This window comes from Quercus lobata, chromosome 11, assembly GCF_001633185.2.
Source record: "Quercus lobata isolate SW786 chromosome 11, ValleyOak3.0 Primary Assembly, whole genome shotgun sequence".
Classification (NCBI taxonomy): domain Eukaryota; kingdom Viridiplantae; phylum Streptophyta; class Magnoliopsida; order Fagales; family Fagaceae; genus Quercus; species Quercus lobata.
This window is the reverse complement of record NC_044914.1, coordinates 11,327,095-11,380,336: the sequence shown is the minus strand read 5'-3', so window position 1 is coordinate 11,380,336 and position 53,242 is coordinate 11,327,095. Positions and strand designations below refer to the sequence as shown.

The following is a 53,242-nucleotide window of genomic DNA, read 5'->3' as shown; positions in this document are numbered from 1 at the left end:
AATATTAAAAAATTTAGTTAATTGTCACATTTCAAAACAATTTTGAAAACTAGCATCTCGAGTGTCTAAAACTCGAGTTCCAAGATAAAACTCGAGTTTTTAAGTCTCGATTTGTAAGTGAATTAAGTTAAAGCGGAAAAAAAATCAGGCTGAAAATCGAGTTTTAAAAACTCGATTTCCATTAATTGAGAAAAAACGCTGCTATAGGTCTGTAAAACGTCACTATAGGTCTTAAAAACGCCACTATAGGACCCCCTAAACCTGTACTTATAAAAAATTTTTACAGAAAAACGCCGCTATAGGGCTTTAAAACGTCACTGTAAGGTTTAAAAACGCCACTATAAGTGAAATTTTTTTCATGGAAATCGAGTTTTAAAGATTCGAGATCTATGTGGCATTTTCACAATCGCAACTCGAGTTATAATGTGGATCTCGAGTTTCTGAAACTCGAGATACTATTTTCTAAAATTGTTTCAAACCGTGTCTAACTTACTACATAGAAAGGCTGAAGAAGGTTAGTCCGCTCAAAACCTCGCTTTTGCCTCGTAAATCCATGGCCGAACTAACATGCGGTTGTTAAAAATAAAAATAAAGAAGGAATTCATTTAAAAAAATAATGTTACTATCACACTCATGTTACCATCCATATCCAAAATGCATGATTATAGAAATCAACATCCACGCCAAATATAGGCATGTTCTACTCAACTATATTATTTAAATACAATTACTACAGAGAAACAGCAAAAAAAAAAAATAAACAAGGTGTACTGTACATAATCAACAGTATACGACAAGAAAAAATTGATCGAAGTGGCTGTAAAGGAAGACTTGGGTTGGGTTGAACCAGTCTTGAGTAAATACAGAAGAAAGACTGACATGCCTTACGCCCTACATTTATCTTTCCAATTGAATTGCGATGTGATATCAATACGTCAATCTTGTTTTCCGAACGTGGCTTGGCATGTACCTTTCATTTTTATTTCTCTTTTCATGTCACACCGACCCTCTTAACTACCTATACGACTAATAAAACGAAACTGTTTGTGGAATAGTGTTTGGCAAAATGTTTTACCAACAACAACGTAGTACCAGAGGAAGTGAGATTTGCCCAATAAAATTTATAGTAAAGCAAAGTTAAATTAAATTAAATTAGGATTAATTTTGAATTAAGACCCAATAAATTAAAATTTTTCAAAAATATATATACTTTGAGGCTTGGAGATATGCGTGCCATACCATGCTACCTAAACAAATCCATTTTCCTTTATCAAGAATTGAGCAGGGTTGCTGGTTTAATGTTAGTGAGAGCCACAGGCTTTAATGTTGGAAGTAACCAGTCTGAGGAAATACAAATGAATGACCATGACATAACAAACCTCTACTCAGTGGTCAGTGCCCCTGTTTTTCTTTCCAATCGAATGTGATGTGATTTTGTATCGATCCAAACTCCAGCTAACGCTGTAACAGATCATCAATACATTAATGTAGAACGTGGCTCATTTATTAGTGTTGTCGGGTATATGTGGTCCTCTTCACAAAACTTTTTTTTTATTTTACACCCTCAACTATATATATATATATATCTTATCTTACATATAAAAAGCACCAATATTTGCTACAGTATTTTAGTACTGTACATCTAACGTATTTCACTGTATAATACTGTAGGTAAACGTGTAAAAGTTACCATACTTTTGATTTGTTCAAGTGAAAAAATTTAATAAGAGCCTGCATATATATTGTTATACTGACACAATAAATTTCATAATATTTTCACAATTATTAAGGTGTTAATTTCTTATAAGTTAAAAAAAAAAATAAAATATGAAACTATGACTAACTATAATTAAAAATAAATGTTTTATGAAAATATTGTGACACTTGTTGAGTGAATATGTAAAAACTACAGTACTTTTGGTTTGTTCAATATGTAATGTTCATTGCTTTTTTTTATTTTTTATTTTTATTTTTTCTCAGTTATCAATTTGTGCTCTTTTTTCTACAGTATTTTTGCACTGTTTATACAGCGTTTTTCAATGTTCATCTATAGTTTCATTTTGATTAGCCACTGTTTTTTTTTTTTTTTTTTTTTTTTTAAGTTTTGAATAGTAGGTACAGTACCAAGCGACATTGTAGCTACAGTAGATACTTTTTTTTTTAATAGTCTTCTGTTTGTACTTTTTTTCCCTTTTATAAATATATCACTGTACATCCAGTGTTTTTGCACTGTGAATGCACTGTAGCTACAATAGTACTTGGGTTTTGTGAATCTTTTTTTTTTCTTCGTTTATTCAACCCTCTTGTTTATTCAACTGGCACTGTAGCTACCGTGCCTATTTTTTTTTTCTTTAGTAATTGGTTTGTGTTTTTTTTTTTTCCTTTAAATATTGATGTAAGTTGACATTTATATTATTATACTGATATAATAAATTTCACAATTATTGATGTGCCAATTTCTTACAAGTCGAAATAAAATAATAAAATATGAGTATGTAGCCAACCACAACTGATAATAAATGTTTTATAATAAAAGCGACTGTGCCGCTACAATGCTTCAGTACTGTGCATCCAGAGTGTCGGCACCATGCAGTATTGTAGCTGCAATAGTGCTTTGATTTCGTGAGTCCTTTTTTTTTTTCAACCCTTTTGTTTACTCAATCGGCACTGTAGAAAGTTTTTTTTTTTTTTTTTTTTTTTAAAAAAAATATTGATATAAGCTGACATTTATATTGTTATACTGACATAACAAATTTCACAATTATTAACGTGTCAATTTCTTACAAGTCAAAATAAAATAATAAAATATGAGATTGTAGCCAACCATAACTGAAAATAAATGTTTTAAAAAAAATGTTACAACACTTATTGTTATCACAATATTTTCACAATTGTTGAAATCTCAGTTTTTTATATATCAAATAAAAAAAAATTCTAAATCCACAACATTTTAACATTAATTTCACAACAAATCATAGGTAAACTATTATTGATGGATAGCACTAAAGTTTTTTTTTTTTTTTTTTTTTTTTTTTTTTTTTTTTTTTTTTTTTTTTCAGTAATCGGTTTGTGTTTTTTTTTTTTCTCTAAAATATTTATGTAAGTAGCATATATATTGTTATACTGACACAATAAATTTCACAATATTTTCACAATTATTGACGTGCCAATTTCTTACAAGTCGAAATAAAATAATAAAATATGAGACTGTGATTAACCATAACTGAAAATAAATGTTTTGAGAAAGTGTTACGATACTTATTATTATCACAATATTTTCACAATTGTTGAGATCTCAATTTCTTATAAATCAAATAAAAAAAATGCTAAATCCACAACATTTTAACATTAATTTCTACCGTGCCTAAAGTTTTTTTTTTCTCAGTAATCAGTTTGTGTTTTTTTTTCTTTCTTTTAAATATTTATGTAAGCTAGCATATATATTGCGATACCGACACAACAAATTTCACAATATTTTTATAAATATTGAAGTGTCAATTTCTTACAAGTCGAAATAAAATAATAAAATATGAGACTGTAACTAATCACAACTGAAAATAAATATTTTGAGAATAACAATAACAATGTTATCAGTTTAAAACCAATAATAACTTGTGTAAGGACACGATTCTAGCGCGGCCCAGTGACATTTTCAGGTTCACGCGGGAGAGATCCCTCACAATACGATTTGTAGAGAGTGGGCTTGAAAAGCTTGGGCTTGGTCACGGGGGGATGGTCCGGTCTGGATTTCAGAAAGATCCCTGTGGAAAATGGACTGGGCCTAAACGTTTAAAGCCCCGCCATACTGCCACCTCTGAGAATGGGATCCTCGGACTTGATCCGAGAACCCTTGTGGTCCTTTCCGGCTGTCCAACGGAGGACTTTCTCTGTTCTGTGCATGGGTCGTTCCGGCGATCTTCCTCATGAAGTCTCCTTTTTTCCCCCCCCTTTTGCTAGATTCACTTACTTCTCCTTTTATACTCGTGTGCGTTCGATGTCCTTCGTCCACGTGTAGGGTCAGTCTTTACAAATACTGACATTGGTCCCATCAGTCTAATCCCGGAATTGTTGGGGATGACTTGATAAAGCTGTAGAGTACGGTTCTGCCAGGCATTGGGCCTTATCCAGAAGGGTATTTAGGGTAATCGCCCCAAGGTATTTTGGATTTCCTTACGAATTTATCCCTTTATTCTGGGCGGATTATGGGCCTGCCGAGGACTAGACTGTCCTCGGCTGCCTCCCAAAAATTGGTCCGTGCTCGGCGTCATGGAGCTTGGGCCACAGTTCTCCTCGGATTGGGCCCTCGGACTTTCTTGCAAATGGGCCTAGTCCACGAATTACTGGACCCCACAATAGCCCCTCAAAACCCTTCTATCCGAATTCCGGATTGGAAAGGAGGGTTTTGGCAAACCCGGGCCCTTAATATGGCCCATTTAGCTTGATCCCGCATTTATGTGAGCGGTTTCTCAGGAAGTCAGGCGGTTTTTGAGGGATTCCTTTTAATCCGCTCGGAATCTGCTCCTTCCGCTTGGATGTCCCAGACGCGCCCTTAATGAATTCCCCTTAATGAGGCTCATTTATATCCAGCGGCTCATTTGATAAGGTGGAGAAGTGGAACGGACGCCTCTTTTTTCTTCAGATTCTTTGGGAAGGTTGAATGCATTTAATGCCATCCGTTCTGCTCTTCCTATAAGAAGGCAAGCAGGAGGCCATCACTTTCGTACTAACTCCCTTCTATTCTTCTGAGATCGCACCAAATGATGAAGAAATCATGCCCCTCCTCTAGACACCATATTCTGATAAAGCTTGAAATGGCTCGATCAGGGCAAGGGTGGCGCAGACTTAAGATCTGTCTCGCCTCTCTTTCAGCCAAAATCCGAAGCAGGGACTCGTCGTGTCGAACTCTCGGCGCGACTGAGTCGAGAACAACCAAGACCAGCACCACCCGGCTTCCCATGAGCATACCTAATATGGCACCAACGTGTTAGGAGTCAGGGCTGAGGCAGGGGCTAAGTGCTTCTGCTTCTCCCTCTTTTGCTCCTTGGTGCCCTCCTCCGCTTTCCTCTTATAGTCTTCCCAGCACCAGTTCCGTCCTGGTGCCTTCCCTTTTCCCTCTTTTACTCCTTTTCTTTCTTTTCGTCCCTTCTTTCTTCTTCTCCTCCTTCTTTACTCATGTCCTCCATTCTTTTCCGAAGAAGGTTCTTGTCATGATATGAGCAATGTTGAGGCAGAGACTGAAGAGACCTTGAAGATGAGTTTTAGAAGAAGCCTGACTGTTTACTTCTCTGTACTGCGAGTGTTACCGTTGCTTCAGCAGTTCTCCTTTTGTATAGGCTTGTTTGAGCCCTTTTTCATACATTGTAATAATCTCTTATATTAATAAAAGTGTTTATTATTTCATTTTGCATATTCCGTTTATGTTTTTGTATATTGGTAAATGCTGCTCGGCTCAATGAGAAAGTATCTAAACCGATGACAACTAAGACCAAAATACTTGATAATAAAAAGATGTTGCCATAACTCTAATATAAGTGTTTGGCCCAATAAGGCCGACCAGTGAAAAGTAATGATTACCCATGCTGGCCGAGGAGAGAACTGGAGGCTTGATGCCGTGTTTGGGTCCGAGGACCATACAAGGCCTTGATTCTATACAAAACTCGTAATAATAATAATTTTTATACTCGGTTTCCCCATAGGCTTGAGTCCGAGGACCATGCAAGGCCTTGGTTCAGTCCATGACTTGTAATAATAATAATTTTTATACTTGGTTTCCCCATAGGCTTGAGTCCGAGGACCATGCAAGGCCTTGGTTCAGTCCATGACTTGTAATAATAATAATTTTTATACTTGGTTTCCCCATAGGCTTGAGTCCGAGGACCATGCAAGGCCTTGGTTCTGTTTTATTCCCTCTCCTTAGGTATCCCATACGCGGCCGGGCAGGAGGTTGTCCTCGGCATTAGTTATTACCCGGCGTGGGCCGTAGTCCGTGGGCCATCATGTAGCAAGGGCATGGGCCGCGAATTTACTAGGCCCACGGATTATGAGATATTTCCATAATCTTTGGCCACGTGGTACTTCTGGGTGTCCCGATGTTCGAGGTGCACCTCGACGAGGCTCCTTTAGTCTTGTCGTTGCAGAGGTTTGTTGGAAGTCGAGCTGGAGACGTGTTGTCTGTAGCGTTCCTCGGGAAGCTGCGCTAATTAAATGCCACCACCCTATCTCCTCAAATAAATAAGAGAGCAAGTTTCTTTGCCTAGGCACCAGCTCCTTAGTCTCCTCCTTCAGCTTCCTCCCGCAGCAAGTCATGTTTGAGACGAGGGTCGGGGAAGAAAAACTCTCTCCGCCGCAAAGGCGCCACGTTCTCCTCAAGCTCAGAAGAGTGATATACGGGCAACGAAGGCATAGATTCAAAGAAATATTCCCTTATGACAGAGGGGAGAGGGTGTTTCCCACGCTTTTAGTCAAAATCCGAAGCAGGTTCTGGTCATGCCAGATTTTTGGTATGTCCGAAGAAGGAATTTCCACCATCAGCACTGTCTACCTTGCAGCCGGCAAATTTCTGCGGGGGCTTCCCAACTTTCGGCTCCCTACATCTTCTTTGTAGATGGTGTTAGCCTGAGGTCAGGTTCTTTTGCTGCCTGAGTTTCGGGCACGTGAAAGCGTTGAGGATGAAACGAGGTCTTGAGGCAGTAGCCAACCTCTCCTCTGTGCTACCTGCATCCTCCCCACTGTGGCGTGAGGCTCAAGTTGGGCTCCTTTGCTGCCGGAGCTATGGGCATGTGAAAGCATGGGGGAAGGGACAAGGCCTCGAAGCAGTAGCCCACGTCTCGTCTGTGCTACCTCCTCGGCCTTCTCTTGCTTCCTTGTAACTTTCCTTTCTATCATGTAGCAAGTTTTATCACAAGTTGATTTCAGCTTTTTGTTGTATGCTGTACTGTTTCTTTGTTTTAATAAGAAAGGAAATTTAGCCTACTTATTTTGAATACTACTCTTTTTGCAACATTATTTTGTGGAAGGGTGTGCTCCCTGTGTCTGTTTCTTCAATGATACTTAGAGCAGGAAGTTTTGAAACATAATCCAATCAGTTCTAATGTACCAACACTACCAAACCTTACGGCGATAACTCATAGCAGGTTTAACTCAGGAAACTAGCAAAAATAACAATTGAATATTCTGTGATAAGTATGAGAGTACCGTCCAAGGAGTTGACGGAGGGTAAAGAACTCAAATTGTTTCTCAGGTGACGTATTGCCCTACGTCGCATCGATTCCCTTGGTGCTGCAGATCTAAGAGCAGACTTGCGAATCCCCGCAGTTTGGGAACTGACCCAATGGCGAGTGGGGAGCTTTCCTCAGATGAATCCAAATCCTACGTAATGTAGTTTTTCCTTACGAGTAGTTGGTTTTATCATAGGTTTGAGTCCGAGGACCATACAAGACCTTGGTTCCGTCCGAAACTTGTGATGTTTATCTCTTGTACTTGGTTTCCCCATAGGTTTGAGTCCGAGGACCATGCAAGACCTTGGTTCTGTCCAAAGCTTACGAGATTTATTATTTTTTTTTTGTGTTTGGTTTCCCCACAGGCTTGAGTCCGTGGACCATGCAAGGCCTTGGTTCTGTCCAAAACTTTTGATTTTCATCTCTTGTACTTGGTTTCCCCATAGGTTTGAGTCCGAGGACCATGCAAGACCTTGGTTCTGTCCAAAACTTACGAGATTTATTTTTTTTTTGTGTTTGGTTTCCCCACAGGCTTGAGTCCGTGGACCATGCAAGGCCTTGGTTCTGTCCAAAACTTTTGATTTTCATCTCTTGTACTTGGTTTCCCCATAGGTTTGAGTCCGAGGACCATGCAAGACCTTGGTTCTGTCCAAAACTTACGAGATTTATTTTTTTTGTGTTTGGTTTCCCCACAGGCTTGAGTCCGTGGACCATGCAAGGCCTTGGTTCTGTCCAAAACTTTTGTTTTTCTTGTGTACTTGGTTTCCCCATAGGTTTGAGTCCGAGGACCATGCAAGGACCTTGGTTCTGTCCAAAACTTGATTTTCATCTCTTGTACTTGGTTTCCCCATAGGTTTGAGTCCGAGGACCATGCAAGACCTTGGTTCTGTCCAAAAACTTACGAGATTATTTTTTTTTTGTGTTTGGTTCCCCACAGGCTTGAGTCCGTGACCATGCAAGGTTTGGTTCTGTCCAAAACTTTTGATTTTCATCTCTTGTACTTGGTTTCCCCATAGGTTTGAGTCCGAGGACCATGCAAGACCTTGGTTCTGTCCAAAACTTACGAGATTTATTTTTTTGTGTTTGGTTTCCCCACAGGCTTGAGTCCGTGGACCATGCAAGGCCTTGGTTCTGTCCAAAACTTTTGATTTTCATCTCTTGTACTTGGTTTCCCCATAGGTTTGAGTCCGAGGACCATGCAAGACCTTGGTTCTGTCCAAAACTTACGAGATTTATTTTTTTGTGTTTGGTTTCCCCACAGGCTTGAGTCCGTGGACCATGCAAGGCCTTGGTTCTGTCCAAAACTTTTGATTTTCATCTCTTGTACTTGGTTTCCCCATAGGTTTGAGTCCGAGGACCATGCAAGACCTTGGTTCTGTCCAAAACTTACGAGATTTATTTTTTTGTGTTTGGTTTCCCCACAGGCTTGAGTCCGTGGACCATGCAAGGCCTTGGTTCTGTCCAAAACTTTTGATTTTCATCTCTTGTACTTGGTTTCCCCATAGGTTTGAGTCCGAGGACCATGCAAGACCTTGGTTCTGTCCAAAACTTACGAGATTTATTTTTTTGTGTTTGGTTTCCCCACAGGCTTGAGTCCGTGGACCATGCAAGGCCTTGGTTCTGTCCAAAACTTTTGATTTTCATCTCTTGTACTTGGTTTCCCCATAGGTTTGAGTCCGAGGACCATGCAAGACCTTGGTTCTGTCCAAAACTTACGAGATTTATTTTTTGTGTTTGGTTTCCCCACAGGCTTGAGTCCGTGGACCATGCAAGGCCTTGGTTCTGTCCAAAACTTTTGATTTTCATCTCTTGTACTTGGTTTCCCCATAGGTTTGAGTCCGAGGACCATGCAAGACCTTGGTTCTGTCCAAAACTTACGAGATTTATTTTTTTGTGTTTGGTTTCCCCACAGGCTTGAGTCCGTGGACCATGCAAGGCCTTGGTTCTGTCCAAAACTTTTGATTTTCATCTCTTGTACTTGGTTTCCCCATAGGTTTGAGTCCGAGGACCATGCAAGACCTTGGTTCTGTCCAAAACTTACGAGATTTATTTTTTTTGTGTTTGGTTTCCCCACAGGCTTGAGTCCGTGGACCATGCAAGGCCTTGGTTCTGTCCAAAACTTTTGATTTTCATCTCTTGTACTTGGTTTCCCCATAGGTTTGAGTCCGAGGACCATGCAAGACCTTGGTTCTGTCCAAAACTTACGAGATTTATTATTTTTTTTTTTGTGTTTGGTTTGTTTTTCGGATGTAAGCCCCTAGATCAGGGCGGGGAGAGCTGGCTTGAGGCCAAGAGCCCCTAGGGCTGCCTACGCCATGGGCGCTGCAAGGAGTAGCCCCTAGCAGAAGTTTATGTCGGAACAACAGCTGCACGTCAAAGGAGACGGAGGAAGCTCCGTGGATTTTTGCTTAGTAGAGAGTTGACTCCACCGCCACCTGCGCCAAGCGCGCATGCTTCCCACAGACGGCGCCAATTGTAAGGACACGATTCTAGCGCGGCCCAGTGACATTTTCGGGTTCACGCGGGAGAGATCCCTCACAATACGATTTGTAGAGAGTGGGCTTGAAAAGCTTGGGCTTGGTCACGGGGGGATGGTCTGGTCTGGATTTCAGAAAGATCCCTGTGGAAAATGGACTGGGCCTAAACGTTTAAAGCCCCGCCATACTGCCACCTCTGAGAATGGGATCCTCGGACTTGATCCGAGAACCCTTGTGGTCCTTTCCGGCTGTCCAACGGAGGACTTTCTCTGTTCTGTGCATGGGTCGTTCCGGCGATCTTCCTCATGAAGTCTCCTTTTTTCCCCCCCCTTTTGCTAGATTCACTTACTTCTCCTTTTATACTCATGTGCGTTCGATGTCCTTCGTCCACGTATAGGGTCAGTCTTTACAAATACTGACATTGGTCCCATCAGTCTAATCCCGGAATTGTTGGGGATGACTTGATAAAGCTGTAGAGTACGGTTCTGCCAGGCATTGGGCCTTATCCAGAAGGGTATTTAGGGTAATCGCCCCAAGGTATTTTAGATTTCCTTACGAATTTATCCCTTTATTCTGGGCGGATTATGGGCCTGCCGAGGACTAGACTGTCCTCGACTGCCTCCCAAAAATTGGTCCGTGCTCGGCGTCATGGAGCTTGGGCCACAGTTCTCCTCGGATTGGGCCCTCGGACTTTCTTGCAAATGGGCCTGGTCCACGAATTGCTGGGCCCCACAACTTGTCATTTACAATTTGATCTAAAAATGTTATGAATGTAGCATTTCTCTCAAATAAAATAAAAAAATATCTATTCGGATCCTAAAAATAAAGATATTGTGAAAATATTGTGATATTTTGTTGTATTCTTAGACTTCTTTTTTAATATAATCATTTTGGGTGAGCCAAAATTCACGATTTCACATACAAAATTTATATTAATTTCCTCACGACTGAAGGCAACACGTGCCTTGCACGTGCAGCCAATGCTAGTATATATATAAAAAGAGAAACAGTTTTGTGGAATAATATTTGCCAAAAATTTTATTAGCAAGATAAGTATTATATAATTTTTATAATAAATTATATATGATAAATTGTTAACCGTTCTAATTTGAACCTCTAATAAAAATTATTTTTTTGGCACAAAAATTTTTTTACACTCTCAAACTACTGTTATTGTGGGAGATGGGGTGACAAAATTACATTCGGTGACAAAATTGCATATTTAATGAAGCTTAGAGCATTCACACCCCCAAATGTCAGATGTAAGCATTTTTTAGGATTTAAGCCCAAAATCTTCACTATATCAGAAATTGTAAAAGCCAAGTATTATAAAAAAATTTGCAATACTGTTACAGTGCAATTCTACAACTCTCATATTATTATTTAATTCTCCCTCTCCTACTTTTTATTAAATGCAATGTAGTTAATATGTCGTATTGTAGATGATGGTGATTTTATGATATATTATTTTATTGTGTAAAAATATTATTTTAATATATTGTATTGTAAAATAAAAATTAAAACGATGTAGTATTATAAAATGATATTGTATAATTGATAAAGTAACTTTTTAAAATAGTAAGATAGAATTGAATGACATTCCAATACTCAACGTGGCCTTGCGTGAATGAAGGCCAATGCTCCATAATGGTTTCAATGTTGACAAAGAACCAATGTATTTTAGTGGGGAAGCATCTTTTCCCATTAAAGTCCTACGGTTTTCTGACGTCAAAAAAAAAAAAAAGTCCTACGGTTTTCTTTAAATTTTATAGGACTATTTTGTAATGAAATATATATAATTTATTTTTAAGATATTCTTAAACTTATATATTAAAATTTTTCATTTGTGACAAAACATTTTTCTCGTAAGAGAATTTCATTTTAAATATATTAAATTATTAATTAAAAAATGTTCTTTTATAACATAACTCTCTATCAAACCAACCAAGAGCAAGGATTTTTTTTCCCCTAAAATAAATAATGTCATAATGCTTTCTTTTTTTAAGTAATAATCAAATTCAAGAGTGATAGAATATAGCGCGGATTAAGTTTTTTCGATCATCATGATTAGGGTTGTTCACGGGTCGGTCCAGGTCGGGTTTGTGCCCAACTCGAAACCGACTCGCCAGAATTGGGTGACAAAGAAATGCACCCGCCGCCAACCGCCGGAGTAATCGGATCGGGTAGATCAAACCATCAACGGGCAGCGGGCGGGTCGGTCGAGGTCGAAAATCCAGAAAACGGCGAAAACTGGTGTGAAAACGGTGAAAATAAACACATGAAAACGGCCAAAATCCGGCCAAAATCTTCGAGGTTTCTCCAGATTCGGCCTAATCTAGGCCATTTTCGACAAGATCTTGGCTAGATCCGGCAAAATCTCGCCGAGATCGTGACGAAAATGGTTTAGATCTCACCGGATCTACCAAATAGCGTCGGAAATCTTGTGGGTCGATCGGGTCGGTTTGATCGGATTCTGGAGAGGGAAAATCGACCTCCGACCCGCCAAACTCGGGTTTTGGAGAAACAAACCCGTCGTTGACCGCCGGAGAAGTCAGATTGGTCGGCGGCGGGTCGGGTTCAGTCAGCGGCGGCGGGTGAGTTGGGTTGGCCGGGTCTTTGGACAGCCCTAATCATGATCAGTAGAAAGAAAAGAGAAAAATAGAGTTGTCCCACCATTCAAGAAACTTCAATTTGTAGCCTTCTATTTTAATGTTATATTTAATCCCAAACCAATTCATCTCTTTTGAAGAATATAAAGTATACCACCGCACACCTTTGGTGCGATAATCACTTCACAAGTATAAGTGCTTGTGAGGCGTAAGGGGCAAGGGCTGGAGTTCAAGTCTCCAAGAGGGAGCTTCACACACATATACACTTAGATTATGCTAAAGTAGTATTCTATTTTGTATCAAAAAAAAAAATACAAAGTATGCTCTCTCTCTCTCTCTCTTGAATATATTACTTATCTCAATACATCCATAAATATTTACCAAATCAAAACATACCCATATGAAGATATCTTGAAAATAAACAAAGTTTCAAATCAATTGTCGCCTAATAATGATTGATTGAACTAATTAGGAAAACAATTTGTTGTTGATAATTAATTGAGATTATTTTCTCTGTAACAACTTTAAATTTGTCCACCCAAAAACATTATCAAATAAACAATTATTAGCAAAATCTCATAAATAAGTTTCTATATGCATCATTATAAAATAATAATAATGAAAATGAAAATACAATTGCAAAAGCTAAAATATGTCACTCATTCAATTATTTATGTTTGACTAACCTTTGATTTTTTCTAAATAAGTGGCACTCTAGAGTGTACTTCTAATACAACTAATAAGAGTACTTTATATACAAAAACTACACATTTTTCCACCCAAAAGGATTAAAAGATAAACAAAATTTAATAAAGTCTCATAGTTTAACATCAAAATGAACCACTTAAAAAAAAAAAAAAAAAACCATATTCTAACTTACAAAACAATTAATTATTAATCAAAATCAAATCAAACTAATGAGATAAAGAAAAAGAATTTTTGATCAGGAATTAAAATACCAAAATACCTAAATATGCATAAAGTCAATACAAATTTGCCAACAAGAGAAACAAATGTGATATGACAATTAAATCAACAATAAGACGAAGAACCATTTATAGAGAAAAAAGTGGTTGAAACAATTAAAAAATCTAATAAAAAAACAGTATTGAAGAGAGAGAGTATTGATATTTTTTTTGTCATAGACAACTTCAAACAGGAGGTAAAAATGAAGTAATAAGAAATTTATATCAAAATTAAGATGGAAGAGGAAGAGTGAAAGTAGATGAAAGGCTAAAGAAAGTGAAATGGCAAAGTTTAATAAAATATAAAGGAGAAAATTTTAAAATCTATAAAGGGAATCAAGTGAAAATTTTAAGAAGATAATGATTGGAGGAGATAAAAGATTGAATTAAGAAGACAAATGGCTAAGGAAGATGAAAAGTTTAACAAGTAAAAATTGCACTAAAAAAAAAAAAAGATGCTAATGACGTTGTGCGGAGCTTTGTAAAATTTATTGTGTAACTTCCATTATTATATATACTAGTCGCAAACTTGTGCGTTGCATGTAATAATTTTTTTAGGGTAGTCTCGTTAAATTTATTTTTTGCAATTTGGATTTTGGACTATATTTTAACAAAGAGTAATGTACTTTATAATTATATTTTCATTCTATCGTATTAACTCAAAAAAATATTTATATTTTCATTTATTATAGGAACAATAAAAAATGTAATATATACACACACACACACATACATACATACATACATATATATATATATAAAATTTATGTTCTACTAAAATGAAAACAATACAACTTTTCTCAGGAATTCAAAAGGCAAGTTAGCGAAAATATTCAGTTTTGAATAAAATTTATTTATAACATTTTTTTGTAACATTAAAAAGTATATAAAATTTGAAAATTAGTTTTTTTGTTTAAAAAAAAAATTCTCAACCCTAATTTTTTCTACCTTACAATCTAAAATACCAAAAAATATATCTAAAAAATTAAAAAAAAAAAAAAACTTAACAATGATTAATTGGACCGATTAGGGAAACAATTTGTTGTTGATAATCTATTGAGGTTATTTTCTTTGCAGAAATTGCAAATTTGCCCACCCAAAAAGATTATCAAATAAACAATTATTCACAAAATCTCATAATTATGTTTCTATGTATGCATGGTTATAAAATAATAATGTGGGGCTAGAGAATTTGAGGTCCCGACCCACTTTCCATTAGGGCCCAAGGCCCGCACCGAGGAGGGTAGTTGTCGAGGACAAGTGGTGCAGGTCCCAATGGCCTAGAGGTGTAGCAAAGGATGACCCTGTCCTTGGCATCGTACGGGCCAAAAGGGAAGAACGACGCATTATCAAAGGTAGCCTCCAAAACGCTTCCAAAAGAAAAGGCGAGCAGAGTGGGACTCGCACGAGGGTACAGTGTGGGAGTGGCTCAAGGAAAAGACGTCACCTCCGCATTGAATGCGTCAACAAACGTCCTAACCATATTGATGGAAAAAGCCCCTGAATAGTGTGGTTTCGGTTATTGCGAATAACAGAAAGTGGGGGGAGACAGCTAATGAGACAGGTACTCGAGTAGTTACCTGTCTGACCAACAGATGGAAGGTCAGGATCAATTGAAAAGGGCTATATAATGCAAGGTTCCATGCGCCAAAAAAAGGGGGACATATCGTCTCCTGGACCATGGAGCCCTAAAAAATGAGAATAATAAGAACACGAAACTCCTCGAATGAGGTCTAAGGACCGGGCCATTCAGATCGAGTTGGAAACAAGTCTTATAAGATGCGTTAGCTTCACCCTTGTGTGATTATTATGAAAACTATGACTAACCACCGTCCGGTGACCAAAGTCTAGCCTTTCAGCCCATTCTCTACAAATTTATTGTTTGGGCTTTTAACGTTTGAACCCAACACACCAACTTGGGGTCGTTACAAATTGAGTCCTTACAATTGGCGCTATCTGTGGGAAGGCTTGTGCGTTGGCACAGGCGGTGGTAGAATCAAGCCCTTGTCAAATAAGGATTTGCGAAAGCCCCTCCATCATTTCCAGCAGCACGCTATTGTTGTCTTAATATAAAATTCCACTAGGGGCTACACGTCGCAGTGTCAGTGGCATGGGCAGTCCTAAGGGCTTCCAACATCAAGTCAACGCCCCACACCTTGGTCAAGGGGTTAATCCTCGAAAGTTTTGGACAGAATCAAGGTATTGTATGGTCCTCGGACTCAAACCTATGGGGAAACCAACTACTTAAAGAAAATCTAAGTTTTTGACAGAACTAAGGTCTTGCATGGTCCTCGGACTCAAACCTATGGGGAAACCAACTACTCCAAGAAAATCTAAGTACCAGGCCCGGCTCAACAACACACTCGGCACCTCGGATGATGCCTTTGGTTCCCCAGAAATATGTTTAGATACAAATTCAACGCCCTATGGGCGTGGGTAAGTTAGAATTCTGGGATGTGACCCTACATGTGTCATATGCACAACTATTCATGCATGTTAGGGTAACTAGTTCAAAAACCATGAGATTCGCAACAGTAGTAAATATTGGCAAGGGCAGCGAACATGTAATTTAAAGGAAAAAGGAAGAAAAGAATCTTATACATGTGGTCAAAGAGTTTAATTACAAGCAAACTATAAAGTCCTCAAAATAAAAGGGAAACTAATTAATAGAAAAACTAGAAACAAATACAAAAGTTGGCCAGGGCTTCTACTTCTTCGGTTTTGTTTTGGCCACTTCTTGGGAAGGCTGAGCAGGGTTAGCCTCGGAGCCTCAAGAGACATCCCCTTCTTAGGAAGGCTGAGCAAGATTAGCCTCGGTACCCTTGGAGACATCAACAAGGGGAATGGCCTGAAGAGGCTGAACAAAGAGAGCCGGCTCCTCGGCACCGGAGACTTGAGCACTGACTATAGACTTGGCAGCCTCCTGAGGCATCTCAGGATTCAGACCCCTAGGTGTTTCTGTCACCTCATGAGGCTCTCCTCCCTCAGTCGACTCGCCAGAAATGACAATGAGCTGAGCAACTTCTGACTGGGCAGCCTCGGCCTCCTTTGGAACGCTCTCAGCCTCGGAGCTGGCGGAGGCGGTCTCACGAATGGTTGGAGGATAAAATATGCTCTCCGCCTTCCACAAATCGGACGAAGCCTTCACCCTAGCTCGTTTGAGGGCCTCGTTCCAAACCTGGGAGCAGTATAGCCTGCATACGCTAGGGATTTGAGCTTTAAGGTGGGCCTGGGTTTTAGCCACCCCTGCCTCGTAACCCTCCTCCTCGGCCTTGTCCTTAGCAGTTTTGGCCTCAGTCCTGGCAAACTCAGCCTCCGACTTGGCCCTCACGGCTTCATCCCTCGCAAATTCCGCCACGCCCTTAGCATTGTCTGCCTCGATCAATTTCTTCTTTAAATCACTGATCTGCTCCTTGGCGATCTCCAATTGCTTCTCGGCCGCAAGTAGGCGTCTCGTCTGTTCCTCGGCCTATTTTTGGGCCCCGGTCAAACCTGCCTAGGCACTATCCTTGGCTCTGGTTGCCTCCTTTAAGTCCTCCCTGGCCTTTGTGAGGCCAGCCTCGGACTTTTTGAGGGTTTGCGCAGCGTCTATACGTTTATTGTGCTCAAGCTCTGCGGTCTGGCTCTGCCCCTTAACTTCTTCCTCCATCCTATAGGTGGCCTAGATAGCCTGCCAATTGAGACAAACACTATGAATGAAAACCTAGGAGCAAGAATCGACAGAGTCTTAGGTTTCCAAAGCCTTACCATACCCAGGTACTTTTTCACGCTGAGGAAAACCTCCTGCATCCTCATATTTTTCAACTCCCCCATATCAGTAGGAAGCAGTAGGGCCCTATCTAGCACGTCGACCACGTAAGCGCCTTCGCCGTCCCCAAGGTTTCTCAGGGATGCGTTTTCCATCAATGGCTCCCCATGGAGCATTGGGGCAGGAAGCCACGCGCTTGGCGCAGACTGGGCATCGATCCTTTTCCCCTGGCTTTGATGCCAGATCTTTAACTGTTTTTGAGCTGGCGGGGCTTCGTCCTCCTCTCGAGGGCATTGGGATTTCCCCCCATCCATTGGCTCTTTACTCTTGGGACTCCTCTTTCTCTTTGGGTCAGTGGGCTCAGGCTGAGGAGGCAGTGCTGACTGGGGAGGAGCAGGAAGTTTGGGGCGAGGAGATTGTGGATGCGGCCTAGAAGGAGAAGACCTATTCTGGATAGGCTGGGGCTGAGGTGGGGGAGTTGGAACACTGGATTGTGACTTCCCCTATGTACCCTTCCTCGGCTGACCCTCGATGAGGTCGAATAAGTTAGTCGGGGGTTTTCTCTTAAGACCCATCTCTGCCCGAGAAGATGTTCCCACTGACAATAGTTCCGTTTCGGACAAGCTTGGGTCACCCAGATCACCGGAGGGGTCCTCGGATGGGTTAGTTTGGTCAAATACCTCGAATCCCTCCTCGGACAGACCCAAATCACCTTCATCCTCCGCTGCTTGGTGAGACGAGGAGGAGCCCACCAATGGGATGCCCTCTAGGATAGGAGATCTTTCAGTGATCAAAAACCCGGACTGGACTACAGTGATTTTCTGAAGCCGAGGATCGTTAGCTCTGATCACGTGCTTTGGGTCGGTGAATGACTTCTGGATGGAATCGTACCCTAAGATTTTGTGAGCGACTCTGACTTGACCATCCTCGTCATTTACAAAAACTGCCGCCTGGAGAACAGTTTCCAAATCCACTCGTTTGACCAGATGAAAGTGTCGATGAAAGGCATGCGAATCTGTAAAAAACAAAGAGGCATGTTCGTAGTTAGTAACCGAACTACACAAAATTAAGACGATGTAAGAGATTGGCCCCCTCCTACTTTCTACACCCCACCTGGTTCTCCCTCCACCATTGGGCAAGGAAGGCCATTGTGCCACTCCCCAGATACAATAAGAAAGTCCTTATTCAATCCTTTGTTGGACTCGGGGAGGCAATGGATTAGCCGAACCCTATCGTCCCTTGTCTTCATGTAGTAGGATTTGCCTCTCAAATGTTGGAGGTTGTAGCACCAATTTACGTCATGATGGGTTAGTATTAGCCCCATTTTTTCGTTTAAGGTATCCACACAGCTCAGAATCCTAAATACATTAGCAGTGCACTGGGTGGGAGCTAATCGGAAGTGCCTAAGGTAACTCCTCATTACCGGCCTCATGGGGATACTCATACCCCCCTCTATGAAGGCGAGAAGGGGAATTATCACCTCGCCTGTCCTTCTCTTAAGATGCCACTCCCCCGCCTTACAGTACCTTAAACTTACATTGGAGGGTATTCTATAGTCGACGATGAACTTTTCTATCGCCTCTTCGGTCTCAATCAACTTATTTAATTTAACCATCTCTAGGAACTACTAAACAGACTCAGAGGACCACGGGAGAAAGAGAGGAACAATAGAAAAATGAACCCAGAAGAGAAAAAGCACGAGTTAGTGAAAGCAGAAGACTTACAGAAAGGAGAAAAGGTTCCTCGGACAAGCTTTTTATGCTGGAGATAGACTTGAATTTGGATGAAAGTTTGACTGAACTCAGGATATGTGCGCGCTAAAGCTCTTAAATGCGAAAGTGAAGGGGCAAATCAGTTCTAAAAATTATTTATACCTTTCCTCAAAAGTAATTGCGTGAGTTTTCCTGCCCATAAAGGTGAGGAAATCTCCACCGTTTGATTACCATCACGCCGTTGAACGTGGGAAGTACAGAGCCGCCCGCATTTAATAAAGACACGTTTCGCCTCCCAAGGCTCAAGAACGTGTCTCGGGCAAACGAAGAGTCTCTGGAATTGATAATTGACAAGGATTGACAAATTATGACAGAGGCTTGATGTCATCAAAACCCTCCTCTCCGTTTGAGGATCCAGACAGCAGGATTTTGAGGGGCTATTGTGGGGCAGAGAATTTGAGGTCTCGGCCCACTTTCCATTAGGGCCCAAGGCCAGCACCGAGAAGGGCAGTTGCCGAGGACAAGTGGCGTAGGTCCCAATGGCCTAGAGGTATAGCCGAGGATGACCCTGTCCCGGCATCCTACGGGCCAAAAGGGAAGAACGACGCGTCATCAAAGGTAGCCTCCGAAACGCTCTCAAAAGAAAAGGCGAGCAAAGTGGGACTCGCACGAGGGTACAGTGTGGGAGTGGCTTAAGGAAAAGACGTTACCTCCGCATTGAATGCGCCAACAAATGTCCTAACCATATTGATGGGAAAAGACCCCTGAACAGTGTGGCTTTGGTTATTGTGACTAACAGAAAGTGGGAGGAGGCGGCTAATGAAACAGGTACTCGAGTAGTTACCTGCCTGACCAACAGATGGAAAGTCAGGTTCAACTAAAAAGGGTTATATAATGCAAGGTTCCATGCACCAAAAAAAGGGGGACATATCGTCTCCTGGACCAAGGAGCCCTAAAAATGGAGAATAATAAGAACACGAAACTCCTCGGACGAGGTCTAAGGACCGGGCCATTCAGATCGTGTTGGAAACAAGTCTTATAAGATACGTTAGCTTCACCCTTGTGTGATTACTATGAAAACCATAACTAACCACCATCCAGTGACCAAAACCTAGCCTTTCAGCCCACTCTCTACAAATTTATTATTTGGGTTTTTAACGTTCGAACCCAACACACCAACTTGGGGTCATTACAAATTGAGTCCTTACAAATAATAATAATAATAATAATACAATTGAAAAAGCTATAATACGTTACTCATCTGATTATATTTGTTTGACTAACCTTTACTTTTGTATGAATAAGTGACATTATTGAGTACTTCTAATTCAACTATTAAAAGTACTTTATCTAAAAAATTACAAATTTGTCCACTTAAAATGATTAAAAAATAAACAAAATTTAGTAAAGTCTCATAGTTTAACATCTAAATGAATTACTAAAAAAAGAAAAGAAAAATCAAATTTTAACTTGCAAAACAACTAATTATTAACCCAAATTAAATCAAACCAAAATGAGATAAAGAAAAAGAACTTGTGATCGGGAATCAGAATACGAAAATACCTAAAGATTCATAAAAGTCGATACAAATTTACCAAAAAGAGAAATAAATGTGATGTGACAATTAAATCAACAATAACAAAAAGAACCATTAGTAGAAAAAAAGTGGTTGAAACAATTAAATAATCCACCAAAAAATAAACAATGAGAGAGAGAGAGAGAGAGTATCATCTTTTTTGTCATGGACAACTTGGAAGGAATATGTGTGAGATGTGGAAATGAAGTAATAAGAAATTTATATGAAAATTAAAATGGAAGAGGAAGGGTGGAAGTAGATGAGAGAGGTTGAGCAAAGTGAAACGGTAGAATTTAAAAAGATATAAAGGAGAAAATTTAAAAAGATAATGATGGGAGGAGATGAAAGAATGAACTAAGAAGACAATGGTTGAAAAAGATGAAAAGTTAAACAAAGTAAAAATTGAAAAAAAAAAAAATAAAAATAGAAAGGATGCTAAAGATATGCTGCAAAAAGGGTTTTGTAAATTTTTTTTTTTTTGGTTTGTGATTCTTTATTTTGTTATAAACATATAAATTAAAATAGATGAATATGTAAAGTAATTTTATTTATATATTTAATATTGTAAAAAAAACTAGAAATAAATAATAAAAAGAATGATTATGTGGTTAATGATGTGGCAAATTAGGTGGCACAATAGGAGAATAGCAACGATAAATACTACATTTTAATTTATATATGTGTGTGTGTGTAAGACACATGAAATTTAATAAATTCAATAGTCTTAGAAAAAAATACTCATGTAAACAATATACAAAATCAAATAAATGTTGTGTCTTACATTTGATTAGAAGTTGGAAAAATTTTGAGGATTTAAATGAGAGGGAATCTCCGTCTAACAAACTAAAACATTGCATTCATTGGAGATGATTAGGAAACGACGAAAACTAATTGATAAACACAATATATATATATATATATATATATATATAAATAAAGGATCCAAAATTCCAAATTTCTAATTAAAGCATTCTTGACATATTTGAGGAACCAAGGGATTTTTAGTCTTCTCTACCTTGAATCATTACTGGCCAGTCTTGGGATAATATGTTGTTAACAATATTGGACTGAAACTCGTTAACCGGCCCAAATCAAAGAGAAAAATATGGGTATAGGTAGAAATTTTTGGACCCACGCATGAAAACAGATCAACCAGTACCCCACATGCTGAAATGACTCAGCTTGAGTCAACTCATGGGTTGCATGGGTTAATCTTTCTTTTAAAAGGGAAATTTTTTTTTAAAATTTAATTTTGGCGAAGCCAGTGGGGAAGACATAAACACAAAATAAGCCAATGGGGAATTTTACCTTTACTAGCTAGTAAGCTTTTATACGAAGGCCACCATGATTCAGATCCTCTGCCTTTTCGTCACAGCAAATGGTATGCAGTGAGATACGTACTTGGTGTTTATTTAAGCCTGGCATAAATAAATTTATAAATCTCTCTGATTCTCTGAAGCATTTGTTGCTGACTAATCATGAGAGAATTGAAATTTTGCTAAACTGCTCCACTCTTTGGTCAATCCTCGGGCGTTGATACCACTTTGGTACATATAGGATCATGTCCTTACCAAAAGTTCAGCAATGTTTGAAGTACGAGCTTTTGCGGCTTTTGCCTGGTAAATCCATGGCCGGACTAACATGCAGTTGTTAAAAATAAAGTAATTCATTAAAAAAAATTAAGTTACCATCACACTAATGTTACTATCCATATCCAAAATGCATGATTATAGAAATCAACATCCACACCAAATATATATATGTTCTATTACACTATATTTATTTAAATACAATTACTACAGAGCAAAGAAACAGCAAGAATAAAACGAACAAGGTGTACTGTACATAGTCAACAGTATGCAACAAGACATTGAAGTGCAGAAGGATCAAGCAAGAGCTTAGTAAGCTCAGTTGAAATGGCAATGTCCACATCAGCAACAAAATGTAGTGCAAAAGCCCATCCAAACCACAAGCCTTGTTAACATCAATGCAACTGGTTTCTAGTATATAACTCAACACACCCTTGCTTCCAAACATGATTACAGTCATGACTCATGAGGGCTGTCTTCTCTGCAAATCCAATCATCTTTGAACCCAATCCTCCTCCCATACCACAAGCTTGGCTCATCAATATCATGACATTCTTTTTCCCCATCACTTTTGAAACCAATTAAATCATCAAAGCCCAATAATTCAAGAAACTTTGAAATGATGTTGCAGACCGTCTTGTTTCTTATATTCACCTCCCACGATGAAACTTGTATTAGAAGGTTTCTGCGTGGAACCACTGCACATAGAAATCAAACTCTTCTCAAACCTTCACACAGTCTCTTTCTATACAAATTGTAAAAAGTATAATATTCACAAATGCTGTTTTTGAATTTACAAAAAGAGCAAGAGCAAATTACAAAGAAAAAATGCACTCATAGAAAAATACACGCACAGCTCCACTTTGATATACATATATAAAAATATACCAAAAGATTAACAAATACCCAAAATTTTACTCATTTATCCAAAATACTCGTAAAACTATTTCCCAAATTCAAGCCAATAACTGTCACAATCGCAACAAACACAATCAAACATTTTCTCATAAGAAACAAAGATACACTAAGCCCATAAACAAAATCAAGAACCTCAAAACTTAAATTACATCTATTTCTTACATTTTCTTAGAAACCAACCAAAATGCAAGTATCCATAAACTAAAATGGAAATCCCCATATCCAATTGATCTTTTCCCCATTCATTAATTCATTCATTCTCTTTTTCTGTTTCTTATATGTTTCAACAAACCAAAAATTGATATTTTAAAAAATAATCGTACTCTTATTAACAAATCAATCAATCAAATGAAACCAAGTGCACTAGAGAGATTCAGAAAATAGGTTTAAAACTCCCATACCATCAGAAACAATAGGAAAGCAACACTGTCTTTAGAAATTTACTTAAAGCAAACACAACAAAGCACAATCCATATGTAATGTAAAAATCATGGCAGTAAGATGCCATAACCCAGACAATGAAAAGCACAACCCAATAATCTAACCAACTAGTACACATACTATAATGTAGCATGATAAAAAAAATGGAATTTTCAAGAAAGAAAAAAGCATAAAAATTTTAAACCAGAAAGCAAATTAGCAAACACCTGAAACATATTTGACAATATTAAAGCCGAATGAATTAAGCCAAAATAATGTAAAGCATGTGATTGTCACCCCCATTAATCTTGCAGCAGACCTACACCCAACACAAAATCAAATGCTGAAAGCATGGTCTTTTTCACTCACTACATAACACAACAATGCGTTCTTTCAAAAAAGGGAAAGGTTTTGCTGCATACAGGGGTATATGGCAGCAAAAAGAAAGGGACATGTGTTCAAGCCATGGCCATTGAGTCAAACCCAATCAACGTTGTGATCTTTGAAAATGGGTGGTGTTCTAGGTTGTGGGAGACTGTGCGGAAAAGTGAGAGAGAAGGAAAAACGTATGATCATCACCATTAAAGAAGAAATGACTTGTTGAAGGAGAAGTCACAATTTTTTGACTACTCCTTTTCAACCTATTTTTGGGCAAATTGAGAAGTCATTCTGCCAGATGACTTTATTTTGTATTAATAAAGGATTCAAATTCCCAGCTTTAGACGCCAACAAATATATATATATATATATATATTTGTTTTTTCTTTTAAGACAAAAGTTAAAAAGTTATTTAAAAAAAAAAAAAGAGATCAAGCCTGGTTTTAAGTTTAGAAATCAATAATTGAACTTATGATTTCATAACTACCATATAATGCCACACTATTTGGAAGGTATGACAATTTTGGGAATAATAATTTCGATTTTAAAAAATAGCAAAGAGACCACATCCTCAGCCTGGTTCCAGTGCTTGTTGTAAAAGTATTACATGGAAGAATAAAGGGATTTTTATATATCTCATTCTTGATTCTTATATGAGCATTAATTTAGTACTTGCATTTTCAATTTGAATAATTGACTCCTTGGAGATTATAATTTGAGTCAAATTAGTCCCTGCAATTTCAATTTGAACACTTGACCCCTTAAACATTATTTTTGTGTGTCGGTTTAGTTCCTTCATCTTACCATTAACAATGTTATTCTAAGAGTAATTTACTTAGGTGAGATCGGACGATTTTTATTTTTTTTTTAAATGAATAAGTCCTACTTATTAATTGAGACAAAGTCACTACCTAAATACGAATTCAAATAGAAACATGAAAATTTTACTCTATGCATGTATCTGTATCAATATCATGCAAGAGCATTCTGTAGCTAAATTGTAGTACTTTCTCCCCACTGGAGAACAAGATGGAAAGATCTCTAATGTGTTAATTATAAAGCCAACCAAGAAGAAAGAATTGAATGCATTGCAAGATCATCAATTGGGTAGAAAAAATTGTAATTCATGCTTACATGTTTGTAATATAATGTGCATATCTTGCACTTGAATGCATAGGGAGTAGCTCCCAGCCATTTATAGAATCAGCCCAAGTTTAAGCAGCTTCATGCTGGTGATGTTATATTTCTTCTTCAACTTCTTGTACACAATCCATGGCAGCAGCTCCGGCAGATTTCACAGTAATTTCTTATGTACAGCTAAAATTACCTACAATAATAAGAGATACCTGTATTAGAGTAAAGATTTTTAACAGAAGACCAAAGCTCAAGTTGATCTCAAACTGGACAACATTAGAGCATGAGATGGAAAACTGGCCGCGAAATAAGAACATATAATAATGAACAAATTCAGAGACATGAGTCTAAAGAGACACTGAAGCATTGGAACATATTTAACAAATCTTTACAACATAATGTCCGGAGAGACATAACAGGCCACAGCACAAGTGAAGGACCATTATTCGGGAATCTAAATGAACTACAACAACCACAAATGAGATTTCAAATAGCCTCACTTATTGTGATTCTTCTTCTTTTTCTTCTTCTTCCTCTCTCTCTCTCTCAAACACACACACACACACACACACACACACACACACATATAAGTATATGTATATATATATATATATATATATATATCTTTGCTCAGCAGAACTTTAGCCAGAATCAGCTACTCCTCAAGCCTAATCTCAAATTTAAAATCCCCAACACTTTTGATTATTACGGTAGTACAATGCCAAATGCCATTTAAGAACAACTCACATAATTTTCTTCTAAAACTATAATCACTATGATGAGATCCAAATTCATTGGGAAAGGCCTATATATCTATAACGCAACACAAAACCAAGAAGAAATCTAAAATTTTAGAACTTTAAGGATGAAAGAAAAGGAGCCACCTTTGGATGGAGCCTAAAAGACACTATAACCTTGATTTTGCCTTGTATATATTCCATTGTTCATTACTTTTATAATTCTAACTCTTTGAACCAAGCCATGATTGTAAGCTATAAAACCTTAATTTACCCATGCTTCAATAGCTGGCTTGTTGCACAATTACAGAGCCCTAAACTTTTGAATAAGCACCAACTCTGATGGACAGGTTCATTCCCTCCAAACTCTAGGTGAGCAATTTTTACCAATTGCCCCCTGTTTCCTGCTGGCACCCTTTCAAAGTTTGCTTTGTGCTTCAAACTATTTCTGCATAGTGAATATGAAATTGTAAATAAATTGTCCAAAACATCAGCAGAAAAATATAGACTATGCAGATGTTATCAACATTTAAGTTATGGATAATTAAGAATTTATGCTAATTGCACCCAACTGACAATAAGATTATTGTAATTATTTTGTAGTTGAAACACCAAAAAGGCCATCTTGTAATTCTGAGGCAATCTTCTCTCTCTCTCTCTCTCTTCCTTTTCTTACTTATTATAATTTTTGCATTTGTTCTACAGAGTTTCTAAACACATTTGGTTATTCCTTAAGCCTAATCTCAACCTTTAAATCCTTAAACCCAATCATTAGTGCAGTACGATTCCTGATGCCATTAATGACCAAGCAATCTCTTCTTCAAACAGTGTAATCCAGTTAATGATACCCCAAAATCATAGGAAAAGGTCTGTGGTTTTATAGTGCAACACCTAAGCAAGAAGAAATAAGTAAGTTTAGAGCACTAAACAGTGGTTCTAGGCAGCACACTGAAGGTGTCAAATGTCATAGTGTAATCCTAATGATGCTAAAGCTAATCAAGATACTACCGTGCCAACTAGTGCAAAATTATGCCATTGAACTCAAGTGGAAAATAAGAAAGAATAACACAGGAAAGAAGAAGGTTTGTATGTGAGCTAATTCTCCACCCTTCTACGAATTAATAAGTAAAGCTTTATTACAATAATAATAAACTTCACTTCTTTATCAGATATACTGTAAACCAGAATAATTTTGGGAAATACTGAAGTACTCAAATCATGAACATATGCTAGCCAAAGAAAGGAGAAAAAAAAAAAAACCAAGAAAATCGTGAACCTATTTTAGAGAAGAAAAACCACGCCAATGTGTTTTTTTTTTTTCCTTCATCATCATCCATGTATGAAATGGCCCCATTGTCTAGAAGAATCTTACGTACCAACTTGCCAGACGTCAACAATAGCGGCAAACATCCACATACAAATCTAATATTAACTTCAAATGGAACACAAGAAGTAAAACAATTCCAAGATCACTCAATGACAAAAAGCTAAGAGGTCAAGCACTGTCCAAGGAGGCATTATGATTTTATGATATTGTAACTATCCTTTAAGAGGTCAAGACTACATGAAAACATGAGACAAAATCCATGTTATGTAATTGCCACATTCCAAACAAGACTTATTAATTAATTCAACCTGATACCTTCTTCTAGCTCATCCATTTGCTCTAAATCCATAATGACGTCTCCATCTTCTCCTACAGTACATGCCACGATCACAGTGATTTCCCTCTTGCTGTCTTCTTCCCTCTGAGCGCTTCCCTAAAGCAGCAAGGTGTGCGTCTCCGTCCTTTCGTGTGCAAGAAAATTGCTCAAGCTTGGCTTAAATCTCTGTGATTCTCCCATTTGAAATCCTCTTGTTCTTTCTGCAATTTCAGCATCAATCACACATTCAGAAACCCAGGCTATTTCTAGGCGAAGAAAAAGAAACTAGCCCAATCCAAAAAGAGTGAAGAACATACCAGGGAAGTGAGAAATATTGGCCCAATCCTCTCCATTTTCCTTCTCACATCTTTGCTCTAATTGGGGACAACCACAAATATTCAGGGTCTGTAAAGAGGTGAGTTGACTCATCCCTTCGGGAACCGACGTCAGATTGGGACACCCCCAAATCTCTAATCTCTTGTTAAATATTAGCATTGATACACCATGTTGAATATGCTAGTTGAATATGCTAGTATGGATGCGGAAGCGAAAGCATAAAGTATGAAACACAATAACACACGAGAGTTACGTGGTTCAGCCTAACGGCCTACATCCACAGAGGAAACCCTAAAAGAGCTACATCAATAATATATTAAAGTGTAGTACAAATTCTGTATTACAATGAATCATAACATGTGTATATATAATAGACTAAATCCTAGACTAATAGACTTCTAGTACAAGTAGAATTAGGCTTGGACCTATGCTAATGAGCTAATATATCTCTAACATCTCTTAAGAGAAGTTAGGCTTTTCAACCACTCCTCTGGCAGAGACTCCAAGTCCTGCACCTCCCTCAAATGCAAATCCTTTAATTTGGAGAGAGGGGAGGAGGAAGAGGACGGAAATGTAGAAGCCGTATTCATCGTCTTCATCTCAATCGTCTGTTCCAATGGCTTCCAGCTGGTATTAATCATATAGAGCCCTTCAAGATTTGGAAATAGCGGCATCCAATTCGTCATCTTAGGGCAATCCCAGAAACTAAAAAATGAAAGACGCGGAAAGGAAGGCAAGGGTATTGTTGATGTCGCTGTTGCCTCCTTGCCCTTATCCACAATATCCCTCCGCCACCATCCTTTTAGATTTGGGCAATTCTCGAGATAGAATCTCTCAAGAGATGGGAAAAATGTTGATGGTGATGCAAGTGAAGCAGATATCTCATTATTGATATCACCGTCTGTCATGTACTCCAGCCCATACATTTCTCGAATATGTGGCTGTCGGAGAGATGGGAGTTGATATAGCGGTGGCAAATATTAGCACTTCTTACAATTGCCTATATTTAATTTAATCCGGTTGGCATATGAGTCAAACTCTTACAACTATTTATGTCAAGGTACTTAGACTGACCAATTTTTTAATGTCTATTGGTAACTTCTTAAGGTTTACACACGTAGAAAGTTTTAATGTTTGCAAATTCACCAAGTTAGTAATAAAACTAGGGAGAATCTCAATATCATTAGAGGAAAGGTCAAGGTATTTGAGATGCATCAAAATACCAATGATATTTGACAATATATTAATTTTTAAACCATGTAAGTCCAAGGCACACAAGTATCTAAACTAAAAACAAGTGTTTTGAGTGTTGATTCTTCCATTGTTTCCCCAACACCGACTCAAGGATCGTATGCCAAAATAAATGTTCGTATCTTATTTGCTTTAACCAATGTGCTTAAATTCTCCCTAAAAAATGAAACATTGGCAAATGAAAATGAGAGATGACGAACTTTTTCAATGACATTGTTTGCATTAGAATTAACCAAAGCACACTCACTCCTTGAGACTGATCGTGCTAGATCATGGATTAAATCATGCATCTTAAACTTTGTATTCATGCCTTCATCTTTTTCTACTTCTTGAAAGACGGACCTCCAATGTAAATCCATGAAGTATTTATTGGCAATATCCTCTAATTGTTTGTTATTTTCTGGTGATTGAATAAAATCTTGTGCTATCCATAGTTGTATCAATGTCAACTTATCAATCAAATAGTTTTTAGGAAAAAGTGAACAATATACAAAATAACACTTTAAATATGATGGAAGATGATCGTAACTCAATTTTAAAACTGGTAAAAGACCATTCTTTGGTTGAGTTACATTTGTAAGTTCATTATTCTTGATATCTAACCATTCAACTTTTGTTGTTTTGAAATATAAGACTCTCCCTATTGTCTTTATAGCTAGAGGCACTCCTTCACATTTTTCTGCAATGTCCATTCCAATTGCTTCAATGTCAAGATCAATGGTATCAATTTTCATACCATTCTTTTTTATCTGTCTTCTTTTCACTCTCTCAACTCTCAAGAGTCTCAAGTCTCAACAACCTATAAATATACGGCAACTTAAAAACGAAACTGTTTGCGGGATAATATTTGGCAAAACGAAACATGTTTACCAACAACAACGTTTGAAAAGGACATGGAACTTTGCCCAAAAAATTTATAGTAAGCAAAGTTAAATTAAATTGAAGTAGGATTATTATTATTATTATTATTATTATTATTATTTTGAGAAGAGGATTAGTTTTGATTTAAGACTCAATAAATTAAAATTTACTAAAATATATGCTTTGGAGAGACAATTTTGTATTTTGTAATAAATGGCAATGCTACTACAAGCACATGCCAATAAATGATCAAAATTTGTTGGTTGCCATCAAGATTACGAACTATACTAATTTGTTTGACAACAATAATTAGTATTTTTTAGTTAAAAGATATATATATATATATAAAATAGTTGACTTTTCCATATATTTGATTTATAGATTATGAAAAAGTCAATTATAATATTTGACTTTTTTAACTTTGAGTATTAATAATACTCATAGTTGGAAAAGTCAAATATTATAATTGACTTTTTTAGTAAGCATGACCCTTATCAAAATTGGGCTTTGAACCAAAATGAAAAGATGATTTTCTAATGAACTTTATAATTGTGTACTTATAAATTGAAAATTGTTATGACTGGTAACGTAAAATTAATCATAAATAATTTCTGAAATTAAAAAAAAAATGCCTAGTTCAATTTTGATAGATGTTTATTTAGAGATGTATTAAGAAATAGTTAGTTAGTTTTTTTCTTTATTTATATTTTATTAGTATTGAATATATATCCTAATTTGAATTTTCATGCATTTATTTAGTTTTAAATTTTACTATATTTTTCCTATTCTTGAATCATTTATTTATTTTTTGACGCTAAAGATAAAGTCCTTGTTCAATCCCGTATAGAGTTAATGGAAAACCTTGAGACAATGAAGGGCAAAAGCAATAAATATAATATTATTTTGATAATAATTATTTAAATTAGCATTGTCTGGTATCTATTTTTTTTTTAATAAAATCATATTTTGAGAACATGATTTTAAGTGTCAAAATTAAATTCCTAAATAATTTTAAAACAGTGTGGGTATATAAAATTAATGTTAAAAAAAAAAAAAACTATTTTCAAATTTCCCTTTAGTGGGGCTTTTCTTTACTTCGGCCCGGAAGGTATGGAGCCTTTGTAATGAAATATCAATAGGTGGGGGACATTAAAAAAGCCCAAAGCTTAAAACCCACACACCCCACAAAAACCCAGTACCCTCCAAAGGCCTTTTTTTTTTTTTTTTTTTTTTTTTTTTTACACTCTTTCAGCTGAGCCTGTAGGTGATTCTCTTAAGCATTTGAGGTGATATTAGCAAGTCTCATGATACCCTTATCTTATTGACATGTGGGTTCTACATGTGATTTGTTGTAAAAATATTATGGATGTAACACTTCTCACTTAGAAATGATTCAAAAACATTTGTTTTTTACTAGTCATGACAGAACTGACATTTTACTAAACTACGCTATTTTTTGTCCATCCTTATTCTCTTATACCACTTTGGTATAAATAGGACCGTGTCCTTGCCAATGGTGGCTAGCTTTGGATAGATTATAAAGATCAAAATAAGCTAAGGTATGATTAATTTGAGGAAATTCTAACCTCCAACTACTCAAAAACTAATTGTTTATCTGTTTGACAATTATTAAAGAGTTACACCACTAGTTTTTATATTAGATACTACAAAGTTCAAATTCAAAAAAATATGCTTTAGGTCATAACAACCACATTACAGTTTAAGATAAGAGAGTTTAGGATGGATGCATGGTGTAGGAAGGATGGATAAGAAATTATTAGCAAAAGTTAGGACTGTTTGAAATAAGTTAAAAAGTTTTTGCCTCACAAATTTATGGCCGAACTGAAATGGGGTTGCTATTTTGAGTCCTTAAATTTTGCTATTTTGCCGGACATGGGTTCATTCATCAATTCTTCATGTGCGTGATACATAAGATATCACGTGAAAAGAAAATTGTCACAAAATTAAATGCATAATAAATGATTTTTACGATTAAAGAGTCGAGTTCTATTTTGATGCATGATGAATATAAATGTTTTAAAAAAACAATTATCTTGTGTATTTTCCCTTTATTTATATTTTGTTATATTGAATTATCCTAATTTTAATTTTAATGTATTAATTTTTTTTTTTTAAATTTTACTATCTTTTTTCTACCATTGAATGATAAAAAAAATAATAATTAAAAAAAAAAAAACAATTTATGCTTTAAAGCATGGTTCCGTCTTGATGGAAATTAATGGAAACTACAATATTTTCCTTCATTTTTTTAGTACAAAATCATAACAGAAATGAAATAGAGAACTAAATAAAATAGTGGTTCCCTATTTTTACACATGTTACGATTCATACACAGAATGCTTGATAATAGAAAACAACATACATTCCGAATAAAACACGTAACATTACTTAAAATACAATTACTATAAAGCAAACGAGCAGCAACAATAAAATGAACAAGGTGTACATAGTGAACAATATGCAACATGACAAAATGAAGTTCAGAAGTAAATTCAATACATGGTGTGTCATTAGGGATGTCCTGTCTTCAAGGCTCTTGGAAACAGAACACGTTGAAATCATTCTCATCTCAGTCCTCCACTGTTTCTCTCTACAAAATTTGTAACAAATATAAATATTCATAAATGTTATTAAGGAATTTACAAAAACAGAGAAAATGGCAAATTTGGCAGTGAGAGAGAGAGAGTTCCACTATGAACAGATATAAAATATACTAACAGATTGTACTAGACGTTCACTAGTTCTATAATACGAAACAGAAATTTGTCACAATCCAAACAAACACAACCAAACATTTTCTCATAGTAACCAAAAATAAACTAAGCCCACCACCAAAACCAAGAGACTGAAAAATTAAATGACATCCTTCTCACATTTTCTTAGCAACCAAGTAAAATGCTTTAATTTAACAAAATAAAACTGAAAACTCCAAAGTCAATTACCGTTTTCCTCATACATTCTCTCTTTCTTCCTTTGTGATATGTTTTAGAAGACAAAAGATAAAAGTACAAATCTTACTCTTATTCACAAGTCAATCAATCAAATGACACAAAATACACTAGAGAGATTTGGAAAATAACATCAATAACTCCCATACCATCAGAAACAATAGGAAACCAACAATGTATTTATGCAATTACTTAGAGCCAACAAAATATAGAACAATCCTCATAACGTAAACACCATGGCAGCATGATGTTCATAAACCAGATAACGAAAAGTACAACCCAAAAAATCTAACCAACCAAAAGACCACATACTATTTCATAGCATTATAAAAAGATGGAACTTTTTATAATAAAAAAAAGAAAAAGGAAAAACCTAACATATTGAAACTGATTTGACAAATGCTAAAGCAGAGTGAATCAAACCCAAATGATGCGATGCACTTGTCACTCCCATTAACCTTGCAGCAGACCTACACCCAACACAAAATCAAATACCGAAAGCGCAGTCCTCTTCACTTACTACGTAACACAACAATGCAACTTCCTTTCTTTCAAGTGACCCACATGAAATGAATTGATAAACCACATGAAGACACGGCCATTGAATAAGACCCAGTCAATTTCTTGATTTTTGAAATGGGTGGTCGGGTTTCCTAGGTTGTGGGAGACAAAGTGAAAGAGTGAGAGTGAAGGAAAAAAGTATGATCATTAACATTAAAGAGGAAATGACTGGCAGAAGGAGAACTCACAATTTTATGGCTTCTCCTTGTCATCCTTTGTTTGGAAGGGTGACAATTTTAGGAATGATAATTAAGAAAAAAAAAATTGTATTATGTGAATAGGCCCTATTTATGAATTGAGACAAAGTCACTACCTAACTATGAATTCAAATGGAAACAAGAAAATTTTCCTCTTATACATGTGCCTCTTTCTATATCATGCAAGTGAATTCTGAAGCTAAATTGAAGTAGTACTTTCTCCCCATTGGAGAACAAGATTGAAAGGTCTAATACACACCTCTCATTTGTGCTAATTATAAAGGCAACCAAAAAGAAATAATTGAATGCATTGCAAGATCATCAATTGAGTAGAAAAAATTGAAATTCATGCTTACATGTTTGTAATATAATGTGCATATCTTGCACTTGAATGCATAGGAAGTAACTCCCAGCCATTTATAGAATCAGCCCATGTTTAAGCAGCTTCATGCTGGTGATGTTATATTTCTTCTTCAATTTCTTGGACACAAAATCCATGGCAGCAGCTCTAGCAAATTTCACTGTAATTTCTTATGTAGAGCTAAAATTACCTACAATAATAAGAGATACCTGTATTAGAGTTAATATTTTAAACTGAAGACCAAAGCTCAGGTTGATCTCAAACTGGAGGACATTCGAGCATGAGAATGAAAACTGGCAACGAAATAAGAGCATATGATAATGAACAAATTCAGAAACACGAGTCTAAATAGACATAACAGCCCAAAGCATATTTAACAAATCCTTGCAGCATAATATCTAAAGAGATATAACAGGCCACAGCAAAAGAACATATTTGAACAAATGCAGAGACAAAAGTGAAGGACCATTATTCAGGAGTCTAGACATTTCAACTACCACAAATGAGATTTCAAATAGCCTCACTTATTGTGATTCTTCTTCTTCCTCACACACACACACACATATATGTCTTTGCTCAGCAGAACTTTAGCCAGAACCAGCTACTCCTCAAGCCTAATCTCAAATTTAAAACCCTTAACACTTCTGATTATTACGGTAGTACAATGCCAGATGCCGTTTAAGACCAACTCATATACTTTTCTTCTAAAACCATAATCCCTACTATGAGATCCAAATTCATTAAGAAAGGACTATAAATCTTTAACGCAACACAAAACCAAGAAGAAATCTTAAATTTTAGAACTCTTAAGGATGACAAAAAAGAGTCACCTTTGGATGGAACCTAAAAGACATTATGACCTTGATTTTCTCCTCTATATGCTCCTTTGTTCATCACTTAAATAATTTCAACTCTTTGAACCAAGCTACGATTGTAAGCTATAAAACCTTGATTTCCCCATGCTTCAATAGCAGGCTTGTTGCACAATTACAGAGCCCTTAAGTTTTGAATAAGAACCAACTCTGATGGACAGGTCCATTCCCTCCAAACTCTGGCAATTTTTGCTAATCGTCCCATGTTTCCTGCTGGCACTATTTCTGCATATCAAATATGAAATTGTAAATAAATCATCCAAAACATCAGCAGAAAAATAAACACTATGCAGATGTTATCACCATTTATGTAAGCAAGATATGGATAATTAAGAGCTTTTAGTGGTTGCACCCAACTGACAATAAGATTCTTGTAATTATTTTGTAGTTGAAACTCCAAAAAGGCCTTCTTGTAATTCCAAGGCAATATTCTCTCTCTCTCTCTCTTCCTCTTCTTCCTTATTATCCTTTTTGTATTTGTTCTACAATGTTTCTAAGCACATTTAGCTATTCCTTAAGCCTAATCTCAACCTCTAAATCCTTAAACCTAATCATTATTGCAGTAAGATTCCTGATGTCCTTAATGACCAACTCGCTTCTTCAAACAGTACAATCAAGTTAATGATACCCCAAAATCATAGGAAAAGGTCTGGATTTATAGTGCAACACCTAAGCAAGAAGAAATAAGAAAGTTTAGAACACTAACCAGTGGTTCTAGCACAATGAAGGTGTCAAATGCCATAGTGTAATCCTAATGATGCTAGAGCTAATCAAGATAAACTAGTGCAAAATATGCCATTGAACTCAAGTGAAAAATAAGAAAGAATAACACAGGAAAGGAACAGGTTTGTATGTGAGCTAATTCTCCGCCCTTCTATGAATTAATAAGTAAAGCTTTATTACAATAATCAAAACTTCATGCCTTCATCAAATATATAGTAAATCATAATAATTTTGGGAAACACAGAAGTACTCGAATTATGAATATATGCTTAGCCAAGGAGAGGAGGGTAAAAAAAAAACCCGAAAAAGATCATGAACCTATTTTAGAGAAGAAAAACCACAGTAGTGCTATTTTTTTTCTCTTCACCATCATCCATGTATAAAACAGCCCCGTTGTCCAAAATAATCTTACGTACCAACTTGTCAGATGTCAAAAATAGCTGCAAACATACCACATACAAATCTAATATAAACTTAAAATGGAACACAAGAAGTAAAACAATTCCAAGATCACTCAATGACAAACACCTTGATTGGTTGTTCCTCATCAACCATCAATTTCCCTCTTCCTATATTCAAAACACATGATTTCTCTCAGTATTTGGGTTGACCTCCATAACTTTTTGTGGTATTCATAGTTGTTGAAGAGGTTGACATGGCAAGAAAATATTACGAACTCGTAAAAATGAAAACCAATTCTTTTCTTTCTTTTCCTTCCCAATGGATTGGCATAAAAACCAAGGACAGAACAACACAACAGAATCAACACTACAAATTCTTTCCTTCATTTTCCTTCCCAATGGATTGATCTTATCCTTCCACTCCTTTAATATAAAACTCTCAAACTCAGTTATGTAAGTAGTCTGATCAATGGCACATTCCACTGTGGCAAGGAAAAAGCTGAAGCTTTCTCCAATGCTAGAGTAAATCAACAGAAACCAATTTCAAAATTCTAGAGGAAAAGGGAAATATCACCACCTACATATTAAACCAAAGTTGGATTTTTTTTTTTCTTGGGTTCTGAATAACTTCTTCTAGAGAACATTGGAGAAAGAAAGTTTTGGTGTTCATTTTTAACATGCAAAATTATTTTCACAAGGCAATAATATTTTCTGCAGGGGGCACTCCAGATTTCATGACACTGATGGACAAAAACAAGAAATTCATAGAAAACAAGGGACTTTTTTACGATATAACTAAACTGGTAACACATTTCTTTAGTACCATCTGTTTTCCCGCAACTGCAAGCTATTGTTATTTTCTTTGCTTTTATGAGGCATTCAATTATAAAACTCTTCAATCAGAAAAATGAATTCCTCGAGCCAAAAAAAAAGAATTCCTGTACTTGTGCATAAAAAGCTCCAAATATATATTATTTTTAATTTATTTTTTCAACAGATATAAAACATCTAATTGTCCAAAGAGGCATTATGATTTAATGATATGCTAACTATCCTTAAGAGGTAAAGACTACATCAAAGACGAAAAAAATCCTTGTTATGTAAGTGCCACATTCCAAACAAGACTTATTAATTAATTCAACCTGATACCTTCTTCACCTTGGGTGCATTGGTCAGCACTAATGGCATGCAGTAAGATACCTGGTGTTTCTTGCTCATCCATTTGCTCTAAATCCATAATAACTTCTCTATCTTCTTCTACAGTACATGCGACGATCACAGTGATTTCCCTCTTGCTGTCCTCTTCCCCCTGAGTGCTTCCAAGAAGCGGCAAAGTATGCTTCTCCATCCTTTCGGGTGGAAGAGAGTGCCTCAATCTTGGCTTAAATCTCTGGGATTCTCTCAAGCATTTGTTGCTGACTTAGTCATGAGAGAACTGACATTTTGTTAAACTACACTCCTGTCCATCCTCATGCTCTGATACCACTTTGGTACACATAGGACCATGTCCTTAGCAATGGTGGCTAGTTTTGGATAGATTACAAAGACCAAAATAAGATAAGATAAGATTAATTTATGACAATCCTGACCTCCAACTACTAAAAATCTAATTATTTATCTATCTGACAATCATTAAAGAGTTACACTGCTTTTTCTTTTTGATAATCAAAGAGTTACACTGCTGGTTTTTATATTAGATGCTACAATGTTCAAATTCAAAAATTATAGTCATAAGTCAGAACAACCATGTTACAGTTTAAAATAGAGTTTAGGATGGATGTATGGTGTAGGAAGGATGGATCAGAAATTGTTAGAAAAAGTTAGGACTGTTAGAAAGAAGTTAAAGTTTTTGCATGGAAAATTTATAGCTGAACTGAAATTGGGTTGCAATTTTGATTACTTAAATTTTGCTATTTTGCTGGCCATGGGTTCATATCACCAATGCTTAATGTCCATGATACATATGATGTCATGCATTCTTTTATCAATCCATCAGTTATTAAACTAATGAATGTAAAAAATAAATCTCTCTCTAACTCCAAGTTACCATCAAATGGTGGAACTAATTTATGACCTCTACCCCTACCTCTTTTTGCTGCAGCTTCTCTTATCCTATGAGGAAGAGGGAAAGAGATTATTTTTTATTAAAATAATAATTCCATGTTACCAACCATTGGATTACTATCATGCATATCCAAAATGCATGACTATAGAAATCAAATCCACAACAAATACATGTTCTATTACAAAATATTATTTAAATACAATTACTATAAAGAAAAGAAATAGCAAAAATAAAATGGACAAGGTGTACTGTACATAATCAAGAATATGCAACAAGACAAAATGAAGTGCAGAAAACTTCAAGCAAGAGCTTAATAACCTCACTTGAAATAGCAATGTCCACAGCAGCAACAAAAGGAAGTGCAGAAGCCCATCCAAACCACAAGCCTGGTTAACATCAACACAACTGGTTTCCAGTATAAAATTCAACACACCCTTGCTTCCAAACATTGTAGCAGTCATGAGGGCTATCTTCTCTTTAAATCCCATCATCTTTGAACCAATTCTCCTCCCATACCACAAGCTTCCTTCATCGATATGATGACATTCTTCTTCCATAGAACTTTTAAAACCAATTAAATCATCACCTCAATAATTCAAGAAAAATTGAAATGATGTTGCTGTCTTGTTTCTCAAATTCACTACCCATGATGAAACCTGTTTCAGAAGGTTTTCCACTTGGAACCACTGCACATGGAAATCACACTCTTCTCAGACCTTCACACAATCTCTCTCTACAAAATTTGTAACAAATATAAGATTCACAAATGCTGCTCTTGAATTTACAAAAAGAGCAAAGAGCATATTAGAAAGAAAAAATGCACTCATAAAAAATTACACAGAAACACACAAACATAGACAGAGAAAGAGCTCCACTCTTATAAACATATATAAAATATACTAATAGATAAACAAATATTCAGCGTTAGCCATATATTCATACAACTATCACCCACATTCAAGCCAATATTGTTAGGGCCGTGATGCTAACTAATGCTCCCAAAACCTTAAGGTGTTAGGACGAGTCGCATGAAAGTCTTTATCCAATTGCAGCAGAGCAAAACCCCACATCTATATGTGCTGCGGGCAGGCATGAGGGGCTTGACAGTGCATTGGTAGACTTGCACCGGTTGACTGGGCTGTAAAGCACCAATGCCACGTGATCCCCAATAAGGCCACATGAAACGAAACTTTAGGGTGATTGCTGAAAATTCCAACAAATATGAAACAGAACTTTGTCACAATCACAACAAACACGACCAAACATTTTCTCATAGGAACCAAAGATGCACTAAGCCTATCAACAAAACCATGAGATTCAAAACATAACTTACATCCTTTTCTTACATTTTCTTAGCAACCAACCAAGATGCTTTAATTATTAATAAAATAAAATGGAAAGTCCCATATCCAATTGCTCTTTTCCCCATTCATTAATTCATTTCATTATCTTTTTGTTTTTTTTTTTTTTTTTTTTTTTTTTTTTGTTTTTGTTTCTTATATGTTTTAACAGACAAAAAATGATATTTAAAAAAGAATCATACTCTTCATAACAAATCAATCAATCAAATGACAAAATGCAGTACAGAGATTCCGAAAATAACTTCTAATTATTAATGCAATCTCTCTCTCTCTCTCTTCTTTTTTACTATCCATTTTGCATTTGTTCTGCAAAGTTTATAACCATATCCGCTGTTCTTTAAGCCTAATCTCAACCTGCAAGTCCTTAAACCCAATTATTAGTGCAGTAAGATGCCCCAAAATGACCAATTCGCAACCTTTTCTTGAAACAGTACAATCAAGTTCATGATACCCCGAAATCATTGAAAATGGTTTGTGGATTTATGGTGCAACAGATAAGCAAGAAGAAACAAGCAAGTTTAGAATCTATAACATTAAAAGAGGAGAGATACCTTTGGATGCTACCTAAAAGACACAATAACATTAATCTTGCCTTAGATAGCATGCCTCTCCTTAATTCATTAGTTCAATAATTCAAAATATTTTCTTATACCCGTATGAACCAAGCTATTATTGTAAACTATAAAATTTTAGATTTGCCAACAGACACTATAGCTCAATATTTTTCTTATGCCAACTCTTGTTTACCAAGAGAAGGTTGAAAGTGGGGTATCAACAGTGGTTCTAGCACACTAAAGGAGTCAAATGCCATAGTTGTAACCCCAATAATGCTACAACTGATCACACAAGGCAGGAGGAGGTTATTAATAGAAGTACACGGATCATAAACATATTCTTACCAAAAAGAAAGGCACCGGTGCTACTTTTTTGTCTTTTCATCATCCATGGTTGAATCAGCCATATTTTGTCTAGAAGAACCTTGTGTACCAACTTTTGAATCGTCAAGAATAACTGCAAACATGCCCATAAAATGGAACCCAGCAAGTAAAAATATTGTATATTTTTAAATGAAACCCAGAAAAGATTTATATAAAATTTCATATTTTTACATAAAAACAGCTAAAATCAAAACAAATTAACCAAATCCCAATTTCAAAGAAAATAATTTTTAAAAAAATATGTAGAGTTTTGCTCATATAATACTTACGCTTTCTTCTTCCCTCCATTCTTCCCATTTGAAATCCTCTTGTTCTTTCTGCAATTTCAACATCAATCACACATTCAGAAACCCAGGCTATTTCAAGGCGAAGAAAAAGAAAAAGAAAACGTAAAGTTCTGTGTTTTTAATTTTGTGTGTGGAAAAGAAATTATAGAGTTTTTTAATTTTGGTTTTGCTTGTGCTTCGAAAATCTTGCATCTGGAATTACAGAAATTATAAAAGAAGTTTTATAAAAAAATTAAAAAAAAAAAAATTCAAAGAAGAGTGAGGTGACTCATCCCTTCGGGAAGTGACGTCAGATTGGGACACCTCCAAATCTCTAATCTCTTAAGAGAAGTTAGGTTTTTAACCCACTCCTCTGGCAGAGACTCCAACTCCTCAATCTCAAACAAACGCAAAAGCTGTAATTTGGAGAGAGGAGGGGAGAAGGAGGAGGAAGAGGAAGAGGAAGAGGAAGAGGACGGAAATGAAGAAGCCCTTCCTCCCCTATTATTCATCTCTATTGTCTCTTCCAATGCCTTCCAACTACTATTCTTCAACCAAAGCTCTTTTTCAAGATTTGGAAATAGCGGCATGCAAGTCATCTTAGGGCAATCCCAGAAACGAAAGAAAGAAAGGCGTGGAAAGTACGGCATGTGTTGGTGATAGCGATTAGTTGATGATGACGATGATGATATTGTTGATGTCGTTGTTGCCTCATTCCCCTTATCCACACTCCTCCACCATCCCTTTAGATTTCGGCAATTACTGAGGATCAGTCTCTCAAGGGATGGGAAAAATGTTGATGGTGATGCCAGTGAAGCAAACATCTCATCATTCATATCCCCATCTGTCATGTACTCTAGACCATCCATTTGCCAAACACTTAGTTTTCGGAGAGTTGGGAGTTGATACAACGGTGGCAAATATTGACACTTGTTACAATTGTCTATTTCTAATCCAAAGAGATTTGTTAAGAATGAAAGCCAACTTGAAACTCTCACACCCATGTACCCAAACACTTCCAAAGATTTTAAACTTTCATGTGGTTGGAGGCTATCCATGGAATTTTCATCATCACTGGCATCTACACCATCATCACCCCTGGATTCCACTTTAATATCAACTCACTGAGATGTTGCTTCTCCTTCAAATTTGCAGCCTTGAATTCTGGGGTGGCATCTTTCACTCGTGCCAAATTTTTAACCTCTAATTTTCCTGTCAAGTCATTTAGCTTGTTTAATTCCGCAAGCCCACCGCAATGCTTGGAAGAACCTACAAGACCCTCACTCACAACAAATAAGTTTAATGTTTGAAGAGAAGTCAATTGCCCCAATCCACATGACATATGAGTCAAATTCTCACAATCTTTTAGGTCAAGGTGCCTGAGGCTGACCAATTTTTCAATATCAACCAGTAACTCCCTAAGCCTTTTACACTGACAGAGCTTTAATGTTTGCAAAGTCACCAATTTAGTAATAGAACTAGGGAGAACCTCAATGTCATTAGAGGAAAGGTCAAGGTGCTTGAGGCTGACCAATTTTTGAATATCTACAGGTAACTCCCTAAGCCTTTTACACTGACTGAGCTTTAATGTTTGCAAATTCATCAATTTAGTAATAGAGTTAGGGAGAACCTCAATATTATTATAGGAAAGGTCAAGGTGCTTGAGGCTGACAATTTTTTGAATAACTACCAGTAACTCCCTAAGCTTTTCACACTGACAGAGCTTTAATGTTTGCAAATTCACCAATTTTGTAATAGAACTAGGGAGAACCTCAATATCATTAGAGGAAAGGTCAAGGTACTTTAGATGGATCAAAGTACCTATGGTATTTGGCAACATCTTCATATTTAAACCATGTAGGTCTAATGCACGCAAGTATCTAAAAGTAGAAATAAGTTTTTTGAGAGTTGATTCTTCAATTGTTCCCTGCACATAGTACCTTTTATTGCATGCCAATATAAATGTTCGTATCTTGTTTGCTTTAACCAACTTGCTTAAATTCTCCTTAAAGAATGAAACATTGTAAAATGGAAATGAGAGATGACGAACTTTGTCATTAACATTGTTTGCATTAGAATCAACCAAGGTACACTCACTCTTTGAGACTGATTGTGCAAGATCATGGATTAAATCATGCATCTTAAACCTCCTAGTCATGCCCTCATCTTCTCCTACTTCTTGGAAAAATGATCTCCAAAGTAGCTCTTTGAAGTAATCATCAGCAACATCCACTAGTAGTAAGTTCTCATCTGGTGATTGGATCAACCCTTGTGCTATCCATAATTGTATCAATGTCAACTTATCAATCAAATAATCTTTGGAAAATAATGAACAATATGCGAAACAACACTTTAGATGTGATGGGAGATGATTGTAACTCAATTTTAGAACTGGCAAAATACCATTTTTTAGCTCGGTTACATATGTGAGTTCATTATTCTTTATATTTAACCAGTCATCTACTGATTTTTTAAAGTATAAGACACTTCCTATTATCTTTATAGCGAGAGGCACTCCCTAACATTTTTTTACTATGTCCATACCAATTACTTCAAAATCGCTATTGATGGTCTCTTTTCCTTCTTCAAACGCCATTTGCTTCAACAAAGCCCAAGATTGATCATCTGACAGGCCTCTTAGATAATATTGTGAGAATGGGCTAGTAACATCTGCAACCAATTTGGTCCGTGTAGTAATCACCACCTTACTTCCCTTTTTTCCATCCAACAAAAGTGCTTTCAATTTACCCCATGTTGCTTTGTTCTCATTCCACACATCATCCAACGCAAGTAAATAAATTTTTTGATTGAGAATTATGCGAAGTTCATCTTGCAAATGTTCCATTAGCAGGCTTTCGGGTTTTTTTTTAGTTGCAGATGTAATCATATTTTCAACAATGGTTTTCACATCAAAGACATCAGAGACACAGACCCACATTTTCAATTCAAAATGAGCATTGACCATCTCATCATTGTATATATATTGAGCAAGTGTGGACTTCCCTAGCCCTCCGATTCCCACTATGGCTATAAAGGAAACATTCTTTTCCACATCAGAGTCTTGCAATAGACCTATGATGGCCATCTTATCCTCCTCTCTCCCAATAACTTCTTCTTTACGTACAAATGAGTGAGTTTCCCTCTCCCCCATCGCAAGCTTTGTTTCCCTCTCCCTAGTCACAGCCTGTGTCTCTAAAGGACGCTGTATCAACTGGAAATTGTTCCTATTATATGCTATATCATTAAGCCTCTCCCTCATGGCTTTTATTTTGCAAGCCATCTTAAGACTAAAAACTATTTGGTTTGAACTTGAAAAGAAAACGCGTACCTTCTTTGCCATTTTATCACCACCCATCACCTTACGCCGAAACACATGAGTGGAGAAGTCGCTCAGCAAGTCATCGGCATCAAAAACTACTTCTCTGAGCTTCATGAGCCAGTGCTCGTCTTGGTGGTTCTGGACCTGTTGCTCTGCATCTTCAAGTACAGCTTGAATAGCGAGAACAGTGTTGTTCATTTTTTCGAGATCATCTTTGACACCCCAGATGGATCCAATCTGTTTGAGAGTGGAGGAGCCCAAGCTTTCGATGATCTTCCGTACAACGCCATACAGGATTGCATCGGCCATTTGTTCTTGTTGGATGAAAGAAAACGTAGCAAGCTTAGCTGATAGAGAGTAGTTTGAGATAGGAGAGGAGGAAGATTAAAGTGGCTGTGAAGGAAGACTTGGCTAGTTATGTAAAGACAAAGTCCACTTAGAAAATGACAGATAAATGTGAACAGCGGCTCCACTGCTCAATAATTACTACTTTAACAACAGCCCCATGTACATATATAAGTTATTTCTCCTGTATTTTATTTTGGGATAATAACACTTCCCTCCTTTTTAGGTTCAGCCAAATTACAGATTACCTCAAACTAAAAAAAAAAAAAAAAAAATTTCCCTCTTTGGCATCACAGATTGACTAAACTTTGTTAAATTAATATTAAAAATGTTATATACTAATATGTCCTTTGTTTAAGGGTAAGTTTCAAGAATTATCCTCCATTTCAAGATTAAAATTAATCATTGTACTAAATTTTTAATTGAAGTGTAATTTAAAATATTAAGTATTTTTTTTTTCTTTTTTCAATGAGTTACAGAGAGGTTTGCTGTTGCAAGTGTTTTGGTGTTTAAAAAATTTTACAATTTTATTCTAAATTTATCAGTTATTTTTTTATTAACCATTTATAAACTTTTGTAAAGAAATTCTTTTAAAAATTTAGAATATTTAGTTACTAATATAAACATGGGAGAGGATCACCTCCAGTTTTAAAACTACCAATTTCAAAACTACCAATTTCCTCAGTTTAAAATAGATGAGTGACCCATGTAAATAAAATGATCCAATGGATAGAAAATTAGCAAGAAGAAGGCAGTGGCTCGTTGGAGTAGGAGCCACAGTCGACGGCGCGTGGATCGGCAGCCAAATTTCAGGCCGCGCGTGGAGGCGCATGAGATCAAAGATGGAGGTCGGCTTCTTGGGTTTTACATATCAGAGGTCGACGAAGAGAACCGTGGCGTTGGTTTCGTGAACCACCAGTCGATGGAGAAACTGTGACGGTGCATGGATCGACAGCCACCGCGTGTGGCGGCACGTGTAGGTGAAGATGGAGTTCAGACTCTTGGGTTTTGCATATCGGAGGCCAAAGAAAAGATCTGCGGCATTAGTTTCGCGAAATGATTGAGAAAAAATAACAGATCTGAAGGGAGGCTCGAAGTTAATGATGCGACGGCTGTGGCTTTTGATAGCGGTGAGGCAGCGGCGAAGAGGCCTTGTGGAGGTGGTGAAGGCAGCAGTAGTCTTGGGTTTAACAAGAGTGATGTGTAGTAGATTAGTTTGGCTCCAGAGATGTTGAAGGGAGACCGGAGAGGCAAGAGATATGAAAAATTGGGGTTAAATTTAGCTACAAAATTAGTTGTAATTTAAAGTTATAAACTCACTTAATAAAATAAATACTACAAAATATTTTGAAAATCTAACCGTTGAATTGCATATTCTTTACGCTTTTAATACACGTTAAATTTTGTGTCAATCGGATACTATTTACTATATGATCTATACGCTTATATTTTGTGCATAATTTTAAATTACAAAACTTGCAATTTAAAAAATTTATTAAAGACATAGTTATTAATCTTTAATTTTTTTGAAATTTTACAAGTATGGAAGATATAAGAAGAAAATGTAATCTAATGGTGGATTTGTCAAAATGCACATCTAATAAAAATATATTGAGTAAGTTTGTAGCCTAAGATTACAACTAATTTTGTAGTTAAATTTTGTCTTTCTATCCATTGGATCATTTTATTAGGTGTGCAGCCAACCCACTAACCTGCCAAAATCGACTTGGCTCAACCCAACCCGTCGGGTTGGGTCGATTTTTAGGAATTGCTGGATTGGATTGGGTTACAAAATTCTTTTTGATAGCGGGTTAGATTGGGTTTGAGTCATAAAATTCCAAACACGCCAAACTCAACCTGACCTATCCATATATTTAATATATATTGTGGGTCTGAGAGGTCTGCAATCCGGCCCAAACTCTATCTGGGCCCAGGGCTCGTGCCGAGGAGGTCTCTTGCCGAGGACGAATGATCGATGGTCGGGGTGTCAAGGGGAACGGCTGAGAAACTACCCTGTCCTCGGCATTCCAGAGCTTCAATGGGAAGACCAACATCTTGGTGGAGGCAATCCCCAAACAGCCCCCTCAAGGGGATGTGAGTGGAATGGGGCCCACAGGGAAGCAAGGTGTAAAATTGGACCAAGGAAAATGCGTCCCCTCTTCAGTAAATGCACCTGCCAATACCTAGAGCTGATTAATAAGAAAAGACGTTTGGACGGTGTAAACTTCGATCCATGCAACTAATAGAAAGTAAGAGAGGACGGTTGATGGGATGGATACAGAAATAAGCACCTGCCTGACTAACAAGTGGAGGGCCAGGATCAACCAAGACAGACTATATAATAAAAAGGTAGGTGCACCAAGCAAGTGGCTGGGAAAAATGGCAAAAAACCAGAGTCTCCCAGCCCACCTCCAGGAGAAAGATTCTAGGGGTGAAGAAAACTTAACCACGCATGAACACCACGAAAAACCCACCACCTGGTGACTAAGGCCTAGCCTTCCAAACCCACGCTCTACAAATGATATTGTTTGGGCCTTTTTACGCGCGAACCCAACACTGCTACGGTTCGTTACGAATCGTGTCCTTACAATTGGCTCCGTCTGTGGGAAAGGCTTGTGTGTTGGCATAGGCGATGGGTCGAGAGAGTTTCCTTGTCATTTCTGACACCTGGTTATAGAGTTTTAGGGTAAAATTTCGCTAGGGGCTATACTTCTTGGCTAGGGGCTACGCTTGGTAGCGTTAATCGCACGGATAATTCTAGGGGCTAGGCCGAGGAGCTAACTCCCCTAAAGCCAAGGTCCAGCGCCAAAGGAAAACTAGGTTTTGGACAGAACCAAGGTATTGTATAGTCATCGGACTCAAGCCTATGGGAAAACCAACTACTTGGATGAGGAAAACTAGGTTTTGGACAGAACCAAGGCATTGGATAGTCCTCGGACTCAAGCCTATGGGGAAACCAACTACCTGGATGAGGAAAACTAGGTTTTGGACAAAACCAAGGTATTGGATAGTCCTCGGACTCAAGCTTATGGGAAAACCAACTACCTGGATGAGGAAAACTAGGTTTTGGACAGAATCAAGACATTGCATAGTCCTCGGACTCAAGCCTATGGGGAAACCAACTACCTGGATGAGGAAAACTAGGTTTTGGACAGAACCAAGGCATTGCATGGTCCTCGGACTCAAGCCTATGGGAAAACCAACTACCTGGATGAGGAAAACTAGGTTTTGGACAGAAGCAAGGCATTGCATGGTCCTCGGACTCAAGCCTATGGGAAAACCAACTACCTAGATGAGGAAAACTAGGTTTTGGACAGAACCAAGGCATTGCATAGTTCTCAGACTCAAGCCTATGGGAAAACCAACTACCTGGATGAGGAAAACTAGGTTTTGGACAGAATCAAGGCATTGCATAGTCCTCGGACTCAAGCCTATGGGAAAACCAACTACCTAGATGAGGAAAACTAGGTTTTGGACAGAACCAAGGCATTGCATAGTCCTCGGACTCAAGCCTATGGGAAAACCAACTACCTAGATGAGGAAAACTAGGTTTTGGACAGAACCAAGGCATTGCATAGTCCTCGGACTCAAGCCTATGGGAAAACCAACTACCTGGATGAGGAAAACTAGGTTTTGGACACAACCAAGGCATTGCATAGTCCTCGGACTCAAGCCTATGAGAAAACCAACTACCTGTATGAGGAAAACTAGGTTTTGGACAGAACCAAGGCATTGCATAGTCCTCGGACTCAAGCCTATGGGAAAACCAACTACCTGGATGAGGAAAACTAGGTTTTGGACAGAACCAAGGCATTGCATAGTCCTCAGACTCAAGCCTATGGGAAAACCAACTACCTGTATGAGGAAAACTAGGTTTTGGATAGAACCAAGGCATTGCATGGTCCTCGGACTCAAGCCTATGGGAAAACCAACTACTTGGATGAGAAAACTAGGCTTTGGACAGAACCAAGGCATTGCATGGTCCTCGGACTCAAGCCTATGGGGAAACCAACTACTTGGATGAGAAAATTGGGCACTAAGCAAGACTTAACTACTATGCGTGACGTCGAAAATGGTGCCTATATCTTCGTTAAACGAGGGTTAGAAATGAGTCTAAAGCCTCTGCGGGTGCAAAATAAGTTAGGGTTTGGGGAACATGATGATAAATGTATTGCATGCATAGATATTCGTACATGATAGAATGAAACAGCGTAGAATTCATAAACAAATATTGCGTATCAACGAGGGCAGTTAACGATGTAACCAGAAGGAAAAAGGATAAACAAGATTTCATATATACATGTTCAAATGCTTGTAAATCATCAATAAATTAGGAAGTTTTTGAAATAAAAGGAAACAAGTTAATCGTTAAAATAGAAATGAATACAAAAGCCTAGCCAAGATCTCTACTTTTCTGCTTTTTTGTCGGTCACGTCCTGAGAGGAAGGAACAGGATCAGCTTCAATGCCCGGGAGGATGGTCCCTTCTGGGGAAGGCTGAACAGGGCCAGCACTGGTACTCCGAGGGACCACAGCAAGGGGAATGGCCTGTGGCGGTTGTGCAAGTGTGGCTGGCTCCTCTATACTAGACACCTGAATGCCAACCACGGGCTTAGTAACCTCTTTAGGTGCCTCAGGACCCGTATGCTGGGATATCATTATCACATCCTGAAGTTTTCCTTCTTTGGGCGCCTTGCTAGAGGAACCGCTGGCCTGTAAGTCTTCCGATGGGGTGATCTCTTCCTCGGGTTGATCACACGTAGCCGTGGAGCTGGTAGAAGTGGCCTCACGGATGGCCGCCGGGTAGAATATGCTCTCCGCCTTCCACAAATCAGATGAAGCATCCACCCCAGCTTGCTTCAATGCTTCTTCCCAAACCTGGGAGCAATAAAACCTACACACTCCAAGAATCTGCGCCTTAAGGGTGGCCTGGGTCTCGGCTACTCCCATGTTGTAACCGTCATCTTCGGCCGTATTCTTGGCAGCCTCTGCCTCATTCCTGGCAAACTCGGCCTCCTGCTTTGCCCTTTGGGCTTCATCTCGGGCATATTCTGCCACTCCCTTTTCATGCACAGCCGCGGCCAGCTGCTTGTTTAAATCCTTGATCAGGTATTTGGCTATTCGTAACTGGTCCTCGGCTTCAAGTGCACGCTTTTTTTGGTCTGTGGCCTGTTTTTGGGCACTAGCAAGGCCCGCCGAGACGTTATCCCTCTCGCGGGTAGTTATTGTTAAGTCATCCTTGACTTTGGCAAATTCATTTTCAGAAGCTTCGAGAGTCTTTGAGGCCGTTATGCGCTTCTTGCGTTCGTTCTCGGCCGCCTTACTCCTGTCATGCACTTCTTCCTCCATCCTATAGGTTGCCTGGAGAGCCTGTCAAGAAAGATGAGCGTGTAGTGAGTGACAAACCGGTGACAAGAGTTAATAAAATGTTAGGTTTCAAGAAATCTTACCATGCCCAAGTATCTCTTAGTATTGAGAAAAACCTCCTGCATCCTCATTCTCCTCAGCTCATCCATGTCATTAGGGAGTAACATGGTTCTCCCTAATGCATCCGCCACGTAGCCACCCTCGCCGTCTCCAAGGTCCCTCAGAGAGGCCGTCTCCAGTAGTGGACCCTTGTGAAGCATTGGGACAGGAAGTCAGGCACTCGGTAGGGACTGGGAATCAATCCCCTTTCCTTTGCCTTGAGAAGTTTGAACTTCGGTTCCTTTGTCCTTGCCTTGGTGTCCGATCTTCAGTTGTTTTGTGCGCGGAGTCTCATCCTTCTCCTTGGGAGGTTGGGATTTTCCCTCGTCCACAACGTCCTTGCCCTTGGGGCTCCTTTTTCTCTTGGAATCAGCACCTTCAGGTCAAGGAGGCTGAGCTGGTTGGGAGGAAGTGGGAAGTTCGGGGCGGGTGGATTGTGGCTGGGACTTGGTGGAGGATGACCTGGTTTGGATTGTAAAGGGCCGAAGTGGTAGAGGAGGAGCATCGGGTTGTGGTGTTTCCTGTGTATCCTTCCCTGGTTGGCCCTCAAGGAGTTGGAGAAGAGGGGTCAAGGGTATTCTCTTGACTCCCATCTCGGCTTGAGAAGAGGTGCCTATTGACGACAATTCCGCCTCGGACAAGGCTGGGTCACCTATGTCACCAGGAGGGTCCTCGGATTGACAGACTAGGTCAAATACCCCAAAACCTTCCTCGGGCTGATCTGGCTCGTCTTCGTCCTCTGCTACTGGGTGAGACGAGGAGGGGCCCACCTGTGGGATGTTCTCGGGGACAGCTGGCTCCTGGGAGATTAAAAATCCTGTCTCAACTACGGTAATTTTTGGAAGCCAAGGACGGCGGGCACTGATCACGTGCCTTGCGTCCCCAAATGACTTCTGAACATGAGGGTACCCTAGTATTTTGTGAGCTGCTCGGACTTGGCCATCTTTGTCATTCACAAAAACCGCCGCTTGTAAAACGGTCTCCAAGTCCGCCCGATTGACTAAGTGAAAATGCCGTGTATAGGCGTGTTCATCTACAAAAAAAAGAAAACAACAAACATATATGCATGGTTAGCTATCGAATAACGTTAGATTAGAATGGCGTAAAGGGTTATCCCCCTTCCATTCCCAGTACCCCACTTGGTTCTCCTTCTACTACGGGGCATGGATCGCCATCGTGCCATTCCCCAGAGACGATAAGGAAATCCTTGTTCAGTCCCTTGTTGGAGTCAGGGAGGCACTGGATCAACCGAACCCTTTCGTCCCTCGACCTCATGTAGTAGGTTTTCCCTTTCAATTTTTGGAGGTTATAGCACCAGTTCACGTCATGATGGGTCAGTCTTAACCCCATCTTCTCATTCAAAGCGTCCACGCACCCCAAAATCCTAAAAACGTTGCCGGCACATTGGGTGGGGGCTAGACGAAAATGTCTGAGATAACCCCTCGTCACTGGCCCCATAGGGATTCTCACACCTCCCTCAACAAAAGCGAGGACGGGAATTACCACCGCGCCCGTCCCCCTCTTATAGTGCCATTCCCCCATCTTACAGTGCTCCAGACTTACGTTGGGGGGAATTCTATAATCAACGATGAACTTATTCATCGCCTCTTCAGTATCGACTAACTTCCTCAATCTCAATTTAGTCATCTTTGTGATTTACTAAAACAAACCTGACCCGCGACGGGAAAGAAAGGGAGCCAAAGAGAAATAAACCCAGAAAAGAAAAAAAAATATGAGTTAATGGAGGTAGGGAACTTATGTAAAAGAGGAATTACACTTCGGACAGGCTTTATGTGCTTGAGATAGACTGGAATTGGGGTGGAAGTTCAGACGAACCCAGAATACACGCACTAAAACTCTTAAGTGTAGAACTGAAGAGACGGATCCATCCCCAAAAAATCTTTTATACTTTCTAGGGTAACTGCACACCTTTTCCCGCCCAAAAAGACCAGAAGATCACCACCATTCGATTTCCATCATACCGTAGAACGTGGGAAGCATAAAGCCGCCCGTATTTAATGAGGCCACGTTTCGCCTTCCAACGGCTCTAGGAACGTGCCTTGGGCAGGTGAAAAACCTCGGGAATCGATAGATGACAAGGATTGATAGGCATTGGCAGATCTTTGATGTCATCAAAACCCTCCTATCCGTCCGAGGAGATGGATAGCAGGATTTTGAGGGGCTATTGTGGGTCCGAGAGGTCTGCAATCCGGCCCAAACTCTATCTGGGCTCAGGGCCCATGCCGAGGAGGTCTCTTGCCGAGGACGAATGATCGATGGTCGGGGTGTCAAGGGGAACGGCTGAGAAACTACCCTGTCCTCGGCATTCCAGAGCTTCAATGGGAAGACCAACATCTTGGTGGAGGCAATCCCCAAACAGCCCCCTCAAGGGGATGTGAGTGGAATGGGGCCCACAGAGAAGCAAGGTGTAAAATTGGACCAAGGAAAATGCGTCCCCTCTTCAGTAAATGCACCTGCCAATACCCAGAGCTGATTAATGAGAAAAGACGTTTGGACGGTGTAAACTTCGATCCATGCAACTAATAGAAAGTAAGAGAGGACGGTTGATGGAATGGATACAGAAATAAGCACCTGCCTGATCAACAAGTGGAGGGTCAGGATCAACCAAGACAGACTATATAATAAAAAGGTAGGTGCACCAAGCAAGTGGCTGGGAAAAATGGCCAAAAACCAGAGCCTCCCAGCCCACTTCCAGGAGAAAGATTCCAGGGGTGAAGAAAACTTAACCACGCATGAACAACACGAAAAACCCACCACCTGGTGACTAAGGCCTAGCCTTCCAAACCCACGCTCTACAAATAATATTGTTTGGGCCTTTTTACGCGCGAACCCAACACTGCTACGGTTTGTTACGAATCGTGTCCTTACATATATATTTAGAATAGATTATATTATTAATAAATCTTTTAAAATAACTAGCTCTTCCTATCCTATATAAAAGTCAATTAGTTCATACAAATCCTAGTAGATTACTATTGTTGTTTAGTCATTAATATTGTTTGCCTTTACGGAGTCACATTGATGCTAATCTTTGGGTTTTTTAATATATTTGTATTTATATTTTTTTCTACTTAATTTAATAATAATAATAATAAATTTGTCCAATCCATGAGTTCAACCCGACCTATGTGGGTTGGGTTGGACTTATGTGATAGGTTAGCTTGGGTTGAATTTTTTTTTGACCCACCATGGTGGATTGAGTCAAAAAATCCCCTTAATTCGACCCAAACCAACCCATGCATACCCCTAATTTTATATACACATGTCACTCATCTATTTTTAAACTGGAGGAAACTGAAGATTTTAAAACTGGAGGTGATCCTTCCCCTATAAACATAAACATAAGGGGGTGTTAAAGAGGATATTGAATTCATGGTGTGATTGGGACCTACTATTCATGCTAGAGGAGAGAGTATTAAATAATTTTCCGAGACAGTATATAGGGTATATGTCTAAAAAAAGTTCTATGTGTCCTCATGTTTGATAGTCTATGCTAAGAATGTCTCTTACGTCAAATGATGTGTTTGATTTCCCAAGTTTTTGTTCAGTGTGCTTTAGCTAAAATCTTAAACTTGTTTGATTGGTTTGATGATTGTAGTCATGTAGTGTCATAACATTGATGGGCTTAGTTCCATTTGTGTGGTTTAGCAACATTTTGATTAGTGGGAATGATAGGCATATATCGAGGCATGTTCTATGGAATAAATCATTTTCACTGGAATAAATTTCAAACTTATTTAAGTTTCCAGAAGCATAAACTGGATAACAACTTTATAGTTTGATGATACTGATTTTGAACTGAGAGTG

At 38.0% G+C, this 53,242-nt stretch overlaps 1 protein-coding gene and 1 long non-coding RNA gene across 10 annotated transcripts; both read right to left on the bottom strand.

Annotated features, from left to right (window-relative positions):
- Window positions 1-22,015: 22,015 nt before the first annotated feature.
- On the bottom strand, window positions 22,016-27,609 carry LOC115968857. Of its 3 annotated transcripts, none has more exons than XR_004086808.1 (5): window positions 27,441-27,609; window positions 27,116-27,344; window positions 25,755-25,928; window positions 24,744-24,936; window positions 22,016-22,591 (listed from the first exon to the last, which is right to left on the bottom strand). It is a non-coding gene; the product is annotated as an uncharacterized LOC115968857 (long non-coding RNA). The 3 variants fall into 3 exon arrangements; XR_004086809.1 differs by having other exon boundaries at window positions 25,745-25,928; window positions 27,123-27,344; XR_004086807.1 differs by having other exon boundaries at window positions 27,123-27,344.
- Window positions 27,610-31,976: 4,367 nt separating this feature from the next.
- Window positions 31,977-44,010, bottom strand: LOC115968856 (putative disease resistance protein RGA3). Of its 7 annotated transcripts, XM_031088372.1 has the most exons (10): window positions 42,830-44,010; window positions 42,383-42,559; window positions 40,289-40,336; window positions 39,981-40,092; window positions 38,676-38,923; window positions 38,044-38,406; window positions 36,805-37,178; window positions 34,490-34,756; window positions 33,655-33,849; window positions 31,977-32,182 (listed from the first exon to the last, which is right to left on the bottom strand). In XM_031088372.1, exons 1-4 carry the CDS (start codon window positions 43,911-43,913, stop codon window positions 40,001-40,003), a joined length of 1,401 nt encoding a protein of 466 aa, XP_030944232.1. In that variant the 5' UTR covers window positions 43,914-44,010; the 3' UTR covers window positions 31,977-32,182; window positions 33,655-33,849; window positions 34,490-34,756; window positions 36,805-37,178; window positions 38,044-38,406; window positions 38,676-38,923; window positions 39,981-40,000. The 7 variants fall into 7 exon arrangements, with proteins under 7 accessions (XP_030944232.1, XP_030944236.1, XP_030944231.1 ...); XM_031088376.1 differs by lacking the exon at window positions 38,676-38,923 and having other exon boundaries at window positions 38,044-38,453; XM_031088371.1 differs by lacking the exon at window positions 38,676-38,923.
- Window positions 44,011-53,242: the final 9,232 nt, after the last annotated feature.

Coding starts and splice junctions, on each gene's coding strand:
- LOC115968856 (XM_031088372.1), bottom strand. CDS start 43,913: ATGGCCGATGCAATCCTGTATGGCGTTGTACGGAAGATCATCGAAAGC. Junction 40,337..42,382: donor TGCACAATCAGTCTCAAAGA/GTGAGTGTACCT, acceptor TTGAAATTGCAG/AAAGAACAAGAGGATTTCAA. Junction 40,093..40,288: donor AATGGAGGGAAGAAGAAAGC/GTAAGTATTATA, acceptor GCATGTTTGCAG/TTATTCTTGACGATTCAAAA.